General features: G+C 35.3%; 5 protein-coding genes and 2 non-coding genes across 8 annotated transcripts in view; 2 read left to right on the forward strand and 5 right to left on the reverse strand.

Moving 5' to 3' along the window:
- The window catches only part of LOC146148672 (cleavage stimulation factor subunit 1-like), an 11,903-nt gene extending 10,397 nt beyond the window's left edge, over positions 1-1,506 (reverse strand). Inside the window, exons 1-2 of the mRNA XM_083386699.1 lie at positions 1,248-1,506; positions 1-12 (exon numbers count right to left, since the gene is read on the reverse strand). The exon at positions 1-12 is cut by the window's left edge and continues 81 nt beyond it. Coding sequence (XP_083242825.1) covers positions 1-12; positions 1,248-1,430 — 195 coding nt within the window. The 5' untranslated portion in view covers positions 1,431-1,506. The remainder of the gene's footprint in view (positions 13-1,247) is intronic.
- A 13,977-nt stretch (positions 1,507-15,483) lies between these two features.
- Positions 15,484-15,558, reverse strand: Trnat-ggu (transfer RNA threonine (anticodon GGU)). Its single transcript has one exon. It is a non-coding gene; the product is annotated as a tRNA-Thr (tRNA).
- Positions 15,559-15,831: 273 nt separating this feature from the next.
- On the reverse strand, positions 15,832-15,906 carry Trnaa-ggc (transfer RNA alanine (anticodon GGC)). Its single transcript has one exon. It is a non-coding gene; the product is annotated as a tRNA-Ala (tRNA).
- A 5,355-nt stretch (positions 15,907-21,261) lies between these two features.
- On the forward strand, positions 21,262-31,896 carry LOC146148675 (glutamine-dependent NAD(+) synthetase-like). Of its 2 annotated transcripts, XM_083386559.1 has the most exons (13): positions 21,262-21,469; positions 21,553-21,708; positions 23,838-23,931; positions 24,103-24,283; positions 24,352-24,561; positions 24,790-25,080; positions 25,550-25,698; positions 26,355-26,547; positions 27,099-27,215; positions 27,280-27,437; positions 27,511-27,662; positions 27,821-27,981; positions 30,504-31,894. In XM_083386559.1, the coding sequence occupies exons 1-13, from the start codon at positions 21,266-21,268 to the stop codon at positions 30,565-30,567; spliced, it is 2,130 nt and encodes a 709-aa protein (XP_083242685.1). In that variant the 5' UTR covers positions 21,262-21,265; the 3' UTR covers positions 30,568-31,894. The 2 variants fall into 2 exon arrangements, with proteins under 2 accessions (XP_083242685.1, XP_083242686.1); XM_083386560.1 differs by lacking the exon at positions 21,262-21,469 and having other exon boundaries at positions 21,568-21,708; positions 24,103-24,167; positions 30,504-31,896.
- A 5,262-nt stretch (positions 31,897-37,158) lies between these two features.
- On the forward strand, positions 37,159-38,430 carry LOC146148676 (high affinity copper uptake protein 1-like). The gene is made up of 4 exons (XM_083387497.1): positions 37,159-37,312; positions 37,407-37,577; positions 38,037-38,119; positions 38,206-38,430. The coding sequence occupies exons 1-4, from the start codon at positions 37,292-37,294 to the stop codon at positions 38,381-38,383; spliced, it is 453 nt and encodes a 150-aa protein (XP_083243623.1). The 5' UTR covers positions 37,159-37,291; the 3' UTR covers positions 38,384-38,430.
- A 2,062-nt stretch (positions 38,431-40,492) lies between these two features.
- Positions 40,493-57,293, reverse strand: LOC146148677 (TBC1 domain family member 12-like). Its single transcript, XM_083387054.1, has 13 exons — positions 56,581-57,293; positions 50,367-50,498; positions 48,903-48,983; positions 48,072-48,154; positions 47,552-47,669; positions 45,148-45,254; positions 44,985-45,059; positions 44,794-44,888; positions 44,226-44,297; positions 44,019-44,147; positions 42,624-42,733; positions 42,176-42,279; positions 40,493-41,950 (listed from the first exon to the last, which is right to left on the reverse strand). Exons 1-13 carry the CDS (start codon positions 57,210-57,212, stop codon positions 41,754-41,756), a joined length of 1,935 nt encoding a protein of 644 aa, XP_083243180.1. The 5' UTR covers positions 57,213-57,293; the 3' UTR covers positions 40,493-41,753.
- Positions 57,294-65,716: 8,423 nt separating this feature from the next.
- Positions 65,717-71,829, reverse strand: part of LOC146148678 (zinc finger MYND domain-containing protein 12-like) — an 8,018-nt gene continuing 1,905 nt past the window's right edge. The window contains exons 4-10 of the mRNA XM_083386854.1: positions 70,246-70,365; positions 70,045-70,121; positions 69,811-69,980; positions 68,670-68,792; positions 67,813-67,933; positions 67,606-67,751; positions 65,717-66,551 (exon numbers count right to left, since the gene is read on the reverse strand). Of these exons, the coding sequence (XP_083242980.1) occupies positions 66,429-66,551; positions 67,606-67,751; positions 67,813-67,933; positions 68,670-68,792; positions 69,811-69,980; positions 70,045-70,121; positions 70,246-70,365 (880 nt within the window). The 3' untranslated portion in view covers positions 65,717-66,428. The remainder of the gene's footprint in view (positions 66,552-67,605; positions 67,752-67,812; positions 67,934-68,669; positions 68,793-69,810; positions 69,981-70,044; positions 70,122-70,245; positions 70,366-71,829) is intronic.

Genomic DNA, 71,829 nt, shown 5'->3' on the forward strand with positions numbered 1-71,829 from the left:
TTCACGTTCTACCTAAATAAGATTAATGATTACAAGAAGTTAATGCAGTTTAATTGACAGGTTCTTAAAGTGTTTTTGTTGTACTTTAAATGACAACATATTTTTGCAAATTGCATAAAATCATTTCAAAAGTGAAAATGGTATGCAAAGACAGACAAACAAACAAGCAAGTCTCCTAAAAGAAACAAGCAAGAGTTTTATTTTAAATATTCACTATTAAAACATCCCATACAGGATTAATATTAAACTAAAATTTGCTCAGGACAAAATAATGCCTGCCAAAAATGTTGACATGCTGTCTTCGAATTTTTACTCTACCTAATTGTCGTTCACCAATAATTTAACCTGCCTCTCTAATTCGGTTAAATATAACTAGTCCATTTGGGATGTTTATTTACATTAGGGTTGATATCAAGTAAAAATTTGCACTGGCGAGTCAGGCGAGTGTCTACCGATTAGTACTCTACTGAACAACATTGCACTGGACAAAATATTGGTCTGCTGTCTGCCAATTTTTATCTTACCACATTGTTTTTTCCAATAATTTTTTGCCTTTGTATTTCTGTGCACATAGTTATCTAATGGTCAAGCTGTTTAATTCTATAGTTGCGCAAGCATGTATTGTTAGTCTGTGGCATTGACGTAAATTATCCATTTGATCTGATAACAATCACATAGTTTTGCTTTAGGCGGTCTACAGTCAGGCAAGTGCAAATCCCAACCCTGTACCTGCTTGCACAGACAAATAAAATCACTAGCAAATTAGTTCATGTTTAAAACTAGGTAATTTTTTTATCAGAAATTCTTATGTTCGCACAAGACAGTACTTCCGAGATATACCGGTGCTTCCGATATAAACCAGACATATCTCCGGTAACTTACAACAAAGTGATAAACACTGCAACAGAACAAAACAAATGCAGCATTGCAGGGTGGAGTCTGGTAAGTAAATCAGCGAGTCATGTTTTCCTGGTAATGGGTGAGGACAGAAAATTAAAGGTTTATGAGGGGAGTTAGTGATGTACTTAGGGGTGGGGTTTTGGGTTAGGTAAACTGTTATATAGGCCCGATTCTGGAAATTTTGGTCTTATTCTGACAGGTTCAGGACTTATTCCTAGGTATTAGTCCTATTTTGGTCTTATTTCTAACTGTGTTTTATTTCAACGTTGATGTTCTTCTTATTTTGGTCTTATGGCTAGAGTCAATATTAACATTTAAATTTAAAAGCGTTATAAAAACATATTTACCTGATCGACACCAATACTGAAGGCTTTAAAAAGATTGTCAGAGGGCACACAGGTATTTTGAGGCTTTACTTGTGAAGTTAAAGATTTTGCAACACCCATAAACCCATCATTGAGAAGTTGACCAATAATTGCTCGATAAAACCTTTCTCGTAACTTTACCTGGTCAGTTTTGAATCCACTCATTATACACTTACACAAGCCTTGCTTCAAATAACCAAAAATAGAGTTATGTCGAACAGCCTTACTTTAACTACTCACAAGGCCATCAGATGTTTTACTTGGATGGATAGCCCAAAACTGCACGCCCAAAGGTTTAATATAAAAAAGTTAGGGTTACTTAAAAAAGTTTTTCATCCTTTAGCACCGTGGTCGGCAAACGCCGGTCCGCGGACCGGTACCGGTCCGTAGCAGGGTTGTAAGATTAAAATTTTGTTGAAAAACGAACTTAAACATCCTTATTTTGAGAAGCTGGTAAGAATATAGGAATTGGTAATTATGTTAAACCAGTGTAATTTAAGAAAAAACGTAAATGCCTAAAAGTTTTATTGAAATGAGCCGCGGGCTGGGTTAAACTAAATTGTTTGGCTGGCCGGATGCCGCTCGCGGGTTTCAGTAAGTTCAATAATTCTTAGATGGGAGCATCTCTTTGCGGCTAAACAAGCAATGAAAGTTGTAATAAATTTCCTTTCCTGAACATTTGTTGTTTTTTAAGGCCGGTCCGCAGTGCAAAAAAGGTTGCCGACCCCTGCTTTAGCACTTTGTTGTGCAACCAGGCGCGTAGCGGACCTTTTCAAAGGGGGGTGTCCCGAATTTTCAACTTAGGGAATTCCCCTATTTTCCGTCTGACGTTAATGAATAATGATGTCATGAAATAGTGACGGGTGTGACGTCATAAAATAGTGATTGTTATGACGTCATAAAACATTCTAATCAGAAACAATTAACGTCCTGTAAATGCGAACACGTGCGTTGTCGACAATCCTGCCAAAACAAGCATGCAATCTAACCCAAAGTCCATAGAAACTATACAAGTTGTGCAACTCAGATTCATGCGCGCTCAAATCAACGCCTATCTATAACACGCTTTGGACACGGCACTGATCTCTATGAAACCTGGATAGCGCAACTAGTGGCACGCGTGAACGGTTTTTGAAGCCAATTAGAAGGCTTCTACGCCATCTTGAAAGGTTCCAAAAGTGCGTAAATTTTGCATTACGGCTTACGGGAGAGGTATCTTAAAATTGTCGTTATGGCAATATTTGGTGATTATTTTACCGAATTTTAAGGGATTAGTGATGTATTGGTATGCTTGGTATGCTTGGTACTATACACAATACTAATAAAGCAGAATAACTTGATTTTAGCTCCTGCTGATAGAAATATACTTCGTTTTTACTGGCACCAAAAAATATTTTTTTTTATTGCAACAAGGCAACGTCAAGTTAGGTAAAATCAACTTATATGATATACAAATCTTTGGAATGGCCTTTTTGATCAGTCTAGTTAATGACATATTTTTTATGTACATTTAACTATGCTGGTTGGTAACGCTGTTCTGACAACAACATTTCTTAGCATATAATTTTGTATAATAGTAACAGCAGCAGGTAGTAGTAAGGTTTAATTGAAGTTATATGCATAAGTAGAATCAGGTATTTTATTTAATTGCTTTTAATATCTCATGGATGTCCGGAATTAGTTGCTGTGTTTTATATGGTGTTTGTCTGTGTCATCCACTAACAAACATTGGCCACCAGATTACCAATCCATCACTAACTGGTGTTCAAATGGCAAAATGTAGGATATTATCACATTCCAGTGCACTTTTTGTTTATTGTCGTTACTCTGTTAGGAAAACATACTCGTACATAAATAACTTATCCATAAGGGTGCATCTAAAATATACAGGATCGCAAGGATCGTAAGGATCGCAAGGATCGCAAGGATCGCAAGGATCGCAAGGATCGCAAGGATCGCAAGGATCGCAAGGATCGCAAGGATTGCAAGGATCACAAGGATCGCTCGCTAGGATCGCAAGGATCGCTCACTAGGATCGCAAGGATTGCTCGCTAGGATCGCAAGGATCGCTCACTAGGATCGCTAGGATCGCTCACAAGGATCGCAAGGATCGCTCGCTAGGATCGCAAGGATCGCTAGGATCGCAAGGATCGCTAGGATCGCAAGGATCGCTAGGATCGCAAGGATCGCTAGGATCGCAAGGATCGCTCGCAAGGATCGCTAGGATCGCTCGCAAGGATCGCTAGGATCGCTCTCAAGGATCGCAAGGATCGCTCACTAGGATCGCAAGGATCGCTCGCTAGGATCGCTCGCTAGGATCGCAAGGATCGCTCACTAGGATCGCTCACTGGGATCGCTCGCAAGGATCGCAAGGATCGCTCGCTAGGATCGCAAGGATCGCAAGGATCGCTCGCTAGGATCGCTCGCAAGGATCTCTCGCAAGGATCGCTCACTAGGATCGCTAGGATCGCTCGCTAGGATCGCTCGCTAGGATCGCTCGCTAGGATCACTCGCAAGGATCGCTCGCTAGGATCGCTAAGATCGCTCGCATAACTGCGCAATAAATGTTGTAGAAATATTGCACAAGAAAATGTATTGAGATGACTATAATAAAAAAACATGGAAACATGCTCAAAATGCAGAAATTATAGTTTTTTTCTGGCAAAATTTGCAACCCAAGTTTATTATATCAATCATTTTTCTTCTTCAGGAGAACACATCTTGAGAAATAATAAAAAATCAAATACGTTCGATTTCGTCGATTCCCGAGCCCGACTCTGACTCTACAGCCTGTATTTCGCCAATTTACGTAAATAAATACGTAGGATATTTAGCAATCACAGGGATGTATATAATAAACCGAGTCCGTATCTGACTCTACAGCAGGGGTCAGGAATCTGTGGCTCTCGAGCCATATATGGCTCTTTTGATGAAATAATCTTGCTTGCAGACATATATTTGACCTATCATTTCTGAGCATGATATAAACAAAACTGCAAGCGGCTACGACCACTTTATGTAGGCTAAAACTGCAAGCGGCCACAACCGCTCTATGTTTCCCTTTTTATTGAACATTAGCTAATTTTCGGCGCTTCGCAGGAATTTCTTTATTTTCAAAAGGCGTCTTTCTTTCAGTGAAACTCCGTAATCAAAGTTGGGCAGCTTAGCTAATTTATTTTAGGTGCATACTATGTTCTGTCCTTTAAATCAGTGCTTCGCAACTAGTGTGCCGCGAGACCATGCCAGATGTGCCGCGACGTTCCCGGAGGTTTGTGGTTTTAAGGGTACTTTTTCTGTACAATTAACACAAAAATGGTACATCAAGGCAACGTTTAAACCCTATGCAACAATCCAGATGTAACTTTATGAACTTTCCTTCATAGTTAAAACTTTTTTAAAACCTATGTTACGTCCAATCGCCGGAGAGCGAACTTAAAAACATTTTTTTAACTAACATCCCGTCGGGTTTAGGACTTATTCTGATTTAGACGTTATTACGATAGGTATTATAGTTCCGAAATTTGTTTTATTCCGACGTTGGTGTTGTTCTAATTTCAGTTCTATGGCTGGTGTTCCTTTGGCCGTATAAGGATATTTTAGAAAGAGCGTAAAAGCAAAAAACTTACAAATAAAAGGACGTAAAAAGCCAAATTATAGGCGCCTTCGGAGCGTTTATTCAGAAATCGCTTATTTTTTCTGGGGAGCCCAGCATATTTGGTTTTGTTGTCTATTGTCGATTGCCATATATTTCGTAGGTGTGACGCCGAATATTTTTTAGCTCTGCTGGTGTGCCGCAAGTGAAAAAAAGGTTGCGGAGCACTGCTTTAAATGATAACTAAATAAACGGCCCTGCTCAATTTACTATTTTTTCCAACCATATAATATAGCCTATGTAAAAAGTATTATACGGTTCTCCTGGAAAAACAATCATGAATATTTCACTTTTATGGCTCACTTAGCTAAAAAGGTTCCCGACCACTGCTCTACAGCCTGTACTCCGCCAATTTACGGAAATAAATACGTTGGATTTTCGGCAATTCACTCATAGGGGTGTAGCCACAATCCATCCACTCAAAATACATGGTTAGAAAATATGCACCATATGCTATTCCGCCTTTACAATTTACAGTTGGTAGACATATCAGTTTCACAATTTGGTACTGCGCACGTCGGTTTCGGGACTCGGGTAGTTTTACGTGTCCGACTCCGACTCTTTAGTCCTTGCCCTCCGTAAACAATCCCTTATTAGATGCTCTCTGGTTTTAAAAGTCGACATGGTAGTATCCTTAAAATCTAGGAATATGTTCATTAAATGACCTAGGGACTAGTGGAACAGACTGTTGGAAAGGTCCTCTAACCACCATTTTTAAGAAAGTCACCCGTGACTAGCCAGTACACTGAACCAAAAGTAAAAACTTGTAGTAAATCAACCAATTCCCAAAGCACGTTGTAGAACTTTTTAGACAAAGTTTAGCGATCCTAGCGAGCGATCCTTGCGATCCTAGCGAGCGATCCTTGCGATCCTAGCGAGCGAACCTTGCGATCCTAGCGAGCGATCCTTGCGATCCTAGCGAGCGATCTTTGCGATCCTTGCGAGCGATCCTTACGATCCTTGCGATCCTTGCGAGCGATCCTAGCGATCCTAGCGAGCGATCCTTGCGATCCTTGCGAGCATCCTAGCGATCCTAGCGAGCGATCCTTGCGATCCTTGCGAGCGATCCTAGCGATCCTTGCGATCCTTGCGATCCTCGCGATCCTTGCGATCCTTGCGAGCGATCCTAGTGTTACGTGCTTAATTAGCACTACAAAATTATCACCGGTTGCTAATTACGCCGACTGTAAATTCTAACATTCATTATTAATTTTGCGCCTTTGTTCTAATGTAGGGCTAGGAATTAGGTTTTCGCATTTCGAGACATGTATAATTGTATATTAACGTAATATTCTTGTGCGCTGTGGTGTTCGCCGTTAATTGAACTTTAGACATGTTTTTTCCTGTATCCAAACATTTCTGCAAATCTCACGATTATTTATCGCTTGTTTTCCGGCGCGGTTTAACTTCTCACTAAAAGGTCCGCCCAATGTTATCTTTCCACGAAACGGCCGCCCTGTAAGGCAGGCCTGGGGTTTCCGGGAGCGCGTCGGTTCCCGTGAAAAGGAGTTTTGTTTTAGCGTATATTACGAGCGGCTCACCGCCTACAGCGGAGAGAGACGTCTGGGTGTAGCCTTGTGAAATTAGCGAGTAAAACTTTAAGTTTCATTATGCTCTGTCTGTCGCTTTTGTAAGTAATTGTGTGTGTCTAAGTGTCATTATTGTTTGTGGTGTGGTAATTTTCTACTCTTGTAACCAATACATCTGTACATTGGGTTTTCTTGTTGTGGTCTTTAATATAAGTTCTCTTTGGTAGGTTATTTATTGCCTGAAAATAAGAACTCACAGCGACTTTACAGGAGGCCTAGGTAATTTTCTAGAATTACTAGTAAAGTCGTAACACCTAGCAAACGATCCTTGCGAGCGATCCTTGAGAGCGATCCTGGCGAGCGATCCTTGCCATCCTTGCGAGCGATCCTAGCGATCCTAGCGAGCGATCCTAGCCATCCTAGCGAGCAATCCTTGCGATCCTTGCGATCCTTGCGATCCTGTAAACTTTAGATGTACCGATCCATAATACAAAATCTCTGCAAATAATTACTATTTTCCACACAGCAGCAACTCTGTTGTATTACAAATAGAAAAACAATCATACTAAGGAAAACAAAGTCAAATGACATTTAAACAAGAAAATAAAAGGTAAATTGGTAAAAAGTTTTATGTTGCATTTTCTATAAAGTACCCTTATTGAATGTTGAAAATAAATAAAAATTTAATAATAATGTTAACAAAAATGCTATCTATGCTTATGATATAAAATGTGGCCGACTGGTTTAAATGAGTCCTAGTAGATAACGTTAATTTTAGTAGGCTAGCTAGCAAACATCGCATTCAAAAGTTAAGCCGCGAACTACAACTGCACTGTTTTGTTTTTACTTTTTACGGAAACTTAACTTAATAAAAACAGCTATTCCGAACAAACAATTAAGGAACTTGTGTAACTTATGCTCTTTTTAAATGTAGCGTTCCTGGAATGCACAACTCCTCGTAGAAAGGATACAAACCTAAACAACGTTGCAACTAAAATATCGCTATTCAAACTTGAGTGTACTGTAGATCAGTGCTCCGCAACCGGTGTGCTGCGACGTTCCCGTATGTGTGTTACTTGCGTTTTTTAATTGTACTTTGTACAGCAGATTATAACAAAAATGATGCATCAAGGCAGACATTATAACTTTATGCAATAATCAATGTAAATTTTCCTTAATATATAAAACTATGACCTATGTTACGTTCAATCGCCGGAAGTCAAATTTCAAAACATATTTTTTTAACTAACTCAATAACAGGAGTATAAATTTTAAAATAAATTCACCGTAAATTCAGAAGATAAAAGAATGTAAAACGTCAAATTTTTGGCGCCTTCGGCGCGTTAATCGTAAATTGCACATTATTCTCTGAGCAGCCAGCTATTATGCTTTTGTTGTCTATTCTCAATCGTCATATATTTCGTAGGTGTGCCGCCAATTTTGTTTTCCGGTGTGGGTGTGCCGCAAGTGAAAAAAGGTTGCGGAGCACTGTTGTAGATTATGTTAAATTACATGGCTATCGAAACACAAGCGTGCATGGTATATAACGTTTGTTAACTTGAAATATATTTACCTTTGTACAAGAAGGCATCTACCCTCGAAGAGTGTGATAACCACCATCACACTGACCAACAACATAGCGATGTTAAAATCCGGTTTGGTCTTTAGTTTTTCCAATGAGTCCGGGACCATTGAATAGAAACATTTCTGCAAGCCTGGAAATCATTCGCAGGCTGCTCTAGTTCGAACGTAATGCCGAACAACCCAATAAAGGGCGCAAACAGTTTCGAGACGATTCGAATAAAGAACATAGCTTTCGCTTCTGCCATAAATTTCTGTCGTTCCCGACAAAAGACATTGAACAAAGTCAAAATCAAATATGTAAAAAAAAAACCTTGCCTTGGCGAAAAGCCATTATTTCAAGTCGTTTGTGACGTAACAGAATATTTGAGAAACTACTGAATTTGGCAAACTCTTCAGAAATTTCAGTCAAATCTTTTACAAATACTGCATGAACACAACAATTAAATTAAGGAAATAACACAACTAGTTTATTTTTTTTGGTAATTTAGGGTATTGTGCGTAGCAAGAACAAAAGCAGGCACACGGAAGAAAAGGAGCAATGTATCAAAATATTGACACTCTGTTTTAAAAGTTGTCATATTATATTTTGTTTAGTTTGTTGTTGTTTCGTAGTTAACAACGACTGGTTAAGCATATCAAAAAGTAACCAAAGCCTCAAAAGTGGTCCGCTAAATTTGTTACTTAATAAATAGTAGGTAGGACAACATTTTTTTTTGCTTGTAAACATTTGCTCGACTATTGCTCTATGTAAGAGACAGGAAAAACAGTTTGGACCAGTGTTTCAAAGTTGGCGATATTAGCCTCTTGGAGGGCTAAAAAAATAGAACGGGGCTCGTTTCCGAAGGATATAGGGGAACCATAGCACATTCTCTAATTCAGGGTCGGTGTGCCAACATCACAAAAATCTAAATTTGCTTAAAATGGCGACTTTGAAATGCGCAAGACAGTCACAGACCACCTTTTAGGAAACTGCTTTAGTTAAAAAAAATGCCGTTGTTACACAAATATCGGGTATTAGAGCTGACAGCGAACAGCGAGGAACACTATAGCTGCGCCAAACTTCGAAAATACGCACTTGCTAATCAGCCAACCCGAAGTTCCGAACGAATAACCAAAGAGAAAAAAATATCCTGCGTTTACGGTTGACCAAACAAAACAAAACGTTTTGCGTTTTATTGTGGTTTCGCATTAGCTTTCACCTAATTACATTAAAATAGGGCTACCATATTTTCAGCACCCAAAAAAGGACACTTTTTTGCCGGCAAGTAAAACACAATCAGAATTGTTACGTTTGAGTTTAATGATGTTTTATGCTGATTTTCCGAATGTTTGGTTGTTTTTGGATCTTAGGATTAATTTTCGATAGGAAATTTGGTGTTGCTAGCCGACTCGAGCGCAAATATTGATCTATTTGTTGCGAGCGCGATGGTTTGCTTTTGGCGGCTACGAAGAGAGTTATAGTTGACAAATTAAAATCCTGCGTTTTAAAGTGAATAATCACACACCTTGGCTTTATTAAAGGGCCTTTTTACATGTGTGGCGCAATGTTAGCAATAGCAATCAAGAAGGTAGGGCTGGTAGGGCAATTTATTGGAAAAGTTTTTTTAAACCAGCAATTCAGCATGTTTCATGGCTACTTGTTTTGGAAGTAAATACAAGGTCTCGCTTAAAAGTTTTGTTGAAAGTATAAGCAACTAACTCGAAATGCGAAAAAAGAGGACATTTGGGCATTTTTGAGCGTCCTCGAAGGACCATTCACTTTTCTTGAGAAAAGAAATCCTCCTAACAGGACACAATATGGTAGGCCACATTAAATACATTGCCGCTTCGGACAGTTTGTAAATCCTAACAAAAACGAACAAAAAACGATAATATCACTTGAAAAAAAATACATACATGAAAAATTCAAAATCATTTACTGCAAAATAACACAAACATAATATAAAAACATGTAATAAATGTAATTAAGTGTAATAGACTCATAGTGTATGGGAGATGTGGGAGTGGGTCACTTTTGAGGTTTTTGCATCTGCAGGTTTTATTTGCGTCGTAAAATAGGATTTAGAGGTCGCAACGTGAAGTTTAATCTACCCTTCAACATACCACAGCATGTAACTCAAAATGTAAGAAGAGAAAAGTTGAATAAATGCATCTACTTTTTAATGTAACAAATCAGTCATTTTAAATTAAACTAACTTAGTTAGTCATTGCAAAGCTCTTTTGTGGACTCCGTCGAGGTATTTTTTGTATTCGACTCTGTTTTGTCACAACATTTGCCGAGATGATTCCTAGATTTTTATTTTAATAATACGTTACTATTATTTGCCAAATACGCTGTGCATAACCTATAGCTGAATATTGGCCTAAAAGTTGACTTGAGTAACCCCGTAGCATACCTTGAGCGTTTCAGGATGGAATGTTTTTGCAAACTTTTTAAGGAAAGGGGGAAATCTCTGCACCAGGCATTACAAGCAAGTTAGTTGCTTGCCCAACAGCGTTTGACGGAAACTTAAAGATTAGGCAAAGGTTATCGTCAAGTAATTGGCTGCCCGAAAAAACGCTGACGCCGCACCACATGGCTACATATATAAAGTAGCACAGTAATTGTTTCGCCACAGCGACAGGCCTTTATTCAATCTTGCCACCCGCAAACGTACGGTTAGGAGTAAAACTTCGCGATGAAACGTAATAAAAGGATACAATATTCTACTTTAAACATCCTACTGGCAAGTAAATGAAAGAACGTTCATAATTAAAATCATAAATTTAAGTTAACAGGCAGATTTTATAAATAAAGACACTTGTGTATAGTTGGGTTTTGCAAACTACAACCTAGCTAGAGAGTTATGCCCGTGGCCCCCCGAGAGGACGACGGCCACGGTTGAGAAACCCTGTTCTAGATTCTAGAACAAAATACAAATTCTATTAGATGACATAATTTTACTTTTTTGCCTCAAAAATCGTTTTATTATCTCAAATCTTCAAATATCTATTTTAAATGGAAAGAGGAAAAAAGCTTCCCAATCACTGGTCCCTATGTTCCACTGGTCCCAATGTAGCCCATATTTGAAATTACATATTCCTTGATGCCTTACAGCTAGCATACGTATAGGTTGGTTCACACTAGACCAGGGGTTCTTAACCTTTTTTTCTCTTATTACCTATTTCTGTCCAGATCAAAGTCCCATTACCCAAAATCTAATTTTATCCACTTGGCTATTTTACCATAGTAAAAATATAAAACAGCGTTATTCAACAAATTATAGCTCGCTCGTCTGAACACTAACTTTAAACGCACAGTTATAGCTACTGTATACTACACCAAACAACTCCACTAAGAATACCTTTAAAAATAAACACTAAAAACAAACTGAATTTAAAAAAATAGCTAGGCTAGCCGTTAGCGCAGGGGCGGGCAACTTCTCCGGTCGGCGGGCCAGATATGGCCAAATGAAATACTTGGCGGGCCGGATTAAGTACTGTCAAAGCTTGCATGTTTTGTCGCATAATAGCGACTAACGTTGTACTCGTTAAACACGACAACACTTTTTGCCGACTTAAAGAATAAACTAAGTACAACTTTATAAACCGAAAATCGGTTTGTTTAGATGTTATGAGATAAATAATTACACGTTGGGTAAAAATTTGTCAAAATTATTTCAAGTCAAAAACAATTAAAAATGCACATAAATCGTTTACAAAATTAAAAAAAATATTGTCAGCTTTTTTATAATCGACGTTATGTTAAAATGTTATTAAAAAAAGTTTTTTTTTTCGTTTATAGTGATATTCAACGACATTTTAATTGTGTTATATATACGCGAGCTTCCAGAATTAACCACGCTGTCCAAGTTTATCGCATTAGGCTCAGCTTCGTTTTTGCATTATACAGTTGTTTATTTCTGATTTGGACATTAGCTGTCTTTTTTCTCTTGACAACATTTTCTAAAATAACCAGCGTCTTGGTTTTCTTCGGCAATTTATAGTTATTTGACTTTTTGAAATGACAAAAATATCAACTAAGGATTTCAATAATTTTGCATAAACCCGAAAAAATAGCTGATTTGTGTTCGACCGATAGTTAGTAAAAACACCGGAATCATTTGTTTTTCACCATTCCGATTTTGTTATTCAGAAGAAAATACTGATTCTTGCCGATTTGAGTGAAAAAGTACTAGGGCATTCAATCCTTGTTAAATTCGCGACACTCCTTCTCAAACTTACGTTTTTGGGCAAATCCATGGGAAAATATTCCTTGTAAATTCTAAATATAATTTCAACCCAAAAAAAAAGAATCTAAAAACACAAGAAAACAAAGAGCCAAAGAATAACTAACAATCTCTATAAATTGACGTACTAAGCATTATCATGTAACACCAGAAAGTGTCTGCGGGCCGCTCAAAATCTCGTCGCGGGCCGGACTGCTAGGTATTTTTATTAAGCAGGGGTCCACGGGGGCTAAGAGCCTTTATAAGGGGGGCACGAAGCATAAAAGGTTGGGAACAACTGTCCTATACGATCTTTAGAAAAAAAATGTGATATTTTTCGTCAAGTTTTCTATTGAAAAATACTTCTATTTGATGAGCTCAACCTAAAGCGTGGTGTTTCTTAGCCTTTTTGCTGTCTGCTAAAAGTAATAAAGCGGGGCTTTGCTAACTTAATCCACTTCACTGAACTGTTTGAGCGACCAATAGTATCCAATACTTTAAATTTAAGTACGAGCCATTTTCTTTGTGTTGCTTGCAATTTTCCCAAATGTGTAAAATATTGGGGCTCTTGCAGTTTTATATGTAGAAAGTAAAGCAAAAAAATAAAAATCTTCAAATACCGCATATCACATTATTTGGGTTAAGGTACTGGTTCGAGTTTGGGTGGCTCAAGCAATATTATATTTGTTATTAATAAAAGATTCAGAGGGTGGTATTCATAAAGTCGGCTCAGGATCAATCTCGGATCTCGGATCACTCAATCCTGAACCGCCGATCAATCCGCCATTGGTATTCAGAAAGGTGGATTACGCAATCCATGAATCGTGATCGCGGATCACCGATCAGTTGCGGTGATCGGTGGATTCTATTGAAAGATCGCCGGATTTTAACGAAAATATTGCGGATCATAACAAATTTTGTTCGCTTTAGCGAATTTGATTTTGTTCTCCCTGTCAGTTCAAGGTCGTTCTGCCCAATTTTTTTTTTTATAACTATATTAAGGTTAGACATCAGCAGAAGGGATTTAAAAATACTTTTTTATAGTTTTGGCCGACCTGTTAAGAAGAGACGGACGCTGGTTTAGAATCCTACCACAACGGACATTATTTGAAAAATTGGGTTAGGGTGCGGGGCGGGTGAGTTCAGTATATTATTTTAAAATGATAATACTTGACCCACCCACACCCAAACGCTTATCTGCACCCTAACCCAAACATTGTGCGTTGATTTAATTTTTGTTTGAACGCCCTGTGGCACTGGTCTGGAATCCTACCACAAGATTATATCAACGCACAATATTTGGGTTGGGGTGCGAGTTAACGTTTGGGTGTGGGTGGGTCAAGTATTATTATATTAATTATTTAATAATAATACTTGACCCAACCTAACCCAAAATGCTGACCCCCACCCTAACCCAAATAATGTGCGTTGTGGTTGGATTGTAGACCAGCTTTTTTTATTTCTTTAAGTTGTAATTGTTTTCATGATTTAAGCCTTACACCAATGAATACAGTTTTATCTATAACTTAACTACCTAAATTATATTTTAGCAATGGTTGAGCTTTTTTTACTTTCATACAGTTTAACGGTCACATTTTTTTTACAGTTTAAAAGTCACACTTTCTTACAGATTTAACCTAAAAATGTCAGTATCTAAAAGCGAGTCTCTCTGCGACAGAGAAAAAGAAACCTTTTTGGAACTACTGAAGACCTCGTCATATTTAAATATTATATAGTGTAAAAAAACGATGCTTTCAGCAATTTAAAAAAGAAGGCTTCTTGAGATAAATTGACTGTTGATTTTAATAGAAATTTGGCGTCTCAAAAGACAACCAAGCAACTTCAGGTTCTTTGGAAGAACATGAAGTCAAGGGCTAAAAAGGATGTAGCAGAGCATAAGTTGGCTGTGCTTGCTACCGGTGGAGGTCCACCACCATAACCAGTGAAAGAATCCTCAAACACCATTGCTGGTATGGATCATTATGTTGGGATAAAGCAACTTATATCTACCATAATATATATGAATGCGAAACTATATTGTTAAAAATGTGTATCTGATCGAAAAGTGTGGATTAAAATATATGACCTAATTAAATATTTTTTTTATAACCAGTAATTAATTTAATAAATATGTATTTTAGAAATGTTACCATTCCAATTTCAACCATTGGTAAACATATATGACTCCGACAATGTGGTTGTGGTTGATGAAATAAACCCAGCATTTGAAATACTAAATGATGACATTTCATTAGCAGGTAATTATTTAAATATCAATTTGATGTTAAATATAGTATCTGTTATAATAATCTAGAGATGTGTCAAATTTTAATCCATGTACAACTTGCTGTTGTTTTGTTAGAAACAAGAATGTACCCAACTACTTCAACACCAGAAAGTAAATTTTGTTTTTGTTATTTCCAAAAATAGATGTTTCTCAAATTGCTTACAACACTTTAACAGCCAAATTATTTTATTTAAGGAAACAATTCATTGTCATCTCAATTTAGTGAAAGCAAGATATCCAAACCGACAGAAAGAAATGAGAATAGAAAGCGAAAGATAGACCAAGAATGCTATAGTAATTTAAAAAAGAATATTTTAAAAAGAGAACTACAGATGAGGGAAGAAGAGCATATATGGAGGAAGAAAGAATTTGAGATGAAAAAAGAAAGACATGCATTAAAAATGGAAATATTACTAATAAAAAAAAGCAAATTATTGTAAATAAGTGTGTATGGCTGTATATGTCTTTATGTAGGTAAATAGACTCAAAGTTGACTAATGCTATCTAACGTAGTGCTGAGGTGGATAAATAACAATGAATAAAGCAGTCAGGGCAGAAAATAGTTACATTGAAGGTAATATGCTTAAAAAACTTAAGGTTTCTAGTCTGTTTTGTGATGACTAAAATTGTTTTTGGTTCACCTTAATAAAGACTTATTCTAAATTGTCAGTCTGCTTTTTGCTAAATAATATTTATTTTTTGTGCATATAATCTAGGAAAATATTTCTCTTATTACTATTCATTTCTAAAAACATTTCCAGCTGCACTGTCTGTCTTGATGACAACTGTTGTATCTTGTTCCTAAACAACTTCTTCATTAAGGATATCATTGTGCTAATTGCTATAATAACCGCCAGAGATGTATCTAACTTAATTCTTAAAGTACACCGAAAAGCCATCGCAGACTCGCCGAATCTGTCGATCTATGATGCAAGCAGAGCAAGCCAGAAAAACAACTGGCCTGCAGTGAGGTTCGAACTCACGACCTCCGGTCAAACCGGGACCGTCGCTCTGCCAACTGAGCTATGCAGGCTCAGAGAGGAGCGAGTCGAGAAACAACCATGCGCCAATACTTGCACATTTTGTTAGTACAAGCAACTTCACACTGGGGGATCATCAGTCCGTATCAATCAATGAAAGACACACACAAACATATGTGTTTATTAACATCTGTGATCTAGCCCCTCGGAAGTTGCTTTATGACCAACGATTACGGCTTCCGTATCAATAGTACACCGAAAAGCCATCGCAGACTCGCCGAATCTGTCGATCTATGATGCAAGCAGAGCAAGCCAGAAAAACAACTGGCCTGCAGTGAGGTTCGAACTCACGACCTCCGGTCAAGCCGGGACCGTCGCTCTACCAACTGAGCTATGCAGGCTCAGAGAGGAGCGAGTCGAGAAACAACCATGCGCCAATACTTGCACATTTTGTTAGTACAAGCAACTTCACACTGTACAAGCAACTTCAACTTCCGAGGGGCTAGATCACAGATGTTATTAAACACATATGTTTGTGTGTGTCTTTCATTAATTCTTAAAGGTATGCCTAAACACCGAAACCTTTGTTTAAGAACACCAAAGCTTCTTTCAATAATTCCCCTAGTTTTAATTTGTGCTTTGTTGTATCTTCTTTCAGCCAGGTTTGATGGGTTCCTTAGTGGTGTAAGGAGATAAGGCCTGCATGGATATCCACCATCTCCCAACAGATAGCCATTTGCAGCACCAACCTCAAATTTAGAGCAAATTAGATTATTGTCATTGATCCGTGCATCATGTGTTGATCCTTGCCACCGAGCAACTACATCAGTTATTGACATGCTAGCATCGCAGATACATTGTCCATTTATTGAAAAATAACCTTTTCGATTCCGAAAAACTTCTGCCTGGTCGCCACCTGGAGATATAATGGGTATGTGGGTGTAATCTATAGCACCTGCTATGCCTGGAAATCCTTCAATTTCTGCAAACTTTCTTTTTGTTCGAATTGTTTGAGATGTAGATTCAGAAAACTTTATAAACATATTTTTTTTACTTGCAATTATGGCTGTTATTTTTTTAACTATTCTACTAACACTTGGCTGACTGCAATTTAGTAGATCCCCATCACTCATTTGCAAATGCCCAGTTGCTAAAAATCTGAGTGTAACTAGAAGTTGAGTTGTAGGAGGAATAGCATGATGTCTTTGATGGCCTATGTCAATTTTTAGCATACCAAGTAAAAAATTAAATGTAGCTTTTGTGAAACGAAATCTAGCCTTGAATTGGCAGTCATTATAATATTCCAAAGGATTTAGTGCATCTTTAATTCTGCGGCGTGGTATTGGAGTATTTTCTTCAAATATTTCCAACACTTCATCAATTAATCTTAGGGAACGCAGTTGTGACATAATAGTCAATGTTCATTACGACCTGTATTTCAATAATTAAACAGAATTGTTAGTCGTAGGGCGCAGTATAAAGCAAAAAAGTGTTATCTGGCTGCAGTTTAAGCCGGCCGAAACGCACGTTAAAGTCTGGTAAGTACGTAAATTATATACAATTGGCGTTTTTTGCCTTTTAGCTGCAGACCTCTACAATCATCGACTAAGCTTACAGACGCAATAAAACTACCCTACTTGAACGCAAATGTGTTTGTTGTCATTCTTGTCTCATAGGAAGTAAAAAATATATTATTCTAAGCATTAGGGTTAGTGTCTGATCGCCCAATATCGGCCGATCAACAAATTAGATGAAAAGTAGTGATCGTAGATCAAGGATCGCAAGTGATCGGACTTTATGAAACAGAGGATATCCATGGATCAGATCCGTGGATCAAGCTGATCCGAGATCGAGTGATCCACCGTTTTATTCGACTTTCTGAAACTCAACAGTGGATCAGATCCGCGATCACACTTGATCCGACTTTATAAATACCACCCTCAATGTTTCATGTAACAGACGACACGAGATGGTATCCGGCACTTATAAAACACTACGATTGCTGTTTTGCTTTTAGAACCTACTAGATTAGCGGTTCCCAGCCCTTTTGTTCTCGCGACCCCTTTTAAGAGTTCGATAACCTGCACGACCCCCCTATTATAGTGTATGATACGCCGTTTATACCTTATTCCCACTATTGTCCTAATTTGCTTTATTCTGAAATGTGTTTTATTGCGACGTTGATGATCACATTTGGGGATTACCCGTCTAGGTTTTCCTAGTCTCTACCAAGATCTAAGCAAGTTTTCTTTGTTTCTATACCTTATTGAACTGTTGAAATGAGATGCGCTAAAAACCGTGCAATGCGCCACACCTTGGCATGGTCGTCTCTTGACGCTCTTAGTAATATTATTTAGTTTTTGAACACACATAGATTAATGCCTTATAATATTTAGAAGAATACAATTAAATGCAATGATTAAAGATTTAAAGTTATGTACAGCTGACGTTGGGAAACACTGATTTCAACTTATGGATTGTCCGCTGTTGCATCTTATACTAATTTTGCCATGAGCTTGTAAAACCACCTGGCTTTTTTTGCTGAATGTGTTAGCAGTTTTTGCTGAATGTGTTTGAAGGTCCTTTTCAGTTCATTATATCAGTGTTTCTTAACCTTTTATACTTGGGGGTGCACCTAGAGACGTATAAAAACATGGCGGCGCACCTTGCGAGCACAAAATTTTTGTGGTGTACCGATATTTCTCTTAAATTGCCTGCATTTTTTTATTATATGGGTTTTATAGTTGCATATCTTTAAAGGGACTTCCAGCCTTTGAGACTAAAAACGTTATTTTGTCTATTTAAGTCTTATTCCGATTAATTTACTTTTTTTCGATATGTTTTTTACTATTGCTTGCGGTGCACCTAGCAGCCTTCCATGGCGCACCGGTTGAGAAACGCTGCATTATATAATCGTCTCCTGGTTGAGTTTGCACATCAGAACACTATACAGCAGAGGTAGTGGAACATCGTCTGGCTTGCTGCATACATAGCTTAACCCCGGTTTTACGGTTGTGCGTTTCATTGTTTTTTTAAAGATTTTTCTTTTTTTGATCTATAGGCCTATTCCACTTTTGAATTGCAGTAATAAAAAGCCCCAAAAAACATATAAATCAATCAATAAAAAAGTTCCAACAAACTTTTCCAAAGGTTTTGCAAGAAAAAGAATCACTGAATTAACGCTAATGATAAGCGTCTTCTGTATTGTAGATTTATGGCTTGTTTTACATGATATCAGTAAGTTCGCACCTACCACATAAGTCACACAAACTGATCTGGTTCGAGTTACAACTTGAATGTTACTGTAAGTTAATCAGGTGCCTTAAGAAAGACTATTACCAAAATCAGTTGACTAAATCATGATTTTAGTGCAAGCAAGTTAATGCTAGAATACTTTAGCATTTGGTGAGATTTGAACTTAGACCTTATCCAAAACTGGACCACCTCTTAAACAAAACTGGACCACCTCTTACTGAGATATGCAGCCTCGTTTCTTGACCATCTCTTAATGAGTTAGTGTTCAGCTCAATCTGTCGAAAGACTTCCAGTATGGCCGATGTCGGTTCTATCCAGTGTGTGTTTGTGACAGGTGTACGTCCAAGATTTTTCAAAAACAAATTTCAAGCCCACTTCAACATTAGTAAAATACCTAAATTGCAGCAAACAGTTGAGTTGAGGTAAGATTACAAATCTCCGGGGTGTACAAAACGGTAATTGCACATTTGCAAACTCAAAGTTTGCCACTGCACACAAAAGATCGCGGCATAACATCCCATAAAACACAGACTGGATGCATATTGGCCGTTACGTCAATTATTGTGTTGTTTTTCATTTGAATAGCAAGAAAGTCCGATTTGTGGTGCATGAAAAGATAGCAATGCAGTCCAAACATACATTATGTAAACCAAAGTTGAGTGTTGGTTAATGTAGCATTTAGCCTACTTTTACGTCACTATACACGTGACCATTGTCCACTGACGTGTGACCACCGCACCTAGCGAATTGCTTTTCCGCATTTGACAATTCATTCTACTTTATACGTCTTACTGATAGGGATGTTCAAAGTAGAATCCCAAGGTATTCTAGAACAATAGGTTTCGAATCTAGAATAACGAATCCAGAATAGCGAATCCTAGTATATTTTTATTAAATTATTTAACCTCGATTTTGTTTGGGGAAGGGATTAATCTTAATCTACCCTACAGGGCCCACAATCACAGCAATAAATCGCCCAAACAATTTTCTAACATGTGTACATTATAATTAAAAAACTCTCTCATATGTTTAACATTCTTAACAACTGTCATCTGAAGCAGTTCTGTAAACTGTAATATGTCAACTGTCCAGGTTGTGTCCAAAACTTATATTTTTGCCAATAGTGAGAAAATGCAACACTCCACACAGAAGTCTTAAGCAATTCGGTCCTGATTTTGAAAGCATTGTTAAGTCTTATTGCTTCTTTTTTGACTAACATGATCTGTTATGCAGTCAAATGATGTACTGCAAAGAATACAAAGTTATTATTGACATAACGAATTCTTGACAATTACGTTGTGCATAACTGCATAACTTCCCTGAATATTGGCCTAAAGTTGACCTGAAGTAACCCCATAGCGCATTTTGTGGACGGCCAGCACGTTTTGGAACGCTATGTTACTTTTGCAACTTAACACATTTAGGGAAATTGCGAACTCCACACCTGACATTACACGTTAGCCGCTCGCCCAATAACGCTTGATTGACACTTAACTATTAGACGAACGTTATCGCGAGACGCGGTAATTGGTCGCCCGAAAAAACGCTGACACTGCACTACGAGGTTACATTTAAAGCAAGCACTATAAATTGGTCGCCGCGGCGACAGGCCAACTTACCACACGCGTTTGTGCAATTAGGCGCAACAATCGGCGGTAAAACATTAAATTATATCGGTTCCAATTACCCGAAATAAATGGCAGAATTGGATTCGAATCCCATCTGGATTCGAATCCAAGGATTCGATATTCTACTTTGAGCATCCCTACTTACTGATTAGCGGCTTGAATCACCGCTCTGTTTATCGCTGTATTTCTGAGATTTGTGAATATACTCTACGGGCAACTATCTACTGAGTGGATTGTCTTTGCTTAGAGTACAAGAAGTTAAGGACAGGTATTCTAGCGGCCTGCTTCTTTGGAGTCGGATTAAGAACTTGTAAGAGACTTAGGCAGCCGTCGGCCCTCGTCTACAGGGTCAGCAGCCTTCTTAAAGCTCCCTACAACCCCGCCACGCTTCAGTTAACACATTAAAAAAAACTGCTATACAGCTAGATTGCAAGATAAAAACAGGTGTTTTAATAAAAATGTTTATAGTAAAATCATGACCAGGGCCACTTTCAAGTGGCTATGTAAACAGGTGAAAACTCTTGGCCCATACTGTGTATTTTTTTTGAAGTATTGTGAAGCATTGTTGCGTTTTACAAAATTATTTTGTTGTATGTAACAACACCACTGACAATTATAATATTTGTGAGCGGTAAGGGTTAAAAATGATTAACTCTGATCTTTTACAATTATTCTGCATGCATTGTTCATTTTAAAACAACTCAAATGACCCCCCTAAAATTTCAATTTACCTCCTTGAATGAAAACACATATTTTAGCATGCAATATTTAGATGTTATGACAAATACTTTCGAACTTCTCACTTGCATATTTAATTACCCTAAATACAGTAAACAATACATTTATTTTATGTGTTAAAATATTTTTAGCTTAGAAAATGGGTAGTAAAGTAAAGTTGGCTGTTTGTACATTAAATCAATGGGCTGTTGATTTCCAAGGGAATTTTGAAAATATCAAGCAGGCAATTGCAGAAGCACACCAGAATGGTGCAAAGTACTGTCTGACACCAGAATTGTCCATTTGTGGCTATGGATGTGAAGACCACTTTTATGAAAGTGACACAATGCTTCATTGCTGGGAGGTATGTTTAAGTTTATCTTTTATTTTAATTTTTGCTGTAACTTTCAGCCATTACTTTAGCCTAAAATTATTTATACTGTTAAGATATTGGCTGAACTGCTGAATCTTAATGAAACTAAAGACATGATTTGTGATGTTGGGATGCCGGTGATGCACAAATCCGTGAGATATAACTGCAGGATTATTTTTATGTACAATGACATAATTTTAATTCGCCCAAAGATGTCTTGTTGCAATGAGGTAAGATTTATGTAGATGCCACAGCTTGTCTGTCTTTTAGTTAAGTGTGTATTTATTCCAGAGGTGGGATTTTGCACTCGCCCACTTACCAATCCAGATGCAACTCGCCCCGGGCGCATAAAGCAAAACTGTGTTACTGTTATCAGACCTAATGGACTGTCATCAGACCTACTGCAATTTCTGACAAATTGCCGTAAAAGTCAAAGATTGAATGCCAATTATTGCATTAATTGATAACGATGCATGCTTTTGTGGCCTATCAAGAAAATCAAAAAGGGGGGTCCCGAATTATCAACTTATGGAATTTCCCTATTTTCCGCAGGGTTACTGAATAATGACGACATAAAATAGTGACGGTATGACATTATAAATTTTGATTTTAATGTCGTCACGGTTAGTGTGCAATTGTAAACTTCAGGCGAAAAACTACACCAAGGCCGTGTAATATATGCGATTGATTTTGGTAGAATCGTGTTTAGACTATAAGCAGCGCATTCTCCTAAGTTCCATGCACGGAAGTACGTTAAATTGCAAGCGCATCTCTCGTCACCTGCAATCCTAAATGAAGATCGGTTTTCACCGGATGTTATTATGCGACGATTAGTGCAACATCTGCGCTGAGTGGTGTGTCCAATCAGCTAAAATGCAAGCTGCGGTTAAGGAAAAATAAGTTGTGTCAATTATACACTAAACATGTTGTGTAGAATATGCTTATAGAGAATAATTTTGCTGTAACAATCATTACCTAAAATATGACACTCTGAATCTGATTCATTTAATAAAAATGCTGTTGTTACACCAACATCAGATATTAGGGCAAACAGTGAGGAACAGCTGCGCCTAACTCAACATTTTTAACGATAAAAAGGTAAGAAGGCTTGACTGTACATTGTCAATTGTGGAATGCACCCTTGCTAATCAGCCAACCTGAAGTAATAACTAAAGCCAAAAGAGAAAAAATATCAATGGCTATTGTAAAGTACTTGATCGCCCGAAAACCAAAACCTGACACCATACTCTACATTGCTCCATTGAAAGCACGCAGTATAAATGTGTTGCATTTACAACAGGCCTTTATCCAAACTTGCGATTTGCATATGTACAGTTAGGCAAAACCATCCACGGTAAAACAAACAAATTATAATGGTTCCAATTACTCGAAATAAACATTAGAATTAGATATGATTTAAATTTGGATTCAAAATTCTACTTGATTGACTATTACTTTAGTTGTCTTAGTACAGAATCATGCGTAAACTCGGGTTGCTGGTCAGTAAAACAATTTTTTAAATAGTTAAGAACCATAATTATATCTATAATAGAAAACATGTTATAAAAATTCAATAGTAAACCCATTTTTTTAAAACCACCAATCTAAAATTAGGCTTGTCGTTATTATTAACTTTTGCTTCAATTTGTTCTGTTTTGACATTGTGCTGCATGTCATATAATTACAATTTCCTACAAAACTTTATACGGATGCCCAACTTGTTTATGCTGCAATGATCTATTCAGCTTTGTTGTTTGAGATAAAAATCCATACAAATTTAAATCAAACTATGGTCACCTCGCAAACAGTAAACTGGCTTATATCAATATCAATAGCAAAATTTATAATGCCAACGATCTAAGGTAATCTATTTTATTGGGTTAAAACCAATTACAACTTAGTTAAATATAAGTGTAAGTTGACAAAATACAAAGTGTAAGTTAGTATTTGACAGCCTTTTCTGTTTATACCTTCTTACTCATGTTGTACTATATGTCTTGTTTTTCAACTAAAAACTGCATTTTGAAGGGCAATTGCTCTTTAATTAAAGCATTATCAAAGAACACCCATAAGTCCTATTTGTTATTGTCTCTAACCTGTTTATTTACAAACCTGATATAATGACTGCCACAAGTAATCAATATTGCCAGAATGTATTACATGCTGTTATTATATACACCAAATTTGCTACACATTACAACCACAATTGTTATTCAGGATAGAAAGAGCAAAAATTACATCTATGCCTTTTTTTTAATGTGAAAGATCTACCCTTATATTTAATTAAATGCTATTTATACACAAAAAAAAATCGGAAAGGAATATACTAATTTTTATTGTTTATTTTACTTTAATTAAGGGAAACTTCAGAGAGCTTCGCTGGTTTGTCCCTTGGCAAAAGAAAAAAACATTTGAATATTGTCTGTTGCCATACTTTCTACAAAAACTTACAGGTTATTTGGTGTTTTATTTTGGAAAATGTTAAGTGTATGTAGGCCTTTCATAATTGCATTTAAATACTTGTGACTTAAAAGTGATATAAAATTTACAGAAATATTGTACCTCTAGTTTTTCATTATGCAATGTTTCAACCTCCTATGCAAATAGTATTTCTCTGTGTTAAGGACAAACATCTGTGCCATTTGGGGATGCTGTTATATCTACCAGTGATACTTGCATTGGCAGCGAGGTATGTGAGGAACTTTGGACATCAGATTCATCTCATGTTTCACAATCTTTTAATGGTGTTGAGATTTTCACCAATGCAAGTGGAAGTCACTTTAATCTAAGAAAGGCTGATATTAGGTTTCGGTTTAATATTTGTAATATTGAGTTTTTTTGTTTGAAACAATTGTTTTTTCAATAACATGCAGGGTAAACTTAGTCCAAAATGCTACAACGAAAATTGGTGGAGTTTACCTGCTTTGCAATCAGATTGGATGTGATGGTGGAAGGCTGTTTTATGATGGTTGTTCAATGATTGCAATTAATGGGAAAATTCTGGTTCAGGGTTCTTCATTTTCTATGAAAAATGTTGAGGTTAACTTAGCCATCATTGATCTTGAAGAAGTTAGAATGTACAGGTAAATCTTTTTTTTCAATTGTATAGCTAGTAACTTTTTTTAATTTTCTGTCTTTTAGTTTAAAAGCAAAATTGCTTAGCCTAATTGAGTTTAAACATTATTTGTAAATTTTTGCATTAGGAAATTAAAACGATTATATTGATTCACATGAATTGTATTTATAATTGGTTCATTGCACCATCAATCTACAGTATAACTTTTTTTAATTTATGTTTTAATATATTTTAGAATGGGACGTTCAAGTAGTAGCATGAGGGCTGCTAAAGAAGATGCCTATCCAAGTATTTCTTTGCCTAAGTTTTCATTGTCCTACCAAGGTGAACTGGAAAACCTTAGGATTGATACATCACCTCCTATATTGTGGAATTTTTTTACGCCTGAAGAGGAAATAGAAAAAGCTCCTGCATGTTGGCTATGGGATTATTTGCGAAAAAGTGGACAATCTGGTTTCTTTTTGCCCCTTAGCGGAGGGGTTGACAGCTCATCTGTTGCTTGTATTGTCTTTTCAATGTGCAACATGTTAAGTTTTACATTAATTTTAGTTTTATATAATTTTGTTTTGTGACATTTTACTTATTTCATCAGTTTTCATATAAAAAAAATGAAGAGTTTCTGCGCAAAAAAATTAAATCTTATCAACTGCATAGCCTTGAATTTGCTCTTTGCTACGTAATAGTCTTGTATTTTCTTGTAGAAACATTCTAAATCAGGGGTTCCTAAACTGGTGGTACATAAAGGGTTAGCAAGGGGGTGCAACGAGTCTCTGAGAAAATTACTTTTTTTATTTATTGTATATTAAACTTTTCTCATAAGAATGTCTCTTTTTGCCCCATTTTTGGTCTCGCAAAGTTTAACAACCCCTGTTCTTAAAAAACCCTCCGTGTGATTCAATATTATACACAATCAAAAATGTATTTGAATTTAGATATACAATTTAAAATATACTTAACCTTTATTTATTATATTTTGTACATTATTGTGTTTGTAGGGTATGTCAAGAAGTTCATTCAGGTAACTTTGGTGTATTGTCCGATCTTCGAAAAGTGTTAAGCAATGAAAAATTTGAATGCTCCACTCCAGAAACCCTTTGTAAACTGTTACTGACCACATGCTACATGGCAAGTGAAAACTCATCAGGTAATAAATTAAGTATGTATAAAGCAGTTTCTGCAGATCACAGTTGCTAGAAGGGCAAATAGTAATGTTTCAAAATTAATTTTTATTTGTTTTTTACCTGAAGTCATAAAGATCTGGCACGATTTTATTGTGATGTAGTTACTCTGTTTAATATTTGGTGTATTTCAGCAAATTTACCATCTAGCTGTGATTTGACTTATAAATGCAAATTGTCAAACTAAGTTCAATGTTTATTTAAAATCCACCTCACCTCGAAAGGGGGCTTGTGTTTCTGGGAGCTTGTGTTGAAGCCTTTTACTAAATGAAATTCATGGCCTTGCCTAGGCTAAATCTGATTATACTAATTTTTGTGTGAAAATATAAAGTATGAAAATATAAAGGTAAATTTGTAACATAGTCTTTTGGCAATGTTTTAATGATCTAATTAAAGGTAGTAAATTCACCCTATGAGGAAATTTAATGGATAGTTTCAAAGTAATGTTGCCTCTTAGATAAAGTAAAATATATTATGACATGATCAACAGGAGTCTTGCGTAAAATGTAACCAGTGTTGCATTTTTCCAGAATTTATTCACTTACATGTTAAAAACAAACTTACATGTTAATTACATGTAATAATAATTTCAGCTGCAAAAATTTTAACCTCTTTTACATAGATGCAACTAAAAAACGTGCACATGACCTGGCTCATCGGATTGGTTCATACCACATTGAGTTAAGTATTGATACAGTGGTCAATGCTCTTCTGAAGGTTTTTTCTACATTCTCTGGATTTATCCCAAAATTTAAAGCTCATGGTGGAACACATAAAGAAAATGCAGCACTTCAAAACATACAAGCTAGAATCAGGTTACTTAAAATATTCTAAAAAATAAGGAAATTCAAAGTATATTGCCAAGACTTTTAGAATGTAGTACTTACTCTTCAGGTTTTCATCAAATACAAGTATGTAGTATATCAAGTGTATTAATAGTAATTTAAATATAACCTTGTGTCTCAAATAGCACAAATTTATAGCCTAAAAATGCACATCAGATGTATGTCTTAATAAATTGTAACACATTTCAAGTAGTACTATAAATTATTCTGGACAGGAAACGACAGGAACTTAGTCAAACTTGCCAAATGTATATATAAAGAGCATTGCAAATTTTATGTGTTTTAAAATAAATTATTGGCTTAAATTACCCATCATTATAATTGACATATTTAGGTTTGATTACCTTAATTCTGGTTTGACATTGTACTTAAAAAAAAATTTTTTTATTTCTATTTCTAAAACTTTTTTTTTTTTTTTTTTTTTTTTTTTTCGTTTTTTCTGGGTATTTTCTACTTTTGTAGTATTTTGTACTTAACACAGCAAAAAACGTATATATATATATAAATGTTTATCTTTTTAGAATGGTACTTGCGTATCTTTTTGCCCAGTTGATTCAGTGGGTTAAAGGCGATCCTGGATTGCTTTTAGTGTTGGGTTCATCAAATGTTGATGAATGTCTACGTGGGTATTTCACAAAGTAAGTACATGATACCGTGTGCTTTAATTTGATCTCTCATATAAGACTTGTTTAAATTGTCTAGGTATGACTGTTCAAGTGCTGATATCAACCCAATTGGTGGAATAAGCAAAGTGGATCTTAAATCATTTATTGTTTATTTTGCGGAGAAGCACGGCATTTATCCACTTGGAGAAATCATCAAAGCTCCTCCAACTGCCGAGTTAGAGCCCCTTACTGATGGTCATTACATTGCCTTTTTTAAGCTGAAAAAATGTTATTTCACTGTGGCATATTATTTGGTTTTACTCTTTAGGACAAGTTACCCAAACTGATGAGGACGACATGGGAATGACTTATGATGAGCTAGCCACGTTCGGTCGAATGAGGAAAATAGCCAAGTGTGGACCCTATGGCATGTTCAGTAAATTGATCCATTTATGGCAACATTGTTGTTCACCACTGCAGGTTTGTAAGGCCAGCCTACATTCAAGCAGTGGTTCCTAACCCCTAAGGGATCACCAAGATTGCGTTGGGGGTCTTTATGTGTTATTTGTTAATAAAAAACCAGCAAAATATCAAACGATACAGCATTTTACCAATTCTAATGTTAAAATTGCTTTAAGGTGGCACAAAAAGTGAAACATTTTTTCTTCAACTATTCAATAAATCGTCACAAAATGACAACAGTGACACCTGCTATGCATGCTGAAAACTACAGTCCAGAAGATAACCGATTTGACTTACGTCCCTTTTTATACAATAGCAAGTGGAGTTGGCAGTTCAGGTGTGTAATATTTGCCGTAAAATACTCTAAAATTAGTAAAAATCATATACAAAATTTAAATAGCATGTTGTTCAAAAATATTGCTAAACCAAAACAAGATCTACAGAACTAAAATTGGATAATTTTGTTTTTGTGTCTGAAGAGCATTTTTGAACTGTATTTATATACATATCTATTAACATATTGTATTTATACTAGTGCGCGCTGCGTTAAATCAATATGTAAACACTTTTAGCCAGGTTCGTGTACTTAAAATAACACCAGAAATGTATAATTTGAATAAAAAACATAAAATATTAATATTAATTCCAGCTTTTTAACACCGATTGCTGATATTTATCTTTACATGAATGTTGAATAGTTTGTCCTTCTTTAGCGCTGTCTGATTTTTTTGGAAACAAATGCCTGTCAGCATAAGTATTAATCATTACCAAGCCCTAAATGAGTATTTAAATAAACGAACGGGTGTTTTAGCAACGTGGGTGGTCCATAATAACAACACTAGTTGATTAATTTGCATTTTTTCACGCAAATGTTTAGGCCACACATTCAGGTACTTAAACTAGAAAATACCCTGCTTAACCCGGACACCCTGGTATTTCCTCTAGTACCTATAATTTTGTTAACAATTTTTGTGTTGTATTTGAGATACACTTGTTCCATTTGGCCTGTAGATTGGCCATTTTTATCCTTACAATAGGGATAACAAATGCGTAGGCTAGAGTTAAACGTAATCAGATATCGACCAAAGTGTGATTAAATTCTTTAACGTAAACGGATACCAGAATAAATTACAGCTTGACAAATGAAATTCTGCGTAAACATAATGAAACTGTGTTGATATGTGAGCCTGCCTCAAGAACAAAAGACCAACATAAGCAGCGAGTCTTTTTCGCGTTAGTAATTTTCGATATTTGTACTGCCTAACCAAGATGGTTGTGCTGGACTGGTCGTTTATTTATTAGATCGTTGTGTTTGTGTACGCCACTGGTTCCCAAACTTTTTTTTTTCACTACGCATTTGGTAAAGTTTGTTGATCTTGCGCACATAAGTAAAACACAACTACAGCGCTAAAAATGAACAGAAATTTAGTATAACACATTGGGTGTGACATGTGCTCTTGCTCGATTGTTTTTATTTAGTGAATATTTCAACGAATGTGTGGGCAATGTTTTACCTGTTGCTTGATCGGTCACATGGATTTGTTGCGATATTACAAAAAATAGTTTTGCGACGTATTTGTTGATTGTGTGTTACGTTTAATCAGTGTTGCAAACAAGTCATTTTGAAATCCAAGTAACCGGTTTCCCGGTCCAAGTAACCGGTTGACCAACTCAAGTCATAATTAGAGCAAGTCAACCTAAAGTCAAGTGCTTGTCTTAAAAATAAAACTTTAAACTATTAACATTGATAAACTCGTTCGATTATTATGAGCAATAACTCAAATAAAAAATAACATAAACGCAACATATAGAAAAGAAACATGTTGTACTTGCAAAAATTAGGATCCATAACCCAATTTTAGAAAAAAATGCAAAAAGAAACTGCTTATTTTTAACCCAAGTCATTTGTCCAAAATACTTAAGTCACTGTTTTCAATGACCTGACTTAACTTAAGTATTTTGGACAAATGACTTGGGTTAAAAATAAGTGTACTTAAGTCAGTTCATTGACTTAAGTCATTACAACACTGGGTTTAACTCAAGTCCGCTCATATAACTCTTAACCTCAAAACAATTAAACAAATGCTTCCTTGAGTGAGAAATTGTTAACGAGAAAAAAACTCATCTGGCTATCTGTAGATAGATGTAGTAAAAGTTGTTCTGATGTTAAAGAGGCAGGCTCGAATACCGAGACGACCTTATTATAATCACGCAGCACTTGGTTTTCTAAGCTTTTATTCCAGAAGTGATGTGTTGACGTGTAATATGAAAAGGTGCCTTCTCTTTATCCTTACACGTGCTTTGGTTTAATTTTAATTCCGAGTTGAACAAACATATATGTTTAAGTAGGTTTTAATGCTCATTTACATCGTTGTATACGTAAAATAAACAGGTGTTGTTTCGTATAAACAGCCAAACAAACATCTAGCACAGTGGTCGGCAACTACCGTCGCGCCAATGTAAATCATTTGGCTCGCCGCCGTTTTTTCATACTGGACACGAGGACATTCCCGTATTTTTTGGATATTTTAACAACGCAAATGCAATTTTTTGGGGCTGCACGCGAATTTTACTCTATCTATAATGTTCGTGTGAGTATACCTTTTTTTAATGGCAAAAATGTTAACAACAGATAGTCACTTAAAATGTTAGGCTCACGGAGACCTTTTTTATTTTAGGTTAGGTCCGCGATTAGGAAAAGGTTGCCGACTACTGATATTGAATGTCATATTTAGTCATATTTGGCAATTTTATAGCGTCCTGTAAAATTGTGCATCTGTATGGGACATGTTGGAAATACTATCATTTGTTCTGCTTACAGTAGGCCTATATGTAATATAATGAAAATATTTAAAACAGAAAAATTGATCAACAAGCTTCAAGACTTGAACGACCACAAACTCCAGATACAACTGTTGAGTGAGACAGATCCAACACCGATTTCTTACCGTTCTGTTTTTTTTTTTAATTTTAAGCCTAAGTAGCTGAATAATGACGTAAAATATTTAATAAAAGTAAACTATGCATTGCATTACTCAAACCTCAGCGACATTGTGACAGGAGGTATATCTTTTTTTATCATTTATTTGAGGCAACTCGAGGTCTGAAACGAAGATCTATGATGTCGTTTAGGCATTTTTTTCTAAATACTTAATACGTGTCAAACAATCGACTAAAGCGATTATTTTTTACTTTTGTTTTCGCGTTTTTTAATGCCGTTCCGAAAAGGCATGAATATCGTGTTTTTTTTAATTTAATAAAACTAAACCAAACGTAGTAGCGTAAGTTCAGGTTTTTACTTTGAATGATATTTTGTGTAATTGTAGTTTATCTCGAAGCATCAGGTGTTACCGTATCACAGTGTTTAGCAATTCTGAATGTGTCGACACGCCAGGCCAATTGCAGCCGTCGAGTCAAAGAAAAAAACGCGACAAGCAAACGTATAATACAGAAAATAAATTTCGTTTAAGGTAGGATTGCCATAACTCATTCCCAATAATATCAGAAAAATAGTGTTTAATTTGCATCAGAAGGAAAAAAGTTGTTATAGGAATTTGTCCACGTATGCATACCACCTGGATTGCACACCTAAAAATTTGGTGCTACACACCCTACATTGGCAAAAATTGTAGTGGAGTTTGCACTAGGGCCCAACTCATAAAAGACATGCGCCCCAACCCTACATTTTGGACTCAAACTGCCCTCTAGTAGGCTTTCACTGTTGTTTCCATTAAGTCATCTTGACTATGTCATATGTGGGTCTTGTTTGTTCCGTCTTCAGTGGCTTATACTTTGGAGGGTGAAGCTTTTAATTTTATAGCGAGATTTTTAAACGGTGGAAATTACGTACAAGATACATTTTATTACGAATCAACTTGAAACTTAAAATTGGCGCTATGTTGCTCGTATGACTAAAAATAATGGACGTCAACTCCACATAATGGACTTAAAATACCTTTCACCTAACATTTTATTGTGATCTTGCATAATTTTCGTTTGCAACTTATTGTAATACAGTACATAATTGTGACATAACAAACAACGTTATCAGCTGTAGATCCCGATTTACGTGATTAGAATGTCAAACTAATGTTTGGCTAAAGAAAGCCACAGATATCAAACGTATTTTGCATCGTTTCACACTTTTAGCATTTAAGCGACATATTTCACTAAGCAATGTTAATATTGACATGAAAACGCACTGCTTGTAGGCTATGAAGATCATTCTACATTTAAAGTTGCAGTGTAACTGTACGCACATGGGCTTTTTGACTCCGAAACATAAACAATATTTGGAAAGGGACGCGAGTTTCGCTAAGTTATGCTAAGGAGGGAGCGAACTAAAAAGTTTAAGAACCCCTGCCCTTGACACATAAAATCAATTATATAAGGAATTTTCATCTAACTAAAAAGAAGTACAAAATGTTGTAGTGTTCTTTACCTTACCGGTATGTCTGTATAATACTGCTATATAGGCCTAACTCACCATAAACTTTTTTTTAACTTTCTTGAGTTCACTATGTAACTTATTTGTATTTCCTAAAATTGAAAAGTATCTTGCTATTTTTTTGCTAGTCTATATAGCAGCGCTTCTCAACCGGTGCGCCGCGGCGAACTGGTGCGCCATGGAAGGCTGCCAAGTTCGCCGCGAGCAAAAGGAAAAAATAATTTAACATATCAAACATGTATTTTTACTTTCCTATTAAGCTTAGCTCATTGATTCCGCAATACTTTCAAGTAGAAAATACAATACGACCTACAAAGCAACAATTATCTAAATCAGATAATCTATAATACCAGTCCTAGAAGACCACCGACATAATAACGCCAAATTCGCAGTTATGACCACGACAGAATAAGGTCTAAAATAGTCTAGATAAGACCTAAACATGTACAACTAAGCCCAAAATTAATCGGAAAAAGACTTAAATTGACCAAATGACGCCAAAGACTGTGGGTTGATTGGGGGCACCTGTTTGGCATTGACCGTTTGCTGTCGACATTTGGACGCCGCTGTTTTTGGACGCCGGATTTTTTTGCCCCTGTTTGAGCTTATGGGCGGATTGTTGGTGGCGTTAGCAATTGGGTTAGGGTTAGAAATATTCGGGGAGTTAGCGATAGTTATGGATGGTGTTTGGGTTAAATAAAGGTTGTATCGGGCCTTATTTTGTCCTTTTAGGTCTGATTCCGATTTCGTCATTATTACGAGGTATCCTTACGCCCTATTTCAAACTGTCTTTTATTCCGAAGTTAATGTTGTTCTTATTTTGGTCTCAAGGCTGGAATCTCTTTAAAGATATGCAACTATAAAGCCCATATAATAAAAAAATGCAAGCGATTTAAGAGAAATACAGGTACGCCTCAAAAATGTCGAGCTCGTTTCGCTCGCAAGTGCGCCGCCACGTTTTCAAATGCCTCTAGGTGCGCCCCGACTAAAAAAGGTTAAGAAACACTGCTATATAGTTATTTTGATTGTATGAACAGAAACGTGTAGCCTACCCTGGTTTGGACAGATTTTAGTAGTTGGTACTTGTTGCATGTGTTTATTTTTCGTTGACGCCCCTCTGATTTCTTAATAGAAAACGGAGCAACAGGAGAAGGCGCGCGTTTTTTACTTTGTATATTTAGGTTCTACTCGCCTGGGCGGTCTCAAGCCGTACGTCATTAAGTATAGGGCGAGGTAACAATGACCGAAAAACCTGTCGCAAAGGCATTGAAAGAGCGTGATGGTATGCACCGTGACTTTATGGGTAAAAATATTTACTCAAACGCTACCCAGCCAAATGGGATAAACAAGCGAACGATTTTTGCTCCAAGGTTCAAAATAGTCATAAAATATTATTTTAGAGTGATGGCGCATGCCCGTGTTTTGCTTCTTTTAGTAAATATATACACCGGAACAGTTAATAATACAACGCCTTGGTTAACTAAATAAATATATTCACTTTCGCAGCGTGCGTGCTTTCTACGATAAAAAAGAGAACATATATGTTTCATTACATTTTGTGATTACATTTATTTTGTCAAAGGGCAAAAATTGCAAAGTTTGAAAAATATGCTGGATTGAGTATTAAGGTAGCTTCCAAAGTACAAAAGTGTTTGTAACTTAGCACAGGGGTCGGCAACAGCCGGTCCGCGAGGCTTTCGTTACCTGTCCGGTCTTTTTGTTTCGGTATATGCACGAATGGCACTACAGTCATGATTGTCCGTCTGTCTGGTTTGACAGTTCGGATAAAGAAGGTCACGCCAGAGTGCGAGGCCAATCATTGTGTCATCCACAAAAATCAAATGCTTGCTAACCGAAAATTATTACTGGAGCTTTATAGTAGTGCTCTTCAAGCGGTGTACACAGTGCACCCTAAGGTGCACAAAAATATGCATGGGGTGCACCAGTACGAAAAGGTATACAATGGTGATTCGCAAACGTTTATAATGAGCCATTAATATTTGACTTCTAAAGTTTGTTTGAATGCTGTTTTATGATATGCAATAGTACTTACAGCCTGCAACCATAATCGAACTCTCAGCGACAGTGTGTAAAACTTCCGCTCAGTTTAATTGACATGATAATATTGATATACATAATAATTTTTTATATGGCTTTTTACCTCAGTTTACCTTTTAGGTAAATGCCGTTCCGAAAATGTTTTGAATGTTTTGAATAAAGGTCTTGCCAGAATGTGAGGGGCACATCGCGGGTTTCAATAATTAAGTTCAATAATTCCTAGGTGAGAGCATATCGTTGCGGCAAAACAAGCTCAAAGTTCTCATTAAAAAAAAGTTGTAATTAATTTCCTTTACTGAAAATTTGCTTTTTAAGGTCGGTCCGTTATAAAATCTTAGTTTTTAACCGGCCCGCAGTGAAAAAACGGTTGCCGACCCCTGCTTTAGCATTTCAATATATGATTTACAAAAATCTACCAATTCGGGGCCTTGTGCAGTGCTTACTTTGGACGTAGAGCAGGGGCGGGCAACTTCTCCAGTCAGCGGACCGGATATAGTAAATGAAGTAGCCTACTTGGCGGGCCGGATTCCTGAATCGACACATTAATCGTGTATTTATCTAACTATACAAGGAATAAATCGTATTTTGTTGTAATCTTTAACAGTGTTGTAATGACTTAAGTCAATGACTTGACTTAAGTGCACTTAAGTCACTGTTTTCAAACAACTTGACTTGACTTAAGTCATTTGGGCCAAATGACTTGACTTGACTTAAGTCTTTCGGGCAAATGACTTAGGCTGAATTGAAGTGCTTTCTGTAAGTCTTTTTTTAATAAAATTGAGCTATTTATCCAAATGTTTCCACATAAAACAATTTGCTTGCTATAAGTTCATTTTTTAGATTAGTTATTGCTCCTAATCGTACGAGTTTAAAAATTCCAATAGTTCAACGTTTTATTTTTACGACAAGGACGTGACTTGAAGTTGACTTGCTCTAATTATGACTTGACTGGGACTTGACTTGCGCAACCGATGACATGGACTGGGACTTGACTTGTTATTTATTCAAAAAGACTTGACTTGGACTTAAGTTATTTTACAAATAACTTGACTGGGACTTAAGTCATTTCAAAATGACTTGTTTACAACACTGCTCTTTAAACACGGCAAACCTTTCATTGCACAGCAAACATACTGCTTTTTTGTCGAATTGAGAGACGAAAGTATTTGGGCATCACATTCTTTCAATTTGCGACACTCCTTGTCAACTCTAAGTTTCTTGGCAAAATACATGGCATAATATTTATCGTAAATTCTAAATCTAATTTTTACTCAAAACAATGAATTTGAAAACACAAAGAAAACAAAGAACTAAAGCAGGGGTCGGCAACCTACGACTCGCGCCACTGAAAAACATCCGGCCCGTGATTTCTTTTTCAAACTGGACACAAAGTCATGCCTCATAGTTTTTTCTATTTTAACCTTACGAAAAGTCAAGAAAATTTCGCGCTTCGCGCAAATCTTGTTTTACTTTGAACTTTATTTTACTTTTGAGCGAGTTCTTCTCAGACAAAAGGACAGAGCCAATGAAAACTATAAGTTGAAACTATTCGTAGCTTGGAACTATCTAAAATGCAAGTTTCTCTAAGCCTTTTTTCTGACGTATTCCGTATTTATGATTAACATACAAAAACATGAGTATATGAAATATGTGCATATTTTTTTGCGTGTGTACAATGCGGCGCTACGTCTTCTTGTAAATTAAAAGGTTTTCCAATCTATACCAAACGAACGCTTTTTTCGCTCTTCGCGCGTTTCTACTTAGTATGAAAAACATTTAAGTCCAACCCTGATTAAGAGTGTTTAAAAGCCACGCGTTTCTATAACAAATTTGTTAAATTTATTACAGCCCGCCGAGAACTTGCTGAGTTTGGTTTGGCCCGCAACTATCGAAAGGTTGCCGACCTCTGAACTAAAGAATAACTAACAGTCACTATTATTTGACGTAGTAAGCAAGTAGTGAGGGATTGCGGCAGACTGCGGTCGTGAGCTACATTATCATGTAAGACCGGAAACTGTCTGCGGGCCGCTCAAATTCCAGTCGCCGGGTCCGGCCCGCGGGCCGTATACCTATTGCCCGCCCCTGACGTAGAGCATTATAAGTCAAATGACTTTTTAATTGAAATTTGATGATTTCATAAAAACTTTTTTATTTTTTTTTCACTGAGCCATTTTATTTTCATTTTTGCACGTAAAATTATTTACTTGCCATGCTATATGTTTCATTTTTGTTTTTTCTTAGTTGACAAGAATAAAAATACGTCTGAGAAATATTCTTTAGCAAAACGCGACAATTTTTATCGTATCTAGCTATGCTCTAAATTCAATATGGCCGTTTAACTCTTAACTCTGGGTGTTACGTAGACTATTATGCAAAAGGCGATGGATTCACAACAAAATGAAGTCAAATATACTAAGTTATTTTGCAAAATTTCTATTTTTGGCATTTCCAAGATATGCACGAAATCTTAAATAACAGTAAAAACAAGATCCGAGCGCAGCGCTAAACAAAGATTTACGTTATATAATTAGGCCCAGTAGGGCTATACCTCTTCTTCTTTGAACCTAACCTTAAATTTTTTTGGTCGCCAGTTTTTGTTTGGATGTAATCGTGTGTTAAAACAACATATAACAAAGCAATGGTAACGTAAATTGAAGGTCCTTTTCCCAAGGTTCGCGTGCCATGGATCCTATGGGCAGGGCTGTTGACGTGCATTCATTCGTATCTTTTCTGGTTTGTTTTTCGCTTAACCGACAAACAAATGATAGCGTGTGGAGTTAGAGCGAGGTCACGCAAACTCATCGCAGCTCTCACGCTATGGCCTTTTTTGTTAGTAAAAACATCAGAAACGGGCACATCGGCGTATAGTCCTTACGTCCACATTGGTTACGGTCGTGCGAAAACAGTTTGACTGGAATTGAGAAATGACACCCTTTTTTCCCGAGGGTCTGTCTTTCCAGTTCCGTGACAAGTAAATCCCTTTCACATCACAACATATTTTTGACTACTTCAACCGTTTTTTAAACGAGAAAAAATGGCCAAGAAAAATGAAAAATAGCGAAGCTTTATAAGGCGAAGTCGAGGTTCTTTAAACTTATTGGAAATTTTCACGAGTCAATTGACAGAGAAACGGAAAACGAAAATGACTACTAGCAATGGCACAGTAAGTGGATTGATATTTATATCCTTTTTCATAGCACCGCAATTGCACGAGATAAAAGTTAACATTACGCTTCAAAGTAGTTTATGTTTTGCAGCAATTGTCTGGATTACCTTATTTCACGTTTGGACTTCCATTCCACGTTATGTTTTTTGAATGGTTCGTGGATACGGAGAGAGAATTAATGTGGTCTTGTGCCAGGGTCTTCATCATGGCCGCATCCTATCAAGGATTTAAAGTACTTCGAGCTTGGTTAAGAAAGCGTGCGGTAAGCTGACCGTAAATATTGGCAATTAGCAAAAACATTTAAAATAACTTTTTTATGTCACGGGTAGCAAACGTATTGTTCCAATGCGCCAAAATTTTCCACTTTTACTGAAGATGCACACGAAACAACAAAATTAATAAAAATGAGAAATTTTATTCCAATAAAGATACCGTACAATTTGGACAAAAAGTATCCGATTCGATACTAAATGTTACAATGCCTTAATAGACCAAACAAATGAAATAGACGTTAACATTTTTTCAGGCCTTAAGGCCAATATTCAATAAGTTTGGTTCCTTCCAGTTCTTAACATACTTATTTTGATAATTTGCTTTTATCTCAAAATCGGTGCGTTGGATCGAAAACCATGCCTAAAGTTCCTGTATAGTTTCGGCGGGTCGGCACCGAAACCACCATATAGTATTCTTACAAACAACTTTTGATTTGTGTTATTTTTAGAGTCGCCAATGTAGACGACACATGATTCCGGTTAAACAGTTTCAAATTGAAGGCTATCGACTAAAAAGAGCGTCATACATTATGTGGGTTTGGTGTAATTGGACTAGATGCTGGATATGTGTTCTTAAGAACTTAGCAGTATATTTAATTTGGTTTTTGCTTTCAACAGTGCTCACGTGTTCAATCGATACCACTTTCTTCAGAGTATGCTTGAAATACTGCAAACAACCCTTGGCATATGGCTCGTCATGATCTACATGACTTACAACGCTTGGCTTGCCATTTACGTTTCACTTGGTTCAGCCTTTGGATATTTTATGTTTGCCTGGATTTGTCCTTCAGGTTGAATACCGAAAGATTTGTTGTTGTAAATAAAGTATTATTGTTAACACTTGCAACTTTGTGTTTTGGATAAACGCACTGATTCTTCTTTACTGAGGGTTTCGATAATTTTTGCCACCACATCTTATAAGAGTCAATAGCAGGCCTTGACAACACCTAATGTGAGAAGCATACTTAATCGCGGGTTGCGTACAAATGTAACCATTGTAACTTGTGGCAATGCGATAAGAGCCCAATAACAGATATCATCTGGTAGAACAAAATGAAACCAACTGCCCTATTATGGACCACCCTCCTTCGAAGTAACGTACTTCCAAATCACAATATTTTTGTTGCTATTATGCAATACATAAAAGTCTGCACAATAAATATCGAAACAAAGAAAGAAACGACATGGCGTGCCATATTACATAAACCAAAACGATTTCCTTCTTGCAACTTCTAAGCTAAAACACTTTTCACTTGACAAATGCTTGTTCTAGATTTCCCAGTTAGCGTAGGCCTATAAGTTTATTATACTGTATTGATAAAAATAAAAATACGATGAGACGGCGATATTATTTGACTAAATCAATTCTATTATATTAGGACAAGGCACACTAGAAAGCTAAAAAATTCTCCTTGCCTATTTCAAATAAAAAATGCAGTTTGGGGGGCATGGCCACACACATAATAAGCACGTAAATATATTGGCATACTTAACATTATAACGAAGTTTATCAAAATGACATCGACAAATAAGTTATTAGGGCCATAAAAAACAAAAGACATTCCTGCGTTGTGCGAAAATAAGATATTCGTTAAGTTAGGAGAAATTCCTTCGTATGCTCGGCGCTTTACGGCTAGAAAAATTTAAGCAACAGCTTTAAATTAGGACAATTTATACCACACCAGTCGATTCAACGTTACTCTCACACAGGCCCTATCTTTATTGGGCGATAGTCTAATTGTGTAAAAGTATTTATTCATTTTTAACCTATTTCAGACAACTTACAGCCAACAGACAACCAGCGCTTTGTTGTTTTGCAATAGGCTACATGTTTTCCGAACACACATTGCACGTTGTAAAACCTTTAATTCCGAACGTTTAGCACGGAACGTTCTGGCACAAATAGAAAATTGTTACTTTTTCGTTAGATGCTAGTTGTACAACCATTTATTAAATCGTCGATTAATTCAAAAGGTTTCCGCAAAGTTAATTACATGGGTCGGCACAACATATTATGTATTATTGATAAATAATCATGTACGTTTTAGATTAGGATTAGCCTTATTTTGAAAAACAGAATATAAACTAGAATTACATTTAATTATTCACTAATAATTCAATCGAAGTTCATTCTAATAAAAATGTCAATTTCAAATGTCTGTGCTGATTTGTATACGGTTTAGCATAGCGTATGCTTTTTAGACTGTAAAAATCACCTATCGTTCCTAGCATCAAAGAGCATTGTTCAAATGCTTTGTTTTGACTCAGACACTAAAAAAAACTTTAACCAACTAGCACTTTTGGTATTCTGAAAAAGATTAGATCTATTAAAATTAGTGCATTTCATTCATTGACTTGGAAAAGCTAGTTGTCAAAAAAAAAAAATAATAATAAAATCTACACCAGGGGTCGGCAACCTTGCTCTAGTCGCGGGCAACAACCAAACTCAGAAAGTGGTATTAAAATGTTAGAACATATTTTAATTAGGCGGGCCTCTTATCTTTTTTTGCACTTAAAAACGTGTTTAATTACATTTAAGGAGGCAGTAAAGTGTTGGCGCAAACGCGAAAAAAGCGTTTGTTTGGTTTAAAATTCGAGTTCACACGTCGTCATCCATACTACTAATAAAAAGTGTAATAAAACTACCTTGAAGAAACGCGATAACCTTCACAGTTAGTGCAGTACAGTGTTTATTAACCTTTTTATGTGCGGGCGCACCTGGCGAGCGAAGCGGGCGCGATTTTTTTGTGGTATACCGACATTTTTTTTGCAAGTTTTTATTACATTGCCGAATAAAAAAATGTTAAAAAACATAAGCCCAATATTTTACAATACGTTTTCCGTTTGTCCGCGACGCACTTGGCAGCCTCCCACAGCGCAACGGTATAGAAGCGCTGATCTAGTTTAACAGACGGCCTCAAAACGTAATCGAACCGGACGTAGAAAAAGTCATTCGTGCGAAGCGCGAAAATTTTTCGAACTTACGTCGTAAAATTTGTCAAAAAGTTGGCCTATTTGAAATGAACTCGTATCTAGTTTGTCAAAAGGGCGGCGGGCTAGATGAATTACATTGGACGGCCGCGAAATATGCTAAATTGCAAATTTAGGTTTGCTACAAAATGGTGAAAAAATAGTTTGACGATAGCTTTCGTTGAACGGATTTCTCACATGTATTATACGTGGAAACTCATACAAATAAGCTACAAACAATAATACCGTCAGAAAAGAGTTACTGAAACGATTCAGACTAATATGGAAGATGTTTTTAGAAATGATTATTATAAACACAGGACAAGACATCAAAAAAAATTGTACGTACTTGGCAACTTAATGTTCTCTCATTATAAAACTACTTAAATATCTATTTTTAGCGCATACGATACATTTGAAGTCAGCAATCCAACACATTCAGCTAAAAGATGTTTTTGGTTGAGGAACACAAGCTACACACCACACAACGAGGATGTGCGACACTCAGATTGTGAAGCATCGAACTATCCCGCAATATTGTGTATTGCGTCAAAGCATGCTGAAAGGATTGAAATGACAAGGATAACAACTGCTATTCTTATGGACCTAAAAAAAATTAAAATTCCTATATATGTTTCGTAACTCACTATATTAATACAGCACAAACACGCATAATTCATGATACGCTAATTGTCTATAAATTGCACACAAAAACGCAGCTATAATTTAGGACGCATTTAAAATCATACCAGCAAACTTGAAACACTAACAATGTTCGAAACATTTCAAAAACTATACTGTCACACCAGCGTTATTCAGAAACATGAAATCACACCAATAACCAAAGGAAATTGTACCTGGAATGATATTGCGCAAAGCAACAACAAACACAATACAACAAACCATTCCTATTTTTTTTATTTTCGGAGACAAAATAAGCATAAACAAAAAAAATGTGTTAAGAACTAACCTTATTCAAGCTTGCACAGAAGCAGCAAGTATTAAAAATAACTTCCACGCGAATAGTTACTTTTCGTTAGGACGCAAAAAAAATACTTGAAAATTTCGTCAAAATTGCATTTTAAAATGTAAAAAAAAGTGTTCGGAAGTAAACCACATACGTTTGCAACCACAGTGTGAATGCGGTAAAAAACTAATTGATCTATTGGCAAAGAAGCCAGTGATGCTTATTTCTGTCACGTGTTTTCGTCACGTTTAAGAAGTGACAGAACATCCTTCCAGTGCCTGTTGCTGCGCGATATCAATGTGACTTCAGAAACGTGACGAAATAATTCCTGGTGGGAACATACAGAAGATGGCAGCCTGGTGAGAAATTGTGCGGCGTATATGAACTCCATTCGTAAAAGAGCTTCTTGGTGAAGTCTCAGGATAGCTACAGAAAATTGTAAACATGATTGCAACTTAGTTTTCTATATTGCGTGGGTACTAGATTATACTACCAAAACCCCCACAAGGATGGTTCTAAAAACCAAAAAAGGTATAAGATATTGAACATCAACATGGCAGCAAACTCAATTTTCATTATCCACGATTATAAATGTGTGATAAAAAAAAACAAATTAAAAATTCTTATAAAAAACAACGTTTGCAAAGTTACCTATTGCACACTTGAAAAGAAATTCTTCACCATCCCTGCAAAACAAATCCCACACCCTACAGGCCGTGTCAAAACTTAACGCCTTGCTGAACATTGTGAATATCCTGTAAAACAAAATTAAATTTTAATCAAATATACAAACAAAAGTTTTAAAAAAAGGAAAAACGATTTTTCAGCTATTGAAAAGAGCAAAATTCCAAACTGAAGCTTTATTAAAAAACAAGTCTTGCGATTAAAGCTATCACAAAATAATTATTATTGGTGGTAGATTAGTACATCAAAATGGTGAATTAATAATATTTATTGGTAGTTGATATGAACATCAAAATGGTGACTTAATAACAAAACAATAACCTTATCTGTAACAAAACTATTTTACAATTTTTTAAATGCAAAAAAATGTTTTAATACCTAACATTTATAAAATGATTTACATATATCATATTACCAGTCAATGAGGTACATATCAGGGCTGAGGTTGTTTTGTTTAAAATGGGAAAATAGCTGTGGAAGGTTTTCCTCAAAAAACACCTCATATGCAGCAAAATATGCTTTCATCTAAACAAGAGGAGTAGATGTTTTTAATGTTAACATGTCCCAGCAAAGTGGTTATTATTTTAAACAATGATAGAACAGCATTGCATTCCATAAGAATTTAAATCTGATTTAATAATGTAAAATAATTTGTACTTAAAAATTAAACGTAAACCTGAAATCAGTAATCTATGTAAGCTTACATTTATCACAGAAAGATTACTACATTGTAACTAAGGTGTGTTCACACTGATAAAAAGTATTTATTTTGATGAGCCAATTTTTTATTAAATAAATATAATTAAACATCAGACAATGTGAAATTCACTAGTAAATATGGTATTATTTGTTTTATGAATATGCGTCTAAAATAGGGGTGGGCAACCTTTTATACTAAAGATGCGTATCCCGATGAGATAGCAAGCCAAACTTGTATTGTTATTATATCATCAACTATCTGTTGTTCACTACAGCGCAAAGAAATCAATTTAGTTTATTGTGATGCTTCAACAAAGGTCGCCTAATTTACCTACAATAAGATACTGGCGACCATGGGTCCATTCTTTGGTATTTATTATTCAGTTCAGATTTGTGAGCCCTAGTTTACAAATAACTGCTGAGCCACGGCCTAAACAAATGCCAACTTGAAAGCTAAAATAAATTATGAAAATATACAAGTAGAGAAACATATGAGTTGTAAGGTGACATACTGAAGCAATTTTAAAGTAAGGGACAAGGCCACCAAATAAGAAAAATACCCTTATTCATAGTAGTTATGCAGGTAAAAAGTTTTTTAAATTGACTTCACTATTAGAGTGGCATACCCAGCAGAAAAAAATGAGTGGGAACAAATATCTTGACTTTAAACAAGTAATACGTCTATTGGTGTGATATCAAGTGTTTTCACAGTAGAAATGGGCCCAATTGGTATTTTCTAACAACTGTAATGCTTGTCAATACGGAGAAATGTTTTGGGCAAAAATGACTAAAATAATTAAAAACTAAAATGACTAAATTTGTAGCAACTGGGCAAAGTCTTTGTTAGTATATTTGTGTTCTGAGCTTTTAACTGTCTACCACAGGCCACATGCTGCATATAGCCTGCCATGGGTCACATACTTTTGCTCTATGATCCACAGTTGGGCAGCTGGTAACAGGTTGGACAACCCTAGTCTAAAACATTGTGCATTGTTCTAAACGGTTTAAGGTTTGGGTTTGGAAGTATATATACAAAGAAAATACAAACAAAGAGAATATTGCATCAACAGTTAAATGCATAATAATTTTACCACTCAATTCAATAGGTTACCTGGTCTTCATGAAGTTGAAAAAAGGTGCGTTGACATGGTTTGTTTAATAGATTGGCAAATGTAGTAAAAGCATGGCAAGGCTCCATATTTAGTAACAACATTGCAGCAATAAATGACATTCCCTGAACCTAAACTCAACAAGGTAAACATAGTTTCCATGGTGGTTCTAATTTTACATTCAAATTTAAATTCTATGAGTGACTTACATAGCCAATATCCGGTCTGTAACAAACATAGGCACCCAAGATATCATGTAGAATGTTGTGGTATGGTCCGCCCTAAGTAAAAGTGCTCATTACTCAAGTAAACATAGTATGCTTGACATTTAGAAATCAAAAAAATATTGAGCCTGAAAATAAATTTCTTGACTAGTAAAAAGGGGGATATTTCTACAGTATTAAAATAAATTAAATAAAAAAGTAGTATGTCTAGTTTAAAAAAATATATATTTGGACAAAAATTGTACACAATTAAGTAACCACTTGTAAATAGCAATAGTTTTTTTCTAGGTTTTGGCAATTTTTAAGTTTGGTGCAGGGATTTCATACTTTTAATTCTTTACAAGCCATAAGATTATAGGTTGGCTTAAACAGGGTTGTCAGTTTGTCACACATTTATATAAAATAATTTCAAAGACCCGAAGACTTTTCAACATACAATTTAAAAATAATCCTTACTTTGAAAGACTTCTTTTAATGAAAATGACTTTGTGTTAACCCTTTACATTTATATTGTGAAAAATTAACATATGTCTACACCTTCTTTAGTGATTACCTTTTGAAATATGCACAGGGTGGGAAAAGTACGAGAAATATCCAGTGTAATAAGTTCAACAGTGTTTTCACGGTCCGAAGATAAAGACTCTGTCTCTGTTTAAACATAGCAATATAAATTCAAAACAATATAATTTAGGGTTACCCTTTTAAGATCGATCTAAATTAACTCAGATAAGATTTTAAAATGACCTTCTCCTACACTCTGTGTGTCATGCATTGATTTCAGCTTGTCGTGTGCACGCATGATCATAATTTCATACAAATCTAAAAAAAATGTAATTTATGTGTATTAATAATATTCTGGTGATTACAAAGGATCTAAATATATATTCACCATTATGTTCGTTTTTACCTTGAGTTATATTCAGCTCATTTCCAATAGCCAACTGCCAAACTTTCCCACGAACATTAGGTGGAAGACCAACCCACCATAATTGCTTGGTCTTACTTGTTTGGTGCCTACAATATATAAAGTAGGCTATTTTTAGAGGTCTTTACTTTTGAGCAAATAACTAAATGCTTAAATTTCTGTCTAAATAATTGTTATACATTTTATTGCAGGGGTTCCAAACCTTTTTACGATCTCGTACCACTTGGACGCTCTGTAGTGTCACGCGTATCATTTCTTTTAAAACAGTGGTTCTTAAACTTTTTTCTACCGCGCCTTCCCTTTTGCTCCCTTAGATATTAAACAATAATACTAAAAGAGAAGCGGTATTTTTAAAATACATATCAATCCGACAGAATGAAAATAAAAAAGTCAACTCTTCGTGGATAAAAAAATTGCGTTTTTGTGGTTTGTATTGGCTAAACTTTAATTTGGGAAACACACAAAAGTTGCTCGTGCTCGATATATTGGTTTACAACGAGCTTTGACAGACATGTTGTAAAAAATTAAAACATTGAGTTAATCATGTTTTAAAAAGGCTATTTACTGCAAATAACATTAAAAATTGGCACAAAAAAGTCTGAGTTCCGCCAATTAGTGATAAAAAAAAAAAAAAAAAAAAAAAAAAAAAAGCGCAAAAAAAAAGTATTTCGTAGTTTGCGCGAAGGGCAAAATGTTTCCGTAGTTTTGTAGTTTGTGGAGAGGGTGGCATGGTGCACAACTTAGATCTTTTTCAAACATATCGTACTGCTGTGACTAAACAAGTAGCAAATATTGTCCCAAAATTCGCGAAATTATATTAAAACAAAGTGTCCTCAAAGTTCGCAAATCGAAAAATTATGAATCATTTTTCTTCAGTTTCTTTTCTGAACATGTGTAATTTTGATGTTATACATAGGGCGGCATATAAGCAGATTTAATAACTAACGCAACATGGAACTGATAAAATTATAATAAAAAGGCAAATATTTGAAGGTAGAGCTTGCGCTAGGGCCCACTGTCCCACATCGCTGTATGGTATTTAAAGCAATTGTGCTCTTCCTGGTTGACAATTGACATGACCTGTATTTTGATGATCATAATGGTACGAAACAACAGGGATAGTTACGTAACAATGAAACAGGCTTCAGGATTTTTTTTGGTAAAAAAACAATAAACAAAATATAAAGTTGAGAAAAAACGGAAGCTACTCGTGTACCACCTGAAAAACCTCCGCGTACCACAGGTTGGAACCCCTGTTTTATTAGAATTAGCATTACATAAGGTGAAGGTAACATTCAGTGTGGTGAATATAAAATTTGGCTGAGTTAAATAAAATATATATCATGATATGTGTTACACATGGGTGGGGTTCTTTTACATTTTCCACAACCCTAAAAACCTGCATATGCTAAAACCTGTACAGAACTGTGTAGACACAGATTTATCAGAAATACTTGAATTTATCAAGATATCTTGACAAAACAATACGTTGTGGAGCCAATATGAGTTGGAAATGTGGTACTTAAAATACAACTATATTGCAAGACAAAAAAGCAAAACACAAAAAATCCATTGAGTGGGTTAAAAAAATGCTCAAATCTTAAACTTTTGTTCAGGGGCGTTATAACATATTTCAACATTTATAAAAAATAGGTTCATCAAACTTTTATTTTCCAAAAGTACCATGGTTCACATGAAACATTTTTGTCTAAAAAGATGTCTTGTTTTTACTTGAGTTAAACCTTGAGCAAATAAATGGAACACAGAACCCAGCCGTGGTAAACAATATCTATGATTGTTCTTTAAAATTAAATCTCTTTTTTTTATTTAAAAATTTTGATAATGAAAACATTTTGTACTTTACTACTACATTGTAAACAAAATCATTTGAATGAATGAATATAGGCTCAGGGCAAAATTTTGTATAGACTAATTATTTTGAATGCCCGTTATGGAACAAGAATTCCAAATACTTTCAGGTTTATTATTAAGTTAGTAGGTCATCGATAATATAGAGCTTAATGTGCCTGAGATTTATAGTACTGACTTTATGGGAAAGTCAGGATCTTTATTATTACTTTAGCCGTCAATAATTATTTAGCAAAACATCTTGAAAAAATGCCCCCCAGAAAAGGATATTTTAAAACACGATTAAATCCTTAAAAAGTCTAAATAACTAGTTTAATGGTTTGTATTTGAGTTTACATTTTAAATTAATAGATATCTGCCAAATACTAAAAAACATGAAAATTTAAATTGTGTTGTAGACACACTTTGATACCTATATGCATCTAAGGAAAAATTATTGGACAATCAAATTAACAATTTTTTTGGTAAAGCTTAAACTTATGTAGTAGCAATTTAATAATAGAAAATAAATTCGTACATATTGTTCCAGTTTGGTAATATTTCTTTGATCCAGATAGCACTTGTTGACATAATCACTTCTTCATGCATATGTTGCATTTTTAACTGTTTGTTTTTCTTTTTGATGTCGTTTCCTTCTATATAGATATCATTAACAAACAAAATTGGACGTAAAGTCATACATTTTATAGTTGTTTCTGTAAGCTAAGTTTAACAGATAATAATAACAAATTTTAATTATTACAGCATTACAGCAAAATTACTGAAAATGTATTCATTTTAAAAATAAGTGTGATTAATTTAGGAGTGTTCCTACTTGTTTTATGAAGATCATAAATACCCTACTTGATTGTGAAGTCATAAAATTGTTTTTTTGTAGAAAGTGTGCCTTGAATACTTTATATATTTTTACTGTAATGGAAGTAAAAAACTTTGAGAAACACTGCGTTAAGCTTTGAAATACCTAAACTTTATTTAACCTGGACTAAACTGAGTATTCTTTGAGTAAATATTTTACATATAGAATTAATTTAAGTTACCACTTTTTTTGACTTGCTTGATCATTTTTTCGTATTCTATTTTATGTTTTGTTGTTTCCATGTGAGGTTTTTCTGGAAGATTCCTGTGATCAAAATGCATTTAAAGAACTATTATAACAGTATATAGAAGATTCCCTACTATAAACACTTGAGTTAACTATGGAACATTTAACTATTCTCCCAGTATGAAAAGTAATTTTTTTAAATAAACAACATTTACAGGGCTCTATGTAAAAATGAATGGCCATGTAAATAAAAAATATTTTTTGTTCAAACATATTTTTGCTGTTTTATGACAACAAATTTCTGTTTAAATGTGCCAGCTTTAGGGCGGTACTAAAATATGAGTTGGTCGGTAGGTAGGAAACTAGCAAATGACTGTGAATCTTAAAAACTAGAAAAATGCAGATATGCAGAATATTGATTTCGGTCCTAGTTAGCTAATATTGTAAGCTTGGCATCTCGTTTGTAAGCACAAATTTCAATTAGGACCTAGATTTGTGTCACGAACCACTGTGTTGAAACAATCATCTAAAGTAGAGTTAAAAGCTTAAAAGCAGTGTTCACTTTAATTTTTTACCATGTGTGCAGAAGCCCCAAATTTTGCACTGAGTCGAAAATCTGTTTGGAGAAGCCCAAACTTTTGCGGTATCAGTCAAAATTTGTGCACAAATTGCCCACTTTTGCATACGAAAAACGCTTAGTGGGAACACTGGTGATTAGTATATACATACAGTATTATTATCAAATATTTAAAGCATAATGTGTTGCAGTATACAGTATGGACAATTGATGCAGTGTAATTAAAACGAATTAACTAAGACACTTTACCTGGGTCTGTTTTCAAGAATAAGGGCTGTTGTTGATGGAGGGTCCACGTCTGTATTCCTCCATGGTCGAAATTTTGTTTTGCTGTAAAACAAAAAGTGAAACAAGTTAAAACAATGTCATTTTGAAAAAGTTTAACCCGAGCCAATACTTAAAATAAGAAGTGGCCTAAAAAATAGTCAATTTTTCTTTATCAATAATTTTCATTATTTTTTATAGCCTACTACCAGTTTGCATTGTAACAACACACAATATGATAACTGCAATCTAAAACCATTTTCTTGAAGATATGTTAAAAAACTCTGATAAGTTGAGAATAATATTCTAAAAACGAAATATTTATATCCTTGATATTAAATAAAAATTTGCACTTGTCAGTTTGGTGAGTGTCTATTTATTATCACTTGCTTTAAAAAACTATGTGTGCCAAAAAGGTTGAAAACTGGTTGAGAATTTCTGCCCTAGCCAAGTCACTTATTTTTACCAATGATTTAACCTGCCTTTTCATTTCAGCAGTGTTGTTATGACATAAACAAACTACTTGACCTAACTGCATGAAACTCAATGATTTTAACTGACTTGACTTGACTTAAGTCTTTAGGACAAATGAAAACCATGTGTATTAAGTTACTGATTTCTTGATATTTAGTCAAGTGGAGTAAAAAAAGGATTTTAGCTAACTTGTCTGCCTAACTTTTGTTTTTAGCAACAGAAGTGTGTTTGTTTCCTATAAATTATTATAAATGGTCCTTATGAACACTTGTTTTGTTTTTCCGGCAAAATTAAAAATCCTTTATGTGATTAGAAAGGTATTTAGGCAGACAAGTTAGCTAAAATTGCTTTTTTTTTACCCCACTTGACTATAGCTAAAGATAGCAGAAATACTTTGGGGTTCATGGCCATTCTTACACAATACCACAATTTCTATGCAAAACTACAGTGTGAAACGTAACTTAAGTTGGTTCATTGTAGTGGTTGCGGCATTGTCTTTGCATTGCTTTGAGCTGTAAAGTGAAAAACATGTACTGATGGCAAAAGACTATAATATTTATAGTCTGAAAATAAATATGATTGAATTGAACCAACTGAGCAACACAGATTCATAGGGAAACAAGTCGAGAAACAACCATGGCACCATTAGTTGCATTCTATTAGTACACACAACTCCATGTTGAAGGGAATCTACAGTTCCAAGTCAAGTTAAAGGTAGGTGCATTGCATACATATACAGATACAACAAATGCGACCTAGCCCTTCTGAAGTTGTTTTTTGATTAACGATAACAGCTTACATATTATAGTACACCCCAAGTCTTTTACAGAACTGAAATTCAGAGCGATGGTCGGTTAGTCTGTTAAAAACTAATTTTTCTGCTTACCGGAAGTCCCAGGAGGCGCTGGTAGAAAAAAGCTCAACCTTAAGCCTACTTATATACATAATTTAGACATAAAAAATAACATGACTAACCTGAATATACTCAATTTATTGCTTTGGTTTGACACAGTCACAAGGGATTCAGCTAATGAATTCTTTGAACTGCTTGGTGATTGTGAAGGTAAAATTTTGGAAGTTCTTGCAGGTGATTTTTTTGATGAAATCCTATTAAAGCAAGACAAGTTAAAGTGATTTAGGCAGATAAACAATATAAATAATATTTTAAAATAAAAATTTGCACTTGGCTAGTCAGTGGGTGTAAATCAGCTGAGCACTCGTAACGAGTTGTTCTAGCATTTTTAACCCTGTTGTACATAAAGTTAGGATAAATGTGTGGGCGCAATTTTTGTATTTTGGACCATGTTTGATGCCCTATTACTGCTAAACTAAATAAGGTAACAACCCAATTTTTTTACAGGTGATAGTACTTCTACCAAATATTAAAAAACAACATAGTTTACATTGTCACTCTAAAAGGTCAAAGGTCATAGACATCCAAACTTGGGCTTTCCGAGCTCTTGGCTAAAATTTTCCCTAATTTTGAAACCTCGCCAAGACCCCATTTTTGATTGCAATTGGCTAAAAATGGGTTGAAATGTTGTTTATAGAATTCTCTCTAAATTGCGAAAATTTCAGTACAAAATATTAAAGGGGTTGGAAGATATTTATTGTGAAACATGGGTTGAAACGAAAAAAGTGGGGTCCTTTTAATATCCTGGTTACCCATGACCCCAGTGAAAATTTGCACTGAAATATTTTCCACATATTTACTAAGATAATTATGACAATTCTACCATGCAAAATTAATTCATGGTTCTCAATGTTTTCTGATAGAAATTCTGTGTCAAATTTGGACAAAAACGCGAAAAATTACAAATGAAAAAAATTAAAATATATTTGTAATTGTGTTTTTAACTATTGTTACCTTACAAAACACAAGTGTTATACTTGTGACTGTAATGTATAACTTGATAACTGGAGTATTTTTCAATTTTTTGGCCAGATTACTGTATAATTTACAAAAAAGTCCTGCATTTCTCGCCATGCACACTGCCCCATTTGTTGTGCTATGTAAAACCTTATTTTCTGAAATGGGAATGAATTTAAACCTAGCAGCAAACTATAACTTAATTTTATGCAATTCAAAATTGTGAATAATAACTTGATTGTGGCATAGATGCTGACATAATTACATTTGGCAAGAGTTTCGCTAAATTAAGCCAATGGGGGTGCGAACCAAAACTATGAGAACCCCTAAAATAGAGGTGGTCAATGTTTTAGTTTAAATACAATATATTGTTAAGTTATAAATAGTTAGACGAACACACCATTTTTTTTTTTATATTAAGTTTAAGCAATAGGCTCATATTAATAGAACGAAATTAACTGAGCATCTAAAAGCCTGGATGACTTTATTAAATCAGTGTATTACAATATCAAGTAATATTACGACTTCATCAACAGCTAAATTATGTTTAATTTGTTAAGTAACTTGATTGTGATTGACTAATGAAGTGATGAATCTTCAAAGCGAGAAAGGTGTCACACAATGATTCAATAAAGTCATCCAGGCTTTTCAGATGCTCAGTTAAGTTCGTTCGATCACCAGGAGGCTATTGCTTGAATCTTATTACGAAAGGTATAACTCTGATGTCTTCATCTAAATGTTTATAACATTAAACAATATATTGTATTTAAACTAAAAATTTGACAACCTCTATTTAGGGGTTCTCAAACTTTTTGTGCCGCACCCCCATTGGCTTAATTTTTCAAAACTCTTGCCCCTCCCATTTTGGCAATGTAATTATATCAGCATTTATATCACAATCAAGTTGTTTATTGTTTCACAATTTTGAATAGTATAAAAGTGAGTTTTAGTTTGCTAGTGTAAATTCTTTGCCATTACAGATAATAAGGTTTTACATAGCACAACAAATGTGCCAGCATGCCTGGCGAGAAATGCATGAATTTTTTTAAAATTATACAGTAAAATGGCAAAAAATAGAAAAATATTCTAGTTATTAAGTTGTACACTTGTACATTACAGTTATCAAGTATAGCACTTGTGTTTTGTGAGGTAACAAAAGTTAAAAACACAATTACAAATACATTTTAATTTTTTTTAATTTGTAATTTTTCGTGTTTTTGTCCAAATTTGACACAGAATTTCTATCAGAAAACACTGAGAACCATGAATTAATTTTGCATGGTAGACTTGTCATATTTGTAAATATGTGGACAAAATTTCAGTAAAAATTTTCACTGGGGTCATGGGTAACCGGGATATTAAAAGGACCCCACTTTTTTCTTTTTTTCGTTTCAACCCATGTTTCACAATAAATATATTCCAACCCCTTTAATATTTTGTACTGAAATTTGCGCAGTTCAGAGAGAATTCTATAAACAACATTTCAACCCATTTTTAGCCAATTGCAATCAAAAATGGGGTCTTGGCGAGGTTTCAAAATTAGGGAAAATTTTAGCCGAGAGCTCGGAAAGACCAAGTTTCGATGTCTATGACCTTTGACATTTTGGAGTGACAATGTAAACTATGTTGTTTTTTAATATTTGGTAGAAGTACTATCACCTGTAAAAAAATTGGGTTGTTACCTTATTTAGTTTAGCAGTAATAGGGCGTCAAACATGGTCCAAAATAGAAAAATTGAGCCCCCTCGGCAGACCCCCCCAAACTAAAAGCTTCATAACTCTGGCGTTTGTCGACAAATTACGCTCAAATTTTGCAGGTGTTCATTATATAGGATAGTGAAAAGGTGTGTAAAATTTAAGGAAAATCGGAGAGGTTGAATTTCTTGACTGTGTGAATTGACACGGAATGGCCCTTCAGTGCAGTGCTATTCTGATTGCTGTATTAGGTTTCATAACTAACTATGACCAACAAGGAATTTTTGGCACACAGATCATCTTCAAGACCCAATATGATCACAATTTTGTAAAGTTTTTTTAATTGCAATATGGTCAGTAACATGTTTTAAAACTGTGTCCAAATTTATTTCCATTCAATACAAACCGCTATAATTTCTACTTTTTAATTCAGTGTTGTAAACAAGTCATTTTGAAATGACTTAAGTCCCAGTCAAGTTATTCGTAAAATAACTTAAGTCCAAGTCAAGTCTTTTCGATTAAATAACAAGTCAAGTCCCAGTCCAAGTCATCAGTTGCGCAAGTCAAGTCCCAGTCAAGTCATAATTAGAGCAAGTCAATTTTAAGTCTTGTCCATGTCAAAAAATAAAAAGTTAAACTATTATAATTCTTAAACTCGTACGATTATGAACAATAACTGAACTAAAAATAAGAAAAAGGGGACATATAGCAAGCAATTTGTTTTTTGGGGCAAAAATTTGGACAAATAGCTCAATTTTATAAAAAAAAGTACTTGAAGAAATACTTTATTTCAACCCAAGTCATTTGTTCAAAAGACTTAAGTCAAGTCAAGTCATTTGTCCGAAAGACTTAAGTCAAGTCAAGTCATTTGTCCGAAAGACTTAAGTCAAGTCAAGTCATTTTGTCCAAATGACTTTTGTCAAGTCAAGTCATTTAAAAACAGTGACTTAAGTGCACTTAAGTCAAGTCATTGACTTAAGTCATTACAACACTGCTTTTTTTTCCTTGGGAGTTAGGGTCAACTTTAGGCCAATATTCAGTTATGCAGCCAAATAAACAAATGATCACAAAACTAAAACCGTGATTGCTTGTATCTGGCATAGAAATCACATCAGTGCTTATCGCCGCCACAGCCTAATCACTGCTCCTTAACAGTGTTTCATTTAGCGGTTCGCCTGTCACCGACTCAAGTAATCTCAAACAGGCCTGATAACATAATGAAAATATATTTTATTGGTGAAACGAACAGACGTAAGACATAGAGAAAACAGGCTTAAGGTTGCTCTATTGAACGTTTTATTTGCCTCAATCTAGAAGAGGAGCGCTCGGCCATCGTAGTTGTAACAGGCAGTGTCATTGCACGCTTCATAAAATTGGCGAAATCAAACTACAATTATCACTAAATTTGTTGATTAGCATCGTTATTTTCCTGACATCGAAGTGCAACAGTTTATGATTGATACGTCACAGAGGTTGTTCAAATCCATAGCGTTTTGCGCCCAATTGAAATCATGTGACTTAAGAAATTGGTGCAAAAAAATGTGTTTATTTAAACCTTTTTTATGAAATAACCATTTCACAAAAAAAAACCTTGTTGTTGGTTTCACACATATTCAATTGAGTATATTTTTTTAAGCATAAATAGAAAAGAACACTCCGCACTAAAGTGTCATTCTGAAAAAAGTAACTGGAGTACAAAGCAGTGTTTAGGGGAGAAAAAGGCAGTGCTTAGCAGATAGATTGTTTGTTATTTTGAAAAGTACTCAATTTCGATCTTAGAATTGTTGTGTGTTTGCAGTTTTAATTTGATTGGCAGCACTTAATTACTTTTATATTGACTTAAAAAAGCGATCACAATAGTTGTAATTCCAGTTAAATAGACCAGTATGACATCCACATGGACAGATGCAGGGCATACCAGGCCATGCTGCTCCACTGAAATAAACTATATATATTTTTTGTCAGTTTTATTTATGTAAATGCAAAACATGTGCACCCACAAACTGTACTCTTTGCATTACCCATGTGTAATACTTATTGTCACAATTTATTTTCCTTGTCACTAGCTTTGTTTATCGCCTTAAAATGACAAGCTATATACCAGGGGTCGGCAACCCCTGGCACGCAAGATGATTTTTCAGGGCATGCCAAATGATGATTTAACGCGCATGCTGTATCACCTTAAGAAAGTATAACCATTACATCACTATCTCATCATTAACATTATTATTACAACTAAACTGTTGCACACAATTCCAGTTCTTGTCACAAATTTGTGTCTTAACTGTTGTATAATTTTTTTTGTGGGCGTTAAACTTGTTGTTTACGACTAACCGTTCGTATCTTGTGTCTTTGTGCGACTGAGACCGAACTAAAAGAAAAACTAATACTTCTAGGTATCGACCCGAAAGAAGTATGTTCCAAAAATATTTTTAGCAGGGTTAGGGTATCATTACAGAATTCAACTTATGAAATTAGGTTAAATGGCCTCTCCTAAGATACGTAAATCAGAAGTCAGAACATTGGTAAATTAGATGTCAGATCACAGCAGGGCTGCGGATTCGGACTCGAGTAAGATTAGGTACTACCAGAGTTTAATGTGCCCGCTTAAGCACTACCACAAACTGATAACGCAGCAAACTGTAAATTGTTAAGGTGGAATAGCATATGATGGCATATTTTCCATGACCCCTATGAGTGGATTGCTAAATACCCATCCTATTTTATTTACGTAAATCAGCGAAATACAGACTGTCTGAGCCGGACTCGGGACTCAATGAAATTGTTCATTTGGCCGAAGTCGGACTTGGGTTGTTATTAACCGACTCCGCAGCCGTGGTTGCCAATGCAAAACCAAACATAGAAAAATGTTTGGCACGCGAGTTGTTAATATTTTGAAGTTATTCATAAACTGGCACACTGTATATCAAAGGCTGCCGACCCTTGCTGTATACATTCGATTAAACCACATTTAAATTTAGAGACGAGACATAAAATCCTGAAGAATTTGGGCCCAAAATGCTTGTCACCAGAAGGCTTAATTCTGCCAGCCTGGCGGCTAATATGTAATGTCATATGCAGTTCATAATTTTATTAAATGTGATAGGTTTTAAATATAATTGGGTCTAAGACCATGTGATTAGTGTGTAGTTAACAATACTTAGTTTCCCTTAATCGCAGCTTGTATTTTAGCTGACTTGGCACATAATTAATAACACCCGGGAAAAACGATCTTTGTTTAGTAAATGGCAGGTGGAGAAAGATATGGTTTTATAGCGTAGTCCCTTGCATGGAACTTGCGAAATTCGGCTGCGGATAGTCGAAACATGATTCTACTAAAATTAATCAAACATATTTTACTGCCTTGGTTTAGTTTGCCTAAAGTTAACATTTGCACACTAAGTGGTTCGCATCTGGCACCTGGCAAATTCAGCACAACCCTCGCCCTTTTTTGGATTTCTTGATACGCCCCTGGTTGTCAATATAGGGTATATTTATAGCAAATCCCTCACTCTACCAGCGCTACCAACACACACACTTGAAGTTTATCTTAGTGATATTTTTTGTAAATTCATACTCATATATATATATATATATATATATATTTAGAACTTAAATTTATTACCATCCAAATATTGAATCCAAGCTCTGCAGATGAGAATGTCTTACATGGATGGCAGCAGAGTCAATGTTATTTGGTTCAGCTTGCTTATTCTGGCTTAATGGTTGAAGGTTCACATCAGTAAATTCAGAAATTTTAGAATGTTGTGAAACTGGTGTTTCTGATGGTAAAATCACATTCGATGCACTCGGAATTACATCATTTAAAGAAATTTCCTCCAATTTTCTAGAATCAACATCACCGCAAGAATCACTATCTGATGTGTTTAAAACCTTTGAACTGTCATTTAGCAGAGTTTTTTTATTTTGACTAAATGGGTTGATATCTGACTTGCATACATCGCTTGAGTTCTGCATTGATACACTAATGGCTATATCTTCTGGTCCAAATGGCCAAGTTCCTGATCTTTCCCTCATTGTGGGTTGTTGGATTCTCCCATCTTCCTTGGTAAATTGGTCACAGGAACCAACATTCCACTCATTGGTTTTTATGGTTATCTCTTCTGGGGTTACATCAAGTGTAGCAGCAATGTTAGATGAGACAGGTTTACTTTGATCATCAGTAATGTGTTCCAATAGTTCAAGGCATGCATGATTACTTCTCTGTGTGCCGTTTTCCATAATATATAATCCCATTATCTGTATGATATGCTATCATTGTCAGCATATTTACTAACATGATTTAACATTTTAATATATTATTTAACATTATTAACAACATCTTAATGAAACACATATTTTATGTTTTACACATTTTATGTTTTTATAAAATATATTTTAAATGAAATGACATCATCTCATTTTTTTCTCTCCAGTCAGGCGAGTGTCTACTAATTAGCACTTGCCTGGACAAAATCCCACTTTCCAAAATTGTTGTCACGCTGTCTGCAAATTTCAACTACCTAAATTTTTTCATAAGTAATTTAATATGCCGTAAGTACTATTTTATTGTGTCTACAGAGTTCTTATATGAAAGGCCTTAATTGTTTACCAGATTATTGAATGCTTAAGACTTTTAACCATGTGTCAGTATAGCATAATGTTGGCAACTAGATGACTCTGTCGGCCAAAATATCAGCCAAAAAACAAAAAAATTAGTGCAAAATTTACCTGATTTAAAAAAATTAAATGAATATATATTTTTTTTTCTTTTTGAAAGATCCATTTCACAAAAAAACCTTGTGGTTGTTTTCATAACTATTCAATGTCATATCTTTTAAAAGCATGAATATGTAGGAACAGACTGCACTCCAACTGGTGAAAATTGATTTTGTTGTGCAATTCTGAAAAAAGTTACGGAAATGCAAACCATGTTGTTTTGTGGGAAAAGAGGCAGTGGATAGATATAAGACCAATGACCAAATATAATACCTTTTAAAAAAACATTATGGAACAAAACAAGCACAAGGCCCCTTTAACTTCAATGTAGGGGTCGGCCACCCCTGGCATGCATGCCACAAGTGGCATGCAAGATGATTTTTCAGGGCACGCCAAATGATTTAAGGCACATGTTATATCACCTTAAGAAAGTGCAACCATTACATTATCATTATTAATACATCATTAACATTATAGCCCTAACTAAACGGTTGCATTTCCAGTCATAAATTAGTGCCTTAACTGTTGTATTTAACATTATTTTTTGGGGTGTTAAACTTGTTTACGACTAACCTTTCGTATTACAGATACGTAACAAAGCCCTAAAGTTGGCGTTGTGTTTACTGCGTTAAAGCAGGGCATTCTACATTAAAAGTAAGCACATGTGTTTTTGTGCGACTGAAAACCAAGCTAAAAGCGAAACTGATTGTTAACACTGTCTTCTAGGTATTGGCTGAAAACAACCGAAGTATATTTTAAAACAGCGGGCACAGTATTATTGTCTTTGTGACATTTTTTTAGCAGGGTTAGGCTCTTAGGGCAGTGCTTCCCAACCAGTGGGCCCATTGGTGGGTCGCGAAGCATTTCTAAATGTTACAGTTTTCTATTAGATCAGGAAATTTTGCATTATCATTATACATTTATGCAACAATGTAACTAAGACGTAACAATTAGATGTGTTTTTTATTAACTATTTCAGTACGTACGCCTGTAGTAAAGATGCAGGTTTTATGTAACGGCTAATCTTATTTCCAATTAGTTGCATTTTAAATTATTGCTGAAAATTTGGTCATATCATATCTCATTTTGGGTCGCACAATAAAACTTGCATTAAAAGTGGGTCGCGAACTGAAAAAGGTTGGGAAGCACTGTATAGGGCCCTAGGGTATCTTTACAGAATTTAACTTATGAAATTAGGTTTAATGGCGTCTCCCAAGATACGTAAATTAGATGTCCGATGATTCGTAAATAGATGTCATATCACAGCAGGGTTTCGTACTCGAGACTCCAGTAAGGTAAGTCTACCCGAGTTCGACGTGTGCGCATGGGCAGTACCAAATTCAAAACTGATAAGGCAGCAAATGGTAAATTTGTTAAGGTGAGACATATGGTGGCATATTTTCCACGACCCCTATAAGTGGATTGCTGAATACCCATCTTCTTTTAGTTAGGTAAATTAGTGAAATTAGGTTGTAGAGCAGTGGTCGGCAAACTGTGGGCTGTAGAGCCATTTTTAGTCGGCCGCGAGTTACTTTTGGATAGTTTAGTGTTATCACGTAGTTGTGGACCGCGTAATAACCGTACATTCATTGCACATTGTTTTAAAAATACATGTGCCTTAGAGTTTTATATTGTCTCAGCCTGGTTCAGACCCACCTGCCAAATATGGTCCCGAGTACCTGTCGAACTATATTTTTTGCCAACTTTAACTATACGTAAACGCAAATTTTTTTGCGCTTTGCGCGTATATTCTTCATTTTATAGTATGTTTCACATTAATGGCTTGATTTGGCCATCATGGCGCCGTGTAATACTTAACCTTAAAAACAAATATCCTAATTCCACCACTGTTTTCGTACTGGTTTTACATAGTGGGCCTTCAATAGCTCGGAAAAGAGTCTTTTGGGCCGCAACAAAAAAGTTTGCCGACCACTGCTGTAGAGTCTTAGCCGGACTTGGGACTCCGCGAAATTACACGTTTGGCTGGAGTTGGAATCGGGTTGTTTTTAACAGACTCCAGAACCGTTTTTGGCAGTGCAAAACCAATCATAGAAAAATGTTTGGCACACGAGTTGTTGATATTTTGAAATTATTCATAAACTGGCACACTGCATACTAAAGGTTGCCGACCCCTGCTTTAATGTATGCCAGTTTTTACTGCAAAGGGTTCCGAGAGGTTTTTTTGACCCGCGATTGGTTCTCTGGGTATTAATTTTAACCAACTTGCAGCCCTGATTGTAACAGTAACATATTACACTTAGCTACAGTATTGTGAGTTAAACATAGATAATTATGCGAGAATGTAGCTAAATAGTAAAGTGATTAAAAGCGAGAAAAAACACATTCTTACTAATGGCTAACAACTATCTAGAATATATAAATACAAACATATTGAAAAGGTATCCTATAATGGGCTTTGTTTTATTTTTAAATAAATGCATGAGAACTCGAAAAAGTGCAACTCCACTACTTTAAAGTATGTGAAAATCGGGCGCATATTTATTTTTTCGGGTGCAGGTTAAGTCTGTCAAAATAAAAATCGCGGATGCACTTGCAATACTTCTTATAGTGACTAAGACATTCGGACACAAAATTATAAGGCATAACTACACAAACAAAACTTCTACACACAAACCCTTATGCGCGGTTGCCTTCTTAGGTTTGCATATATATCCCTGATTGCAAACCTAAAAATTTGGCGTTTCTGCAGCTGCACACCCAATATCTTGACAAAAACTGACTGGTTGTTAGGCGACTGTAATTTCATAAAAAAACGACCTAAGCAAGCAGCTCGAAAGGGGTGCACCAACTGCCGAATGAAAGGGACAGAATACTAACGGAAGTCATCAAAACCAAAGGAAAGTAAATGTTAGGTTTATATCTTAGGCAGGTCAAGGCAGGACGTAATGCGTACTAACCCAGAAAAAATAGCTGTACTACCAATTATGTCATACAGGCGCTAGTCTAGAATCCTACATTTTCGTCTGGGGGTTTATATTGCTAACAATATTTGAGTTAGGGTGAGAGTTAGTGTTTGGGCTTTGGTGGGTCAAGTACTATTATTACATTAATTCTTACATATTTATGCCTTCCAAGCAACTTAAACTTTGACAACTCGTTTCGGCGCTCTTTCACTATTGTACGTAAAAATTAATAAAATTTTTTTTTTATTTAAATGCCGCATACCACAACACATATTGTTTGGGTTAGGGTTTGGTTGAGGGTGGGTCAAGTTATTATTAATAATAAACATAATATTACTTGACCCACCCTCACCCAAACGCTAACCCGCATCCTAACCCAAACAATATGCGTTGTGGTATGCGTTATTATTATTTTTTTTTTTTGCTTAACTTTTCACGTACAATAGTGAAAGAGCGCCCTCGTTTCGTTAGTGTTAAAATGAATGTGGTAGGAATGTAGACCAGCGCTTGAAAATGTAGTAGAATAAAGGTTTCTATCTCAGTCCCATTTCTTGGACCAAAGAGATATACTCTTCACTTGAACTCAACATTTGGTGAAAATAAAGTTTTTTCCAAAACCAAACGGCTTCTATTCCTAAATCTAGTTCAATGTACAGTACACTGACCAGTGTCTTTCGGCTAAATAGCTTTTTGGAAATTTTTATAATATTTTTAAAGCCGTTTACCGTATGTCAACCATATGGTTTGAAAGTTAAAACAAAATTTAGACATGTTCCTTAACAAATTTTTGGCTGAAAATTACCATATAGTAGAAATTGACATTACCAAACATAATAATAGTAATCTGTACTTACAATCTTAACTGGTTTACTCGCAAAATCACTTTTCTCAAGAGTACTTAAGCGAATATTGTAATAAAATTTCGAACAAAGATAAGATCGATTCAAATCACTTTCCTCACCAACACATTCTTTAAAAATCGCTATGTTACATATTTAAACATCACTAAACAACATAAAGATAGTTAAAATTTCGCCCGACTAGTCGTTTCCAATATAAATATTTTTTCGAATGCTGATTTTGGTCGAAAACCCAGCTAAACACACTGTCTTGAGCGAAAAAGTAGGAAAGTTTAAAAAAAATCACTTTATCACCGACAATTTTTTATTTATTTTTTTTTTTTCGATAGGTTACTTATATAAACATCACTTAACTTCTTAACACCATACACATAAGTAAAATTTCGCCCCATTAGCCGTTTCTCATTAAAATAACTTTTCCGAAGGCTAATTTAGGGCGAAAACCCAGCTAAACACAATGTCTGTAGCAAAAAATTAGGAAAGTTTTAAATCATTTTACTCATCGATATATATTTTAAATCGTTATCACTGAATAGCATACATATAGTTAAAATTACGCCCCATTAGCCCTTTGTCATCTAAATAACTTTTCCGAAGGTTAATTTAGGGATTTCAAAAAAAAATTGTCGGTAAGGAAAGTGTTTTGAATCAGTCTTAGCTATATTCGAATTTTTATTACAATTTTCGCATTAGCACTCTTAAGTAAAGTGATTTTGCAAGTAAACCAGTGACGATTAAAAGTACAGATTACTGTTATTTTGTTTAGTAATGTTAATTTCCACTAAATGGTAATTTTCAGCCAAGAATTCGTTCAAGAACATGTCTAAATTTAGTTTTACATTTTAAACCAGTTTTGGTAGACTTATGGTAAACACATTAATTATATTATAAAAAATTCATAAAAATTGTTTCGCCGAAATTACATTGGTATACTGAAGCGTATCATGTCGGTCGCATGAGAGTATTTTAAACGTATGAGACGAAACGAAGGCTGCAAAGTACACAAAGTGGCACATTGAGCCTGTTGGAATGTATTCCATCAAGCAAAAATTACAATTCGAATAGAGCCCAATTGTGGTGGTGGGAGAATTACTAAGTATCTAATGAAAGTGAATGTAACTCACAAGAGAATTACTAAATATAGAATAGTACCGACCGAAAGGAACCCAATGGAATCTAATGTAACTCGTAGGAAAATTACTAAATACCGAATAAAACTCGTTGGACAATTCCTAAACACCGAATCGAACGGAATGCTACTCGTAGGAGGATTACTGAATAGCGAAAGGAACTCACTAGAAAATCACTAAATACCGAATCGTAGCCTATTTCAATGCTTGTCAACCTTTTTCGAAATGGTACTGTAGTGTGCATGAATTTACCGAATTAGAGCTATTGTGTTTACAGTAACTTTTATGATGTATTTGCTTATGTCAGAGATAATTGTCTTTGCGAAGCAACGCTGCTCGCACCAAAGTGTTAAATGGTAAATGACCTGTTTCTGCAGTCAGCAGTTGGATTGTCGGTAGCTATTTAAGACCGCCGCTATCCGCTGGTAAAGGGAACTTCTTCTATGTTTAACGTCTTGCTGTTCGCAACTTTGATATTGCAAGTAGCATCTGCTATATGCTAACTTGTCCGCCTTCTATAGTTTCAGCTGGGTGTTCGCTTATCAGATAATACAATTAATAATTACCAGAAGCATTGTGGTTGGCAAACGAGTCATACGCACGCAACCTTAAAGCGAGAGTCAGAAGCTTCAACTATTAAACTCGTGCCCCACAGTACACCCTTTTTACGTTTACTCAAAACTTATAGCCTACACCCCAGTCCACGCAGTTTTAAACTGTTTAAACTCTACCTTTTTAACCAAATATGATCGTAGCCGAATACGTTCACTGGTTAAGTATCCCAAGTTACTCTTCCAAATGCGGCCCTCGGAACCAAAATATGTTGCCCACGGTGTGCTTTGGTTTTGACCTACATATATAATATGGTTAAAAAGCACTGGCCTACCTAATGTAAATCGCAGAAGTATTAGGCCTACTGAATGGACCAAATGGTACTCATCACTGAACCCCTAATGGCTATGAATATCGCATATTACTTGTATTGTGTTTTTCGTTATTTGTGGTGTGTCCCATTGACCAGGTTCTTAACGGACCCCGGGGTGAAACGGACCCCTCACTTTTTTCGTTCAAGTAAAGGCAAAGTTACATTTTTGCTAAATAATTTGTAGATAAGGGACTGTTTATTAATCCGAGACAGTTGATTTTAAGTTTAGTGATTTTAAAGAAATCAGGTTTTTTTTGGCATAGGAGTAACTTACCACAAGACCTTTCGGTTGCTACCCTACTGATCAAAAAATAAACTCGAAAAATAGCATTGATCTCTTAAAGGAGACGGGAATGCGATCATTTTTGGCACAATGAGTACAAAAATGTACGCCCATTTTAAAATTCCTTCAGAAATGACTTCAAAATGTGAGCACATCTTTTTTAGATAGTTAATGCGGGCACAATTTGATGCCTTTTAACTGTGTTCCTCTTACTCTTCCTAGTTTGACTCTACTCCACTAACTCTACTCATCTAACTCTTATTTTCTAAATCTTCTAATCTTCTACTTTAACTCCCCTCTAACTCGTGTCTCTTACCTTGTCCTCTAACTGTTCCCCAATTCTTTCTCCGACTCTGACTCCGACTCTTCCTTCTACTGTTACTCCGACTCTTCCCCCAACTCTCCCCTAAATTCTTCCTCCGACTCTTTCTCCAGCTGTCCCTCAATCTGTTCCCTACTATTCCCACAACTCTTCCTCCAACTATTCCTTCGCCTCTTCCTATGCCAACTCTTTTAAAATTCTTTCTCGAACTTTGACTCCGACTTTTTGTCTAACCCTTCCTCCAAATCTTCGTCCAACTCTTTCGTCGCCGTTTCCTCTAACTATTCCTACAAATCTTCCACCAAATCTGACTGCTCCTCGAACATATTTGTCAGATAGAAAGTAAAGTAAAAGAAAGAAGGACATACAATTATAGTAAGGTTAAAAAATTACACATCAGTGACATCAGTAAGATGGGTTTGAAATGTAGGAACGACTTGATCTTTAGAACTAGTGTGATCTTTAGAATTACAGTTGAATTATTGTTTAAAGCAGGGTTTCCCAAACTTTTTTGGACCACGGACCACTATTTGTGAATCTGTTTTTTCGCGGTCCGCAATACAATTACAGTCAAGTTACTGAACTTAACAACTAATTCAATGGAAGTATATTTACACAAATAAATTATCCTATAATTTCACTTCGTTTCTCATCTCTGTCTCACAACAAACTTTTTACTCACTAATCTTCGCGCAACCAGTAAGATTTACGATACTGGATAACAAAGCTTTCGAAATCATAAGTTGTGAATAACTGCGTCAATTATTGAAAGGGCACGTACTATGTAGCCTATTCGTGTGACAACGTAGCCTATACGCTTTTTAATTTCTTGTCCTATCGCCACAGACCACATGCGCGGTCGTCGCGGCCCACCAAAGGTGCGCGGACCACAGTTTGGGAAACCCTGGTTTAAAGTATTTCTTTGTGATCTTGACTCCACAAAAACTACAAGCTTTTTGTACATTTTTTCCAGTTGCGTTATGCGTGTCTAGATCACGTCGTGCGTCTACCATGTGAGGGCATCTTATAAATGAAGCTATATCCGACTAGGCCTACTAGGTGTACTGTTAGCTTATTTGATGCCATTGGGTTCCATTTGATACTATTCGGTATTTATTAATTTTCCTACGAGTGTTATTGCGTTCCATTCGATATTTTGTAATTCTCCTACGACTTACATTCGGTTCCATTGGGTTGCTTTCGGTCCATTAGATTTTTACTAATTTTCTTACAAGTTTTATTTGGTTCCATTCCATACTTTTAAAAGTAAACCAGCTTTAGTTTTGGTGACACTCGTTGGCATTCGATCCCTTTCGCCCATTCGGAACTTTTCGGATTAGAACCACCTGTTGGTAAGTTAACCGTGTAAGATCTCCGAAAGTAAAATGGCTATAGCCCAGTCACGAGTGATTCTCTAACTTTTTCAACTAGCAACTATATTTGCCTTCTTATAATAATTAATTAGAAATCTCATAAATTTTTTAATCGGGAAAAAAACTTGAATCAATACTGTACAAATATACCTTTGTCATAATTTTTCGTTTCTTGCTGACATTTTTTATGCCGATTATCATAAATTTATTTTTGTTTGCCTGAGGCCCAACGACAAATAATCATGTTTAGTTTTGATTTTTCAGAAAAAAAAATATATTAATAAATAATAACATTATTTTTTCTCATAAATACAAGAACAGAAAATTTGCTTACCACGAGACCCGAAAACATAGAGATGCACACAATCATAATGCACGGAACAACGACAACCGATATTAATATTTATATTTAATCACGGCGATTTTTCTACTTGAATTTTAAAGTTGTACAGGTGTTACATACGACACAAAAGCGTTTGTTTTTGCACTTACGTATTGTTAAAACAGGAAAACATAGTTTTGGGGCATGGCCCTGGATTTTTTTGTGCGATTAGACTGATTTTTTTGCACGATTTCGATCGAGAAAACTGATATTTTAAAGATTTAATTGTTTCAAAACGTCACGTTTTGAAGAAATTTGTGACCTTCTTGAACTATTATGGCCCCCCTCAAACAATAATCTTTTATAATAATATTTATAAATAACAACCCCAGTCCCCACGATCCGCTGCTTAATAGGGTACACTTGAAATATTTTCTTGAAGTGCTTCTCACTTAAAAGTAATTTTATTCACCGTAAAATACTACCCATAAAAAAAACAAAAGCGCAACATTAAAGTAAAATATTTCAAAGCAGGTTATGTTAATATTGTGAGAAATAATTTGATGGAATATGTTTTGCACGAGGAATATAATACTTGTACATTGTGCAAACGTTTTATGCCCTTAACGATGCGACGTTGTTGTTCGTCGTTTTAAAATAATCAGGTAAAATGGCGATTTCAGAATCTGGGGGAAGACGTTCACATGCTGCTTTGTATTTTCTTCCAAATTCTTGAGCCTAAAAAAACGAAATTATAAAACAGTATGTTGCGAAATGTTATGTGAACAAAGCGTATAGAACAGCCTTTCTTAACCTGGGGTGAATTAGCTTTCAATCAAAATATATATTTCATGCTGACTGGATATAAAAATTGTGCCATCTGTAGGTAGCCTTTCCCTAGTTCAGATTAACTGCTTATTCGAACCTAGCCTAGTAGCCTATTTACTATTGATTTTATCGTTTTAGTGTCGGTAATGTCATGCTTCACTAATTGATAATTGTTTTAATTTATTGGCAACATCCTCATATTTTAGTTACTTTATTGTTACGTAATTTGCTGCTTGAATTCATTAGCTTCTTCGGCAGCCACGGCATATATTTAGGTAACTTGTATGCGAGCAGGCAGCGTGTTTTAAACAGTTTAGTCCTAGAAAGTTAATCGATAGCGGGTTTTAAATGCTTATTAATTACAATTATTGTTCCAAAAACAAAATGCAAAATGCTAAAAATAGATAAAGCGGAATATTGATTTATGTGTCATTAATAAATGTGTGTAGCGAAATTGGGGTGATGTTATTGGTGTGTGACTTTGGCTTGTTGGTAGCATATATTTCATTCGCTTTAATTTCAACAAATGCATTTCATCGTGTATTTTCTTAAAAGTTAAAATGTTTGTCTATATAAACTAGATAAATTAATATATCTTTTTACAAGCTCGAATTGGTGTGCGCATTCGACACAAATTTTATCTAAGTATATTTAAAGTTTTAAACTCGATTAAGTTACGTGTTAAAAGACGTGATTTCCAACGTAGTATTTAACGGTTGATTTGATATTAACCCTTTACTAGTGTAAAACCGTGGTTAAAAAGAGAGGGAGAGAATAACAGACTACATGTGGCAGACAGAATGTCGTCAGTATATCGCATTTTTGAAATGCGAACGATGGCCAACTCAGAAATTGCAACAGTGAATGCTAAGAATGTAACGAAAAAAGTTAGAAACCACTTATCTAGATTTTGGTAACCCTCAATGTTTTAAACCATAAATTGCTCAGAAACTACTCCACTTACCCTGGAAATATCGTCAACAATGAAGTAAAGCATGTACAATGTATGACATATTTTTGAGATTGTTTCAAAGTTCGGTTTGGAAGATTGTTCGCAAATGTCAAACACGGCATTCAACATCTGAATCGCTTCTGATTCTTGAGCCTTATCTAATTATATCACAACAATAGTTTAAAACAAATAAATGCATATATGTGTTCGGAGACAAACCTATTAAAATTATTTCTTGCGGTTGTTCATTGTTTCCTGGGACAAGAAGACCGGCTGGTGATGGTAATGCAGTTTTCTTGGCAACAGCGTCACTCAAAAACGTGAACCATGCATCAGTAACCTGCGACAAGAATGAAATGCAACCTTGGTTGTGTTTCACATTTTATGACTTTTTTAGTTCTAAATGAAGACGTTATTGACTCAGCTTATTTATTTCCGCTACACCAAAACATTAGCGGCTTTGATGGCCAGCATATCTTTGTGTTTTATTATTAATCAATTTTATGGGCGCTTTTAAATACAATATTTCTGAGCAAGCAAAATATAAAAAGGTGTTTTAAAATTTTTGATGTCTGATAATATCAGACTGAACCGATACTGACACCAGGGAGTAGTATTGGTAGTTATTTTATGCTTGGGTGGTATCAGCGCTAATCTTACACCAAATTAATTTGTGAACTCTAGCCATGTTTTACGGTTCAACACGAAATTTTCTACTTTCAAAGGCAATTTTTTAGGAACATTGCAATAAAAATCAATATTAAATAAGCTTGCTAAGACAAAAGCAAATTGCTGCCTAGTGTCCTGAAAAGTATTACCATTGCGCTTATCAAAATTTTGAATAACTTTGCTTATAAGACTACAGAAATTACGTAAAAAGAACATGAGCCAAGGCGATATATTTGGATATCGAATAAAACTTTTTAAGAGATTAAAATTTGAAGTAGGGTCATAATCGGACTGGCGACTCACTGCATGACCACATTTAACGCAAGAACCATTAATTTTCAACAACCTTAATAGGACTTTGTAATCACACTTTGTTTATATACAATTTAGAGACTTAAGTTAAAAACCTGATAGTACAAGGAATCTGCAATATCCATCTTGTTTTGTCGAAAAAATACATTTGCCATATGAAAATATCCACCAGCTGTCAGAATGTGTTTAGTTCCCCAAAACGAACTAGCATGGTATATCTGTTACAACAGGATTAAAATGATATAATTTCTGTGTGCATCAGTTTATATGTACAAAAATACAGCCTGAATATCAATTTTGGGCTCATCATAACAGGCTCCGTATAACGTAATAAGAAAAGTATGAAATAAAATATTGTTGTGTTGTTTATTTTAACAGCAGAATACTTTAGCAAAGCTAATGATTCAGATCAGACACTATTAAAAGATCTTAAAATAAATATATATACATATTTTGCCATTTTTCCCCATATATATTTTTTTTCTGTTAATGTATGTCCCTAATACTTATACTGTTGCGTTTGTTTATTCAGATAGCTAATGATGCCTTTGCTGGCGAAATATATATATATATATATATATCCAGAAATTCAAAAAGGGGGTGGGACGTAGTAAGATCATTCGCGCGAAGCGCGAAAAATTTTCTAGCGTTTACGGTCGACCAAACATCAAGCGTTTACGGTCGACCAAACAAAAGACGAAAAACGGCGTTTTGCTTTTGATTTTGGTTTCGCATTAGCTCAAGACGCGTGACCCAATTACATTTAAAAACACGCAGCTTCGGACGGTGAGTAAAACTCCGACAAAAACGAACAAAAAACGATAATGTCACTTACGAAAAGGGGGGGGGGTCCGAACCCCCACCCCCCCCCCCTGGATACGTCACTGTATATATCTTTTAAGATCATTTAATACTGTCTGACCTGAATAGCTAGCTTCGCTAGAGTACTGCTGTTACTGATCAGGAAATAAGCTTGACATTTATCTTGCAAGGGTCAGGGTGATTTCCATTATCATATATTCAAAAATGTAAGTGGTTATAAATTCTTAACATAAAACTATATTTGAATTTGTATCCTAAGGACCAGGCAATTTTTTTTTGATCAACATCCCTATATGTTGATATAATGTAGAAATCAAGGAAACTAGCTACAAATAAAAAGTCAGTTGTTATCAAATTATTTTAGCTGTTTGTGAAAAATGATTTTTAAAATATTCAAATTTAGTTGTAACTCACATCCTCAGCAAGCAAACGTAGAGCATTTTCATGATCCCCTTTGGTAGTATAAAGCATTGCAATGTTGCGGTATAACTTGGACTTAATCCCATCAGTGACATCCAATGCTTTAAGGACAGTCCATTCTGCTTGAGCCAAGTATTCATCAGCCTGAGACAGCTTACCAAGGCCTACAAATAGTAAAGAATAAAATTAGAGCTTTTAAAGTTTAGAGTTTTGTTGAAATTGTTTTACCAATGCTTGCTTCCCCCAGAATAAGATATGATGGTACCAAGTTAACTGAGTTTAGTCCATGAACATCAATACTAAATCTGCAAATTTTATAACATGAATTAAAAAAAGGCATTATTTTATTGCATAAGAGTAAAACAAATAAAAAAAATGCATATATATATATATATATCCATATATATATTGCAAAATGTATTTGTTTACCGCAATGATTGGATTGCTGCTGGTACGGCTTGGTTATGTTTTCCATCAAAGAGCAACTTCTGACCAATAACTCTTGTGAGATCCATCATGCTTTTCTGGCGGTACAACAAATCTTTGCTCCTATATTACATAATTATATAAATAAAAAGTATGAACAATAGAAATACCCAGAATTAGCCAGGAATAGAATATTCACTAACTTAATTCTAACCCGCTGTTGCCAGGTTAAATAGAGTATTTAGAAGTTTAAGTTTAATTGGTAAAGGACTACTGCTGTTTTGTGGCGATGTGGCGCTGGTAGTCCCTTCAATATTTGCTGCTGATTGTCTATGAAAGGGTTAACCTAATTCTTCCTCCCCATCCCCATCATATCAATAAACGCCCCAAAGTAATGCGATAGTGTGGAGTTTGATATCGCCGCTCCTATTGTTCAGCGACAATTTACGCTCGAGAAGTCAACATTGCGTCTGACTCACTGGCTGACACACAAACCTTCTAATTTATACATATAGAATAGATAATAATATGTCCAAAGTTATGACAACATTTTTAAACCTTTTTGTGTTTGAGCCTTTACATATTCTGCTGTTATCAGAATCTTTATATATAATCAAAAGATTATTTTGAATATAAAATATGTAAAACAATTCTAGTCACACATTCAGTTGTTAACTAAGACATGGCCCCTGTGGCCGCCCTGGCTACGCCTATGGTTGGTAATATTGCTAGAAAATTATAGATAATTCTGTTATAATCATAGACACCTTAAATAGAAGGACTAGTAACTCGTACTCTTTAAATAGACATGGTCCCATTATTTTATGTTATTATCTGATATGAACGTCTCCAATAACATGGACAGACTACTCGCATTATGCTGTTAACGAATGGTTACATGACACAGGGAGGGTTAAACTCTGACTTCTACAATGCCTAATTAACTATACTAATTAGAACCTTAGGCTCTTGTGTTCTTCTCATTTATATGAGTGAAAGTAAATAAATAAATGATTAAATATTATAATTTTATCTGTTGTTTCGATTCGAGCTTATCACTTAATTTTGGCTATAATTATATATACTTTTTAGTTCTCGATTTACCTAAGTGATCATTATCAAAGTCGAGCTCAATACGACATGAATAAATAATGACCATAATCCAATAGAACGAAATCTCTAGATTTCGTTCTATTACATAATCGGAACAAATATTTTTCAAGGGTCTCTGTTAATAACACACAATGCCTAAGAAATGTAATGTCTATGGTTGTCGAGGCAAGTACAGGGAGGAACCGTACTCCAAAGTGGTATCATTTCCAACTGATGAAGGAGAACGAAACCGCTGGATTGATGCCATGCCAAATGAGCGTTCTAGTTTGCTACAGCTTAAGCAGATCTATGCTTGTGCTAATCATTTTGACTGTGAATATATTTCAGTTAAAGGTGGAAAAAGACCAAGCCAACCAGGGCCATCCATTTTCCCTGGAGTTTTAAAGTCATGCTTAAAGCAGGTCTCCTCAGCACCCAGAACTACAACTGCTTCAGCAGAGGCCACAGCTGAAAAGGAACGATTCCGTACTGAAG

This window comes from Ascidiella aspersa, chromosome 4 (assembly GCF_963924565.1).
Source record: "Ascidiella aspersa chromosome 4, kaAscAspe10.2, whole genome shotgun sequence".
Classification (NCBI taxonomy): Eukaryota; Metazoa; Chordata; class Ascidiacea; order Phlebobranchia; family Ascidiidae; genus Ascidiella; species Ascidiella aspersa.

Excerpts from the sequence above, each read along its gene's own strand:
- LOC146148675 (XM_083386559.1), top strand. The coding sequence starts at position 21,266 with ATGGGTAGTAAAGTAAAGTTGGCTGTTTGTACATTAAATCAATGGGCT. Across the intron at positions 26,548-27,098 it reads AACATACAAGCTAGAATCAG|AATGGTACTTGCGTATCTTT; the intron begins GTTACTTAAAAT and ends TTATCTTTTTAG. Across the intron at positions 27,663-27,820 it reads ATTGTTGTTCACCACTGCAG|GTGGCACAAAAAGTGAAACA; the intron begins GTTTGTAAGGCC and ends AATTGCTTTAAG.
- LOC146148676 (XM_083387497.1), top strand. The coding sequence starts at position 37,292 with ATGACTACTAGCAATGGCACA. Across the intron at positions 37,578-38,036 it reads CTTGGTTAAGAAAGCGTGCG|AGTCGCCAATGTAGACGACA; the intron begins GTAAGCTGACCG and ends TGTTATTTTTAG. Across the intron at positions 38,120-38,205 it reads AAAAGAGCGTCATACATTAT|TGCTCACGTGTTCAATCGAT; the intron begins GTGGGTTTGGTG and ends TGCTTTCAACAG.
- LOC146148677 (XM_083387054.1), bottom strand. The coding sequence starts at position 57,212 with ATGGGATTATATATTATGGAAAACGGCACACAGAGAAGTAATCATGCA. Across the intron at positions 48,984-50,366 it reads AATAAATTGAGTATATTCAG|CAAAACAAAATTTCGACCAT; the intron begins GTTAGTCATGTT and ends TTTGTTTTACAG. Across the intron at positions 42,734-44,018 it reads TTCAACTTCATGAAGACCAG|ATGAAAGCATATTTTGCTGC; the intron begins GTAACCTATTGA and ends CCTCTTGTTTAG.